At 43.1% G+C, this 72089-nt stretch overlaps 1 protein-coding gene across 8 annotated transcripts; it reads right to left on the minus strand.

Annotated features, from left to right (window-relative positions):
* Positions 1-7028: 7028 nt before the first annotated feature.
* Positions 7029-21416, minus strand: C3H21orf91 (chromosome 3 C21orf91 homolog). 8 transcript variants are annotated; one of them, XM_084843537.1, is made up of 6 exons: positions 21269-21416; positions 20534-20751; positions 16929-17059; positions 9534-10067; positions 8345-8407; positions 7029-7985 (listed from the first exon to the last, which is right to left on the minus strand). In XM_084843537.1, the coding sequence occupies exons 3-6, from the start codon at positions 17050-17052 to the stop codon at positions 7825-7827; spliced, it is 882 nt and encodes a 293-aa protein (XP_084699663.1). In that variant the 5' UTR covers positions 17053-17059; positions 20534-20751; positions 21269-21416; the 3' UTR covers positions 7029-7824. The 8 variants fall into 8 exon arrangements, with proteins under 8 accessions (XP_084699663.1, XP_084699661.1, XP_084699662.1 ...); XM_084843535.1 differs by lacking the exon at positions 21269-21416 and adding an exon at positions 20953-21181; XM_084843536.1 differs by lacking the exon at positions 21269-21416 and adding an exon at positions 20962-21179.
* Positions 21417-72089: the final 50673 nt, after the last annotated feature.

Consider the following 72089-nt stretch of genomic DNA (forward strand, 5'->3'; position numbering starts at 1 on the left):
AGAATAGCAAGGAGAGACAAGAAGGCCTTCTTAAATGAACAATGCAAAGAAATCGAGGAAAACAACAGAATGGGAAAGACTAGAGATCTCTTCAAGAAAATTGGAGATCTCAAGGGAACGTTTTGTGCAAAGACGGGCATGATAAAGGACAAAGAAGGCAGGGACCTCACAGAAGCAGATGAGATTAAGAAGAGGTGGCAAGAATACACAGAAGAACTATACAGGAAAGATCTGAATGTCCCTGATAGCCATGATAGTGCAGTCACTGAACTTGAGCCAGACATCCTCGAGAGTGAAGTCAAGTGGGCCTTAGGAAGTATTAGTAACAACAAAGCTAGCGGAGATGACAGTATTCCAGCCGAGCTATTTAAAATCCTAAAAGATGATGCTGTTAAAGTGCTGCATTCAATATGCCAACAAATCTGGAACACTCAACAGTGGCCACAAGACTGGAAAAGGTCAGTTTACATTCCAATTCCAAAGAAGGGCAACGCCAAAGAGTGTTCAAACTACCGCACAATTGCGCTCATTTCACATGCCAGCAAGGTGATGCTCAAAATCCTACAAGCTAGGCTTCAGCAGTATGCGAACCGAGAACTACCGGAAGTACAAGCTGGGTTTAGAAGAGGCAGAGGAACTAGAGATCAAATCGCCAACATTCGCTGCATCATGGAGAAAGCAAGAGAATTCCAGAAAAACGTCTATTTCTGCTTCATTGACTACGCTAAAGCCTTTGATTTTGTGGATCACAACAAACTGTGGCAAATTCTTAAAGTGATGGGAGTACCAGACCACCTTACCTGTCTCCTGAGAAACCTGTACGAGGGTCAAGAAGCAACAGTAAGAACCAGAGATGGAACAACCAATTGGTTCAAAATTGGGAAAGGAGTACGACAAGGCTGCATATTGTCACCCTGCTTATTTAACTTATATGCAGAGTACATCATGAGAAATGCCGGGTTGGATGAATCAGAGGTCGGAATTAAGATTGCTGGGAGAATTATCAATAACCTCCGATATGCAGACGATACCACCCTAATGGCAGAAAGCGAAGAGGATCTAAAGAGCCTCTTGTTGAGGGTGAAAGAGGAGAGTTTAAAAGCTGGTTTGAAACTCAACATTAAAAAAACTAAGATCATGGCATCTGGCCCCATCACTTCCTGGCATATAGAAGGGGAAGAAATGGAAGCAGTGACAGATTTTACTTTCTTGGGCTCCAAGATCACCACAGACGGTGACTGTAGCCATGAAATGAAAAGACGCTTGCTCCTTGGGAGGAAAGCTATGGCCAACCTAGACAGCATAGTAAGAAGCAGAGACATCACCTTGCCGACAAAGGTCCGTCTAATCAAAGCTATGGTTTTCCCAGTAGTAATGTATGGCTGTGAGAGCTGGTCTATAAGGAAGGCTGAGCGCCGAAGAATTGATGCTTTCGAACTGTGGTGCTGGAGAAGACTCTTACGAGTCCCCTGGACTGCAAGGAGGTCAAATCAGTCCATCCTAAAGGAAATCAACCCTGAGTGCTCATTGGAAGGACAGATAATGAAGCTGAAGCTCCAATATTTTGGCCACCTAATGCGAAGAGAAAACTCCCTGGAAAAGACCCTGATGCTGGGAAAGACTGAAGGCAAAAGGAGAAGGGGACGGCAGAGGATGAGATGGCTAGATAGCATCACGGATGCAATGAATATGAACTTGAGCACGCTCCGGGAGAGAGCGCAGGACAGGAAGGCCTGGCGTGCTATGGTCCATGGGGTCACGAAGAGTCGGACACGACTGAACGACTGAACAACAACAACAACAAAGATATTAATGCTAGCAGAAAGCTGTCATGGGCAATGCAGGTCTTGTTTTCCCTCCTGTTTGAAACTGCCACAAAATACCTATTATTTCCTTTTGTCTTAATGCCTTTTAAATAAACATCCTGTGCTTTTACTTATAAAGTGACTGCACTCTTCAATTGAATAAGGTGGGCAGAAAACCAAGAACCAGGGGTTCCCCTGTGGGGTGAGGTTTGTAGAGCAAAACTTGTCTAAAGCAGGGCCTGGGTAATGTGTCCTTGGCTGTGAAATAAAAGCACCGTTACCATTAAACGCCTGCACTCCCATCCCTGGAGGGCCTGTCTGCTATTTGCCTGGTACAGATAGGCTTGGAGCCTCTGGGGCCCAAAAGCTGCTTCTGGTGTCTCTCTTGTACTGCCAGGTGAAGTTAGACATGAAGGACCATGCAGTTTCTCTGCAAAGGCTGCAGAAGTGCAGTTCCAAGAGCTGAGTGTGCGGAGACTGATATGCAAGGGTCATACATTTCCTTATCCAATGACTCATGGTTCATTTGGATACTTTCCTGCCTTAAACAGCAGGAGAAGAGAGTTGAGTACATTGCAGCATGACACAAAACTTGCCCTGCCGATGAGCTCAAGCTGGTGTGGCAGAGTAACAGTTGCCATTCTTTGCACCTCAGTTGCTTTGTCATGGGTGGGACCAGGAGACAGATCTGCGGTCAGGAATAGGGAAAAGAGCAGTAATGCTCGGCGTTCAGCTTGTTGTCAGCAAGCAAGGTGTTCCTGGGGTCCTGCAGCATCACTCTCCAACTCTGATATTCTGAGTGGAAGGCATCACTGACCATCAGGGGAAGAAGGAACATGATCACTCGCCAGCTAATTTAACACTTTATGGCATCTGCTGTCTTGAGACACACAGGAGGTGTATGTTTTTTACAGCCCTCTAAAATGACTGGGGTGTCCCACAGCTTGCTAGTGCCATTAATCTCATCAGGTAAGCTCACACGGGGGATGGCGCTAGCTGAAACAGTGCATCCTCTGTACGGAACTCTGCTTTACCATGGTTCAGACTAGCCACCACTCCGCTTAGCCATAGAAGCAACAGCAGGAAAACCTCACAGGGGGACACTTTGTTATATTTTTATCTTTGTGTGAGGAAGGAAGGGAGCCATAGGGGAGGCTGTTCTTTTGGTGAAGGCAGGACAAGAACTTGGGAGGAGGGAACATCACCAGGAGAGGAAGTTTAATTCACCCTGATTCTTGTGTCTCATGGGAGGATGCAAAAGCCAAGTTGTTTTCATCCTCAACTGAAGGCGAAATGACCCTACCTGTTAACACTAAAAGAACAAAAAATATGTTCTGAATAAAAACCAACTTGTGTCATTGCTATCTTCCTTAATTTATTTTATGCATTCAATAAGTAGGTCACCCAGATAAACTTGTGCAACAAACCAGTTAGTCCACAAGAGAAATTTTCCCTGTGCAAGATGACATGAATTTGGCCATGCTGGCTGGGAATGATAGGAGTTGTAGTCCAACACATCTGGAGGGCACCAAGTTGGGGAAGGCTGGGTCATGATGCTTCCTCTGTACTCATATTACTTTTCCTGTTGATAAACTCGCTAAAAATAATTATAGAAATGGCAGACAATACCAAATGTTGTCAGAATTACCCCTCAGACAATAGTATTTCAAGGTAAACGTTGGCTGCTGTATCCATCCTCATTTCAGGTCAATTATTCCTACAAAACTGCTATGCACTTGTCCCTAATTATCTGTTGTAAGAAACATATTTTCAACAAAGCTATTTTTAAAGGTACACTAAGTTCCAATTTCTCAAAACATAATTTTGATTTATAGGATTACTTAGCATTACAAAATATGAACATGCTGCAGCTTTGAATTACATTAAGGAGCTATTCAGGCACAGCCTTATCATCTATTCCTGACACAATGAAAACAAAGAAACTCCTGTGGTTTGTTTCAACTACAACCCAAGCGCCATGCTGAGCAAACTGCATACTGTGCTTTTGTTTTCATTTAAAAATGAAGACCTAATTAAAATAGCAGCTGGGTTCTGTATGGGGGTAGAGAACAAACTTTGTTACTGATTTAAGGCTAGTTGGGTGCTCCACTAGAATTCTGAGGAGGTGGCACAGTTCAGTTGGACAGCACATTGCTTTATGAACAACTGCCCTAGGTTTAATCCATGGCATCTTCAGTTAAAAGATCTTACGTACAAAAGCTAGAAAAATCTCATTATAACTTTGAAGAGATGCTTCAGTCAGCTTCACTCAGAGTAGACAGTGCTTAGCCAGGTAGCCCAATGTTTTCAATTCACCCAAGGCAGTTTTTTACAGAGAAAGTTTAAAAGATTAAAAAGTCATTCTATTCTCTCAGCATAGTCATAAAAGAGGATTTGTGGTGGGTGCTGGCTTCAGAATGTACAGCAGTGCTTTGCTCCATATCACAAAATGCTTTGCACATCACATCCTGGTTCCTAAGCAACAATAGGCTGCATTTAGTAACTATTTGTATAGAAGAGAAGCTATCCAAGTGACAAAGGCATTAAGGTTCACAAGGACAGGTACTGTAAAGCTATGAATCTACAGTCAGGGTCAGAAATATTGGCACAAGGATAACTGTTTTGGCAGTTGGCCTCTGTACACCACCACATTGAAGTTGAAAGGAAATACACCCAGATGGGAGTGAAGTCAGGACTTCCAGCTGTAATTCAAGGGGTTTGACAAAAGTGGGCCACTAACCATTCAGGAAGTACAGCCAGTGGCATGCACACACACCCATCGTTGGTTTCTCATACGTAATGGAACAAACCAACATCATTTCAAACTTAAGGATTGCCTTTAATACCTGGATGAAAATCCTTCGCAGTCAATGACTGCCTGAAGTCTAGAACCCATGGACATGACCAAATGCTGAGTTTCCCCCCTCGAGATGCTTTGCCAGGCCTTTACTGCAGCTGCCTTCAGCTGCTGCTTGTTTGTGGGTCTTTCTGCCTTCAGTCTTTCCTTCAGTAAGTGAAACCCAACCTCTGTTGGGTTGAGATCAGGTGACTGACTTGGCCATTGAAAAACATCCCACTTTTTTTCCTGGAGAAACTCTTGGGTAGCTTTTGCTGTATGGTTTGGGTCATTACCCATCTGCAATGTGAAGCGGCATCCTAACAGTTTGGCAGCATTCAGCTGAATCTCACCAGAAAGTATAGCTCTATACACTTCAGAATTCGTCCTGCTGCTTTTATCAGCTGTCAGGTCATCAATAAACACCAGTGACTCGGTTCCATTGGCAGCCATACCTGCCCATGCCATAACACTGCCTCCACCATGTTTGACAGATGATGTGGTATGCTTTGGATCATGAGCTGTTCCTTTCCTTCTCCATACTTTTCCCTTCGCATCATTCTGGTACAAGCTAATCTTGGTTTCATCAGCCCAAAGAATCTTATTCCAGAACTGGGCAGGCTTTTTTAGGTGTTTGCTGGCAAAGGCTAATCTGGCCTTTCAGTTCTTGAACTTTACCAGTGGTTTGCACTTTGTTGTGAAGCCTCTGTATTTACATTCAGAAAGCCGTCTCTTGACTGTAGATGTTGACAATGACATGCCTACCTCTGCAAGAGCACACCTGGCTAGATGTTGTGAAAGGGTTCCTCTTCACCATGAGCAGAATTCTGCTGTCATCCCCTTTAGTTGTCTTCCATGGTCTTCCAGGCCTTTTGCTGTTGCTGAGCTTTCCAGTTAATTCCTTCTTTTTCAGGATGTTCCAAACTGTTGTGTTGGCTACTCCCACTGTTTCTGTTATCTCTCTGATGGGTTTATTCTGTTTCCTCAGCCTAATGATGGCCTCCTTCACTCACATGGACACCTCTTTGGACCTCATGTTGGGAGTTCCAGTGAACAGCTACCAAATGCAAATGTAACACTCAGAACCACCTCCGGGCCTTTTATCTGCTTGATTGGTCATGGGGTACCCAGGAAACAAGCCACACCTGGCCATGCAGCTGCTTGTCAGCCATTCGTTCCATTACTTATGAGCCACCAACGATGTGTGTGTATGCCACTGGCTGTCCTTCCTGAATGGTTAGTGCCCCACTGTTGTCAAACCCCTTGAATTACAGCTGAAAGTCCTGACTTCGCTTCCATCTGGGTGTGTTTCCTTTCAACTTCAATGTGGTGGTGTACAGAGGCCAACTGCCAAAACAGTTATCCTTGTTCCAATATTTCTGGCCTTGACTATATGTCTAGAATCCGTTAGTTAAGTCATTCCAAAATGGTTTGAGAAATAGTTTTATCTGACAAGTTATTATTTGACAGCAGCAGCAGTAGCACCACAAACATGGGGAAGATATTAAAAGTAAAATCAGTAGCAGCTATCAATGAAATGTATGCACTGAAGTGAAGCAGTATTGAATTTAAGCCTGTGATACTTCAAGTCCATCCTTAAAATAGTATTTGTTTTCACATGTAATGGAAAGCAGTAACCTGCTTTTGTTTATAGAATGTATGAATGAAAGTAGCTTTAAATCGTACTCAAAGCATTTTTGGTCAAATAGCCTTGAAGTCACACATGATACTTCTGCCTCCACGTAATGGATCCTGGACTTTCACTAGAGGCTTGCAGATTCCCAGTGGCTATTTTGATTCTTCTCTGAACAGAAGACCATGCTATGCACAGGGCTGATTTTGAAAACTCACTTTATTCCAAAAGTGATTGTTGTGTGGCCAGGGGAAGGAGGTGACAAATCAAGCATCTCATCACAAGATAGCTCCACTGAGCACATGCAGCTGGTCAGATGCTTTCTGGGTTGTAAACCTGATCAAGAAGTGGGTTAGTATGAAGGCTGGCTGGGAATGTTCGAAAAGAGAACTAGTTCTGAAGACAGTCACTGGAATTCTTTACCACAGAAGTGCCCTTACAAGGGATGAGGATCTAAATAAATGTACAAGTAATTGCACACATCCAGACAGGCTTTCACTTGTGCTTTTCATTCTGCATTGCCACCCTCAGATGCCAGAATACTTTTTGTAACAACATCTACAGAGAAAAACTGCCAAAGCTAGCTCTTCCGAGCCTATGCTATAGAGTGCAGGGTATTGTTTAGCAATCAGTGCTTGCACATGTGGACAAGAATTCTAGCTCAGCCATCTTCTTCACATGATAAGTTTCCTATATTTGTAAGGTGTTTATAGCTTATCATAAATAGCATAAAAAAGGATGAAAACAATTATTTTCATGAGGTATTATAGGTTTATTTCTTTGAAGCCATATACTGTTATTAAGCATTAGAAATTTGCATACAAAACTGAACTCCAGCTCTGTATCATACAAAACATGAACTGTCATTCCAAAAGGAGACACTGTGCTTAAATTTCTTCTATTAAGATACAATCCATGCCCAATAAGTTCTACATTGCTGAAAACTAAAAGTAATACATAACAGCCACTGAGATTGTGTCTTTGGGAATTTTTTTTTTTTTAAAAAAACAACAATTTCCATCATGAAAGCCAAGTACACTAACCTGAAAAAAGGGTAAACAATCATTACACAAAATCTTACTCATATTCATTCAAAATCTTTTTATAAAGAGATGTGGAAAAGTACCTAAAATAGCCTCTTCTTTTATAAAATTTCAGTAATAAAATATTGCTTACAATAAATAAGAAACATAGATTTTATGAATACTGGCTTCTCCACCATTTCTTGATCTCTAAAAACAGCACTTCACTTGTTATTCTCTTAGGTTATTTACAGGCAATCAGAAGTCTTTGTTAAGTCACACTGAAATATTTATCATCAGTGACTGGAAGGAACATTGCTAGTTATGGGAAAAGTTTAGGTGACTTTGAGAAAAACTGGCCCCCAGAGCACTTTTTGCAATCTTTTAAAAAAGGAACACTGTAGGTAACTTCCTTTGCATCTTGCAATAGATACAAGTTTAGAATTTTCCAAAACAATTTACTACTGTTCAAGTATGCAGCTGTATGAGATAAATTAATGAAGCTAAGAAATGCAAGATTTTCTGCAGCTATATGGATATATTGGATTTCATCGCTGCCCTTCCCATCTGTAGACATGGCAATTTTGAACAGTTCTTTAGCAGCTGCTCAATAGCAATGTGACGGACATTAAGCTGTGAAGCCAAGGAGTCTTTTTCTTGCACTTGCTTAGTCAGCTCTTCAAATACATCTGAAATAAGATTTGACATCAAATTAGTCTACAGCTTCAAACACTATGTTCAAGGACAGTTTGTAAGGCTGCAGTTTCATTTACAAAGTATTAAAATGGAATGAAAATTATAAACTTCTGTATCAGGTATGCTTGTAACCTAGTTGTCCTAAAAAAAAAAAAAAAATGGCTACTCTTACATTGTATGTCAATCTCCAAAATGTGCTTTTATTCTCCAGATCTCCACCTAATGTTGGGGAGAGTGAGGAAGAAGATCTATTTTCTACATTGAAAGCTGGCAGTAGGGGCACATACGATCTTACAAAAAAACATGGGTAGGGGTAGAAGTGATGGTAGCCAAGTGTTAAAATGCATCCCACCTTGGACCTGCTTGAGTAGTTTCCCATTTAGTTGCTCCACCTCCTCAAGAGTCATCATACTCACTGAAACATGAACAAAAAGTATAACAGTCAGACAGAAAAGTCAGGAGAGAAAGAGGAGGGGCACCCCACAAAAGTATTAAAAACATTTCCTTCCAATATTTTTAGTTTCCCATAAGGGGCGAACAGCTATGTAACTGAGATCAATACACTGCTTATCAGTAATCCAGGGTCAAGATTTCCTGTTCTATTGCAGCTATATATCAAAATACTGGAAAGCACTAACATATTCCTTATAAAGGCTTTACTGTTAAAAGAACCTTAAAAAGTCAAATATTCAAGAGTGAAAAAGTGCAAGGCCTACGGTAATCTGCACGGCTGCTTTTCTGTGCATCTTCACCCTTTTTGCCTCAAAGTAGTATTACACTCTGTTCTGGTAAGGTTATTCTCATGTTTTTTCCTCAAAGGTAAACTTTTAAGATGTCTATGATACTGCAAACCTTCCTCTGGCCTTAAATACAGGCTTATAAGCAAAGCAGCTCTTATTCAACCAAAGCTGCATGTCCATTTATTATTAGTGTCCCCACCCACCCTCACTCCGAGAATTTCTAAAACCTTCCTAGCTGGTCCAGAATTGCTGTAATAAATGCGAAACCTTTACCAGTCATTCTAAAATTAGCATACAAAGGGACCAGCATATCTAGTGAACAGTGCAATTCTATGCATGTTTACTCAGAAGGAAGTCCCACTATGTTCAATGAAGCTTACGACCTAGCAAGTGTATTTAGGACTGCAGTATAGAATCACACTTTGGCAAAGTGATGGATATGACAGATTAGTTCTACGACTTGAATATGAAGCCATTATGTTTACTGGTTGTACACTAGTGTGAACTCTGAAGACTTCAATTCTGTTTGTGAATCACCACAACTTCAATGTTAGCATTTGCAGACTAATTTAAAAACACTCCCCTTTTTCATGGGGCACTTGACAATTAGATACTAATTTACTAGAACTGTTTTGACATGTTTTGGTGAAGTGTACTTGTTGGACACCCAGTTCTCCCATTTTCACTAACTTTCAGATAACTATGTTCAATTACTGAAAGCGACTGACATTCTATATGCACAAAAATAAAGTACAAAAAATCCACAGAATATGTTTCAATCGCATCACTTCTTCCACTTACATTGCTCCCTGCTGTACTGGAGATGTCTTCTTCGAACACAGATATCTGGATCTTTTTTAGTTTTTCCCATCTCTGAGGACTGGTTATGACTAGACCACAATGAACTACTACAACAAAACGTAGCACCTGTTTGTTGCAACATATCCAGTCTAAAATCACTTGATTCTCTTGGTTCTAGAATACTTTGTGAACAGTTTGAAATACTCGCAGAGTTTCCATCTATCCATTTTGCAGAGTATTTAGGGACCTGGGAATCAAATTGTGGAAGTAGCTTTCTGTCTCTCTGATGTCTAAAGCTAAAAAGTCGGTGCTGTGTTTGTTTGGAACTTTCAGAATCCAAATCCAAATCTTTGTTTTGTGCATACTGTATAATCCAGTTAATTTTTTTACTCAATATATTTTTCACTTCTGCATATGTACTCTTGGAAAGTTTTGACCGTGGGCAACTCTGGTTTGCTATTAAGTGGAATTTCTCAAAGCAGTCTCTGTGTCCCCTCAATGATCTTGTATGAAGAAGATCAGATTTTGGTATTCCTAAGGGAAAAAATTACAAGTTTACTTATTACAAGAAAAATGCAAAATTATTGACTACAAATATTTTAAAAACACATCTCAAATACAGAAAACAATTAGATACTTCTTTTAAGTAAATCTGCAAAATGGCTCAAGCTTTTGTAAGAGCAAGAAACCTAATTTTTTACTGGGTGCAGTACTAAATTTCAAAATAGTTTTACAGTTTGGGAAACTCTGTATTCAAACAGCAATTTACCCACACAAGCTTGCTAAGTGTTGTCAACCATATCCTTTTATTAATAGGCTTCTAGACCATACTGAAAACAATGGTTTCTAAACATGAACAAGTATTATTTCTATAGTGTATCTTCACAAATATATGAAGCTAGTTGTATATACACTACTGTCAAGTACACACAGATTTCAGTTAACCATGTCACAAGGGCAGTGCTCATTTTTCATGATCTACAAATGTTAACACTAGACCAATAAGAGGTTAGCCCCAGGTTGCAAGGGTACCTGTGGTTTAATTTTCAATCTTCCTCTTTAATCTAATGAGATTCAGAAGAATGGAATGTTTCATTTTACCTAAATGAAGCTTTGAACTCTGCACTAAGTCCCTGTAGTATTCAGTTCTCCACTAGCACAACCTTGGCATCTAGGAACAGCCTGAGTGACTAGAATGAAGCTGAACTCATCAGTAATGGGAGTCTTCCAGTGACAGGGGCCATCTGTCATAATGACCACAGTCTTGCCTGGATTCAGCTTCAGTCAGTGAGTAAGCCTCCAAATGGATGTAATTCAACTTTCAACATGTATCCCATATAAACCAAGCTGAATCCTGTTAAGGCTTGTTATCAGCCTGCAGAAAAGTGGACTAACCACAATGGGTATTTCCCAATGCAGTATTTTAGTTCAGAGCATTAAGATTTTGCAGGTTGTAGAGGATGAAGCAGGAAAGGCATCTTGTACGAGACTATGAAATCCATTACAAATTTCTGTATGTTTACTGCAGTGTAAAGTCCTACCATAAATAGGGAGATTTTGTACTTGAAACAGCTGAATGAAATCCATTTTTACTTCGTGCAAAGATTTCAGCTGCAGGTGATCTGAGGCAATCATTATTGCCTCAAACTACTGCTTCCTACGCAAATATAGGTTAAATGTTTCTAAACTTTTTCATTCAACTAGATAGTCCTTAATTGATTTGGCAAGGTAGTTAGCTTGTTCCATTACCTCACAGCTGACTTAATTATTTCCTCATTGCGTCTCCCCTGGAAGCTCAGAAATCTAGTCCATAAAAGAGACTAGTCTTCGCATAATAATCATCTAGATTACTAAAGTTATATTTGCACACCTCTGAAGCTTAATATGAGTTCAGAGACAGACCTTTTTCCTCATCTCAGCTCCCATCAAGAACTGTAAATAGAGGACAATTCAATATTTACATCTCCACTTCTGCACTCAGTTAGATGATATTCCAAAATAAGGATCCCTTGTTCTAGGGTGGGGAACTGGTGGCCCTCCAGATGTTGCTGGACTACAATTCCCATTAGCAGAAGCCAACATGACCAATAGTCAGGGATGATGGGAGTTATACTCCAGCAACATCTGGAGGGCCACTGTCTTATTCTCAACTACACAATGGGCATGACCTACGTTTGCATGCATGGAGAGACTGGATTCTTTGCACAATTTCTACCAATGGACAATGCAACAGAATCCAACATAAGCTAGTCTTAAAAACTATTCTGCTCTTTACCTATTGTGCTTCACTCTCTTGCTTCCATCTTAATTTATCATTCAGCAAAGTATGAATAGCGTAGAGTTGGAGAACAGCTAGAAATTGTGCATTACGGCAATGATTCAGTAACTTTACTACTACCATTTCCCATTAATTCTCAATTCAATTCAGGATTTTTAATTATATCCCTGTGCTTGGAGTATGCATTAGTTTATATGTTGATGAATATAAGAAAAACCATGCTGGATCAGACCAAGGGCCCATCTAGTCTAGCATTCCATTCATACAGAAGCTGACCAGCTGCCTGTGAGAAACCAAGTAGGACATGCGTACAATATTATCCTCCCATTCATGAGCTCCAGCACCTGGTGTCCGTAGGCATACCGTCTCTTAGACCAGAGGTAGCACATAGCCATCAGGACTAGCAGCCACTGATAGCTTTATCCCTTATCAATTTGTATAATCCTCTTTTAAAGCCATCCAAATTGGTGGCCATCACTACAAGCTGTGGTAGTGAATTCCAGTTTTCTGTCCTGAATCTCCCAACAATCACGTTCATGGGATGACCCTGGGTTCTAGTATTATGGGAGAGGGAGAAAAATGTCTCTATCCATTTTCTCCAAACCATGCATAATTTTGTACACCTCTATGATGTCTCCCCTTACTTGCTTTTTTCTAAGCTAAACAGTCCCAGATGTTGTAACATTTTCTCAGAAGGGACTTGCTCCAGCTCCTTAATCATTTTAGAGAGCAATCCTGTGGCCCCTAGACAGAGTATGGAGGCCATAGGATAGCTTGGATTCTTGGATCTGAGGTCAGAGACAGTGCTCTGACCTTGGAACCAGGGTTCCAAGCTCCCCGCTGGTGCAGAGAGAACCACACTGGTGACCTTGAAGGGAAGGGAGCGTGCCTGTGGGAAGGGAGGGGACTGGTGAGGCTAGCTTACAAGGAATCCTCTGGCCTCCCCAGGCTCCTTCCCCTCCCCCTTCCCCATGCCTCAGTTAGATGGGCAAAAAAGCCTATCTAGCTGAACTGCAGAGCGGGAGGCACAATAGAGGCGAGGACTGCCTCCGCTGCACCTCCTGCTCTGCACTGGCTATTCGTAAGCCTCAGGGTTTGGACTGCACCCTTAGCTTTCCTTTTCAGCACTGTTTCCAACTCTGTATATTTTTTTAGGTGCAGTGATCAAAACTGTATCTAGTATTCCAAGTGCGGTTGCACAATAATTTGTATAAGGGCGGCATGATATTGGCAGTTTTATTCTCAGTTCCTTTTCTAATTATACCTAGCATGGAATCTGCCTTTTTAAACAGCTGTCGTACAATATTTTCATTGAGGTGTCCACCACAAACCCAAGATCTCTTTCTTGGTCAGTCACCACTAGCTGAGATTCCATCAAGTTATATATGAAGTTGGGATATTTTTGCCCCAATATGCATCACTTTACACTTCCAAGCATTTTGGAGAGGTATAACCTTCTTGACTTCCCCTTTCGACTTCCTTTTTACCAGTCCCCTCACTTTAGAGAAGTTTCCTCTTTTGATGTCAAATGTGACTGTGTTGTGACTGTGTGGGACCTCCTTGGCAATTTTCCAGTTAACTATAAATTAACTATAAATTTGATAGCACTGTGGTCACTGTTTCCAAATGGTTCGACAAATTTGAGGTTAACACCACGCATCTGATGAAGTGGACAGTGTCCACGAAAGCTTATGCAAGAACAAATTTGTTAGTCTTTAAGGTGTCGCACGACTCTTTGTGTTGTTACTACCATCCTGCTGCTCAAGGTATAGATAAATATTTCAAAGACACAACTATTTAAATTAATAACTTAATAACATCCTGTGTAGATGCCTTACAAACACCTTGATCAAAGACACTGAGGGACTTAATTGCCAGAAAAAGCCCAATATCATAATTTTTGACAAATCATTACCATGCAAACAAATTGGTCTGAGCTGTACTGCTGGTTACTAGCACAGAAAATCCAAATTCTTACTGAGAGCTTTCATCATAATTTTAGCCTACATGTCAAACCTAAAAGATAATCTTGCTTCAGAGTTGAGATAGAACTGACAAAAAGCTCTCAGCTACTTATACTATATCTATAAAGGCTCTCTCTCTATTTGAGAAGCTGTAATTAAATGCCAAAAGGGGCTCTTGCCTCAATATATTTCCATCTTCCTGGCTACACATGAAATATATTTAAAACAGCAAGTATATACACACACAGAGAGAAAGCCAGAACTAAACTACCTACTTTTGTATTTGAAGTATGCGTTTACTCATGTTATTTCTGCAGCCTTCCACAATTGAAGATCTCATTATATGTAACAGCCAACATTGGCTTTTGTACTCAGCTCATGTTGCTCTGTTACACAATAGCTGCTGGGTTTGTTTTCTCTGTATGTGCAAATCTCTGCTCCAAGTTAGGCTAGCAGCTGTGCAAGTTCAGAGAACAAAGAACAGGCACAAACATAACAGAGTTGTCGGAACTTGCCAACTAGCTATAACCTCCTTCATGTGTCTGTTCCCCACAATCAACCCCATCTGCTCTCTAGGTTGGATAGCCCTCGATTACTTATTTGCTTAGAAGCAATTATCCCTACCTGAATGATCACTGAATACAAAGCCATTTTAGGCTTTTGTATTTTTGGAGGCGTAGGGGTGTGTTTGTGTGTGTGGGGGGGTGGGGTGGGCAGCAGTAGATCTTGTAAATACTTTTGCTTCAAGTTTTTTTTAAAATAACCAATATCTATCTAATGGGACAATTCCAAGCATGTGTGTTAACCAGTTTAAAAGACATGCTGCAAGTAGTGTTTGTCAGTTGATGAAAATAGATGAATAAATCTTGTAATTAACTGATTTTTATAGCAGATTAGCAGTATATGGGTGAACTAATTATTGATCATTATTTGTGTGTTTCAAGGAGCATTGTTGAATTGATAGGATCAGCTGATTAAATACAGGTCTGGAAGATGATATTGCAAGACAATGAAGATCATCTAGTCCAACCCACTACTCTAGTTTAAGACTATCATAACTTACTTAGATACAATAGTCCACAGCATTGAGTTTTTATTATTACAGGGCAATGGTTTTGAAGAGCAAAAAAGAGAAGGCTGTAGTTGCCTTTCCCAATATCCAAGAAAACATCCTAAGTCGTAGGAAATAGTACCTCTGCTCTTCAGGCAGGGTCCACCCACCAAGAAAAACATGACTTCCCCCTATTATTGGTTCGGGAGAAGATGGGAAGGAGTCATCAACTCTGTACCATTTCCATACCTCCCCATGCATTAAGAAAGACTCCATCCATACTTGACCCCCACCCTTTAGTTAAATGTCAGGGAGAACAGATTGCTGGGAAGAGAATCTCCTGGACTATTACAGGATATGAACACAAGTCTACAAACTGTTCCATGCCAGCAAACATTTTTTTTTAAATTTTGGTGAGATTCTGGTCTCTCTGTGGATACTGGGGAAAGGCAGGGAATCTCTCACAGGACTGGAGAACAGCAAGGTTTGTTCAGTTCGAGATAAACTTGTAGACCCACAGAAAGCAAGATGTCTCTCTGAAATCAATGTGAGATTCCAGGGGAAATTTCCCAGGACTTCTTCCAAGTCTGAAAAAGTGTGGAGAAATCTCACTGACCCTGTGCTTAGCCATAGAGAGGAAGAGAGTGCAGCAACACATCTTGCTGCTTTTATGTCCTCTCCAAAGTTCAGTGCAACATGGACAAGCCCTCTACTCCAGGCTGGAGCTGAGGTGGGAGGCAGAGGTTTGTTCACACAGTTGTGCTGGGCTTCAGAGGTGCTAGAAGCACCTCCAATGGGCAGCACTGCATCACAATCAAGGCTAATACCAAGCTCAAATTCTGACTGGCTACCAAGACCAGAGAAAAGTTGTTACCCCCTAAAATGGGAGAATAAATTGAATTACCATCTTAAATAGTTATATTCCACCTTTTGATCCACTGATCTCCAAGGCAGCTTGCAACAGACCATAATGATTAATATAAAGCAATTAATCTCTTTATGGTCAAGAGAACCTATGGGAATGTGATATTAAAGCTTCTCACTAGTTCGCTGTAGTTGCAGCTGCTGAGGTTGCCTCTTCAGTGAGCCGAAGGGAAACAGCTCCCACCCCAACGTATACTTCCCAGGCAGTACCTGGGTATTCTTCCATGCGGTGGCTATAAGCTTAGCCAAGAGAAGTGGAAGGCAGATCATTTACCACTATGCTCTGGAACAGGAACACAGTAAACTGAATTTTCTACGTCACTCTTTCCCCCACTTTACTAGCAAGGCAACTAACAAGCTATTTAGAATGTTACAACAGCATATATCTTGAAAGCCAGTATTTGCGAAATACTTGACTATGGGATACATCACAGTCAGAAATGCAGCACCCAAAGGAGAACTGACAAAGTAATTACTCACTAATCACTGTGACAGGACTCAGACTTGTAGCCCCCCAAGATGGGGGTTTTATACTATAGCACATCGCTGGTGTGCAGTGGTAATAGATTAATACAGAGATGCCCAATTATTGGAATCTATACAGAACAAGATAGGAAAACATACATTTGTTTTATAGACTAAGTTTCCAACCAGTCTTAATACTGAGACTAGCATCTAAAAAACTGTAGCCACCATGGTCTGATAACCTTTGTTCCCTCAGATAAATAATACAGTGAACTTGTATTACTCTACTTTATACCTCTTTATCATGAGTCAGAGGCAAAACATTAAAGTTACCTGTGCAGGAAGACTAGTGACTGGTTGTAATATCAGGATGTGCTTATAACTACAGAGTTGTATTTGTTTACTGAGACTTAATTTTATCTTAAGAAATTCAATTCTTGACAAACTGTATATAATTTCACTTTTGGAATATACAGTACTGAACAGAAAGTATAAACTATTTTTCTGATTAAATCCCTATGCTTTAAATCCTCATTAGGCCAGAAGTATTAGAACAGCTGAAGATTTCTGTACCACTACCACCACTTTCTGGAAACAGAACATTTCTTTCCTTCAAAGAGGCCACATTTCCACTTTCAATCTGGTCTCAGAATGTCCCATTGTCTCACATCTCAATGGCACAATATTATTGTACATTACTAGGCTACACTTACCTTCAATGTTTAGTTCAAAACAAATGTGGCAGAATGAGAGTGTCTCTCTTTCTGTTCCTAATTTGCACACGCTGCAAACATTATCATCATTCAAGTCAATGTTAACAAACTGCTCTTCGTTCATAGTGTCCCTAAAAGAAAAAATGTTCTGTTACCCAATGTAACCTGATGGCCATCACATGCCAGGACCCCAAGCACCATGTGACCAAGAGTCAGACTGGAAAACAAAAGGAACAACTTAGGGCACAATTCTATTCAGGTAGGCGTCCGCGACCACCTGTCCAATGCAGGGCAGGAGAAGCACGGAGGGGATCGTTCCCTCCTCATTTCTCCTGCCCTGCTTTCTCAGCAAGACAGCCAATTGTGGCTGTCTAGCTGCAGGAGGGCTGAGCGGGGGAGGACGCTACTTTACAACTCGTTGGATGCATTATACAGGCATTTCCGCCCTCCCCATCCCGGAATGCCTCCTGGAATGACCCTTTTCTGCCGCTCCGTGCTCCTCTTGCAAGTGTGGAGGATGGGGCTGTTCTGTGCTGCCTCCAAGGCAGAGCAGAAGTCTGGGGAGGTTGGTTCCCTGAAAACCAGATATCCTATGGCCATCTAGCCGCTGCCTAGAGGCCACAGGATTGCTCCCTCCATTTCTAAATTCAAATATAGATGAGTAAATTTGGATATTTCTATTTTCATTTCCTATTAATTAAAAACTGAACTCTGATCTCTAGCATTCTAGCTTTATGTAAACATGGAATAATGTAAGCCTACGGTTTAGAGCATTCTGCACAATTTGTTTGTTGCCTATGATCTAAATATTTCACAACTCAGTAGGCAAGTGTTTACATTCTATTCTGTGATTCTCCAGCCTGACATGAAAGGAAAACAAACCACTTCCCTTTAACATATTCACTGTTTTCCCGTGAACAATTAACTGTATCAGAGGATTTAACAGCCTTGTGCTAATTCAGCTTGGCAGTCACTGGCAGATGCTTTTTGCATTGTTTATCACATATCTAAAAGCAAGAACATGTCCCGACTTGCAGCTTTTTCTTAATCTTTTTGAGAAAGCCATTTGGAGCCTGTAGATGTTTTCCCAATAGAATGCAAAAAGAAGTGGTTGGCACTTTGTGGGTATTAACCTGGAGTAGTTAACAGGCTCAACCGCCACAATCACACCTCCCATACAACGCACAAGAGGTATAATTAAGTAATTTAGGGCACAATCTTAGGGGGAATCACAGCATTCCCTATGCTGGCTGGGGAACGCTGGGAGTTGCAGAACTTGTTTCTTCTAAACATGCATAGGATTGTGCCCTTGATGTCACCTGGCTAAAGCATCCTGTTTAAAATACACCTAGGATATAGTCTCAGAGAATTACTCAGAGGTAAATATGCTAAATAAAGAATGATTTCCTGCTCATCAGGTCTCTATAACAAAAGTTAATGAAATCCCACATCCTATCTGTACACTGACATAAAAACCAGTATAAGTAGTAGGCCCCCGCCACTCCCAACCATTATATGGACTACACCACTTGCTTCCTTTTTGCTGAAAGGGAACCAAAGCCAAAAAAACAGTAAAGAGACCCGGCCAAGGCTACGCTGAGTGTGAGCCTACATCTTCGAGGCCAAAATCTAATTTTATACCCCCTAGTCCACACTGACTCAACCAGTTAGAGAATCAGAAGGCACTCCTAATTATCTCAAAACGAAGGATTTTGCTCGTCTTCACGGTAGCAAGAGACACACCAAGGATTCGCCTCTTCAACGGTCTCCCCTGTTGTCTTGGACACCAATATAACGGTAAGTAGGTAAGACGCAGAAACACCCCCACCCCGGAAGAGACGCGGCTTGCTATGGCAAGGGAAACGAACTTGACACGCGCTCAGAGGCGCGCCCTGTAAGTCAGCCGTGACGGTTAGATGTTGGGATGGCCTCCGCTCTGCTCCTTACTTCAAGCCCGCTCAGCTTACGCCAAACGATATTCCCAACGAGCCGCCAGTCAGTGCGTCCGCCCGCCCTCTTACGCCTCCCTGCGCTATCCAGAAGATCCCGCTGGCTAGAACAAGTCCCGCTTTAGGCATAAGCCAGGGCTCGGGCGGGAAACAAGAGCAATTAAGGGCGCATGTTCAGACAGAGAAAAAAGTCCTACAACTCCCAGCATTCCCCAGGTGTCTAAACATGCGTAGGATTGCACCCTAAAATAGTTTTTTTTTTTTTAAAGGGGGGGGAGAAGCGAAAGAAGATCCTACATGTGCAACGGCAATTCCTTCGTTACCGACGCACAAGGCACCCAGCGCCGCCGCCGCCGCCGCCCCCCCGCCCCGCGGGCACCAATACGACTCCGTCAAGAGCTACCAGCATCAGGGCACCCACCCTGCTCACGCCCCCTGTAGCGCCCCATTTGGGACACCCGTTTCCCTCATCGCCGCCCTGAGAACCCGCCACTCCCCCCCCCAACAATCCTCCTCCTCCTCCTCCTCCTCGCACTCACTCCCGGGTCCCACGCGCCGGAGCCGTTAAGGCTCCCCGACGACCCCGGCCACGCGCCGAGCCCCCCGCGCCGCCACCAGAGAGTCCGCCTCACCCGGGCCGCACGCGCACGTGCCCTCCTCCCCTGTCCGACTTCCCGCTTCTACCGTTGTTCTCACGGAACGGCTGCCAGAGCGGCCGGCGAGGCGGCAAGACGCGCAGCAAAAGCCGCCCTCGGCCTAGGCTCCGCGCGCGCGCGCGGGAAGCCCCCGCCCCCTTTCTGCTTCCGGACGAAGCCATCGCCTCTTAAAGAAAGGGGGGGTGCTAAGTGGGTGAGAGCGGAAGCAGCCTTCTCCTCTCCACTCCTCGCTCCCCACCTCCTCTACTCTTGTCGCCTGCCTCACGTTGGACTTCGCGCGTGACCTGCTTGCCCGTCCCTCCTGCTCGATTTCAGGCAGAAAAAGTTCAATCATGCCTCCCCCCCCCTCCCCGCCTAAAGAAGACGTGACGTCAGTAGGGAAGAGTCGGCGACCGCAGCAGGGGGACGCAGAGATATACCGATAGAGTGACGCGCAGTCCCAGTTTCCGGTTTTTGTAGATTCCCCCCCGATTTTTCTCGAGAGCGGAAGTGAGATTTTGCCCATAGAAAACAAACGATAAAGAACTTCAGGGTGGCATCAAGAAAAGCAGGTGTGTGTGTCCCCCCCCCCAGTTGCCCAAGAACAGCAGAACGAGAAAAGCAAAGCGCGATGTCCCTGCTCTTTCTAACTCAGGTCTTATTTCGTCTAAGTTCTCAAGTCAATGGTGCACAAGGCAGAGGACTGTGAGCCGAATCCGGAATGGAAGGAAGACCGAGGAGCTACTTTGCGCGGCAGTCTCAGGAGTGTTTCCTATGGGGAATGTGTGGCTGCGACTGTGACTCAAAACCGGCCTCAACCCCGACTCTGACGGGCAGTATCATCAGCCACAGTCCCAGCTTGTCCGCCCCCCGTCCTGCAACGCAACGGGCGTAACAGCTCTAGGCAACGCTGCGCGGTTGTAGAACGCCGCTGTCCCACCAGACCCCTTAACTTGCAATAATAGTATAATAGCGACGGACGGGGTTGTTGTGGGTCGCGTCCTCAGTCCGATTCCCCAACCTGCGATTTTAACGGCGGACGGCTAGTTTTAACACTCCCGTTGGAGGGGGCCGGTTTTGAGATATCGGGGTGCGGCCAGCACCCCTGCGGCCCATCCGCCCACGTTTTCACGGTCTAGTCATAGCTCCGCGAACGTCGCATGCTCCTGGCGTCTCTTATGGCAACGATGGAGTCTGCCGAGGCGCACAGGGAGGAAATCGCCACGAGATTATGTCCCCCTGAAAAAGGAGAAAACAACAAACAAAGCAGCAGTCAACAAAATAAGTAGCTACACCCGGTCACCTTCCCCCTTCACTTGTCTCGCTCACTCTCCTTTAACCTGAGTACCCCGACTTGCGATTTACGGAGAACAGACTGTGCTGGCAATGAAATCTACATTGGCCAGACTATATTTTTTAATGTTTAAAACCTAAACTAACACAAATCACATTTTCACACGAAATAGCCGCGTTAGAAAGCTCAGGAGCTGCTTTTTTGGTTTCGCGGGCAGATACGCCGCTGCCGGCCGCAGCGACGTTACTGTTCTGGATTTCTCCGTGTGTTTCTACGGGCAGCTCTCGCTTCGCCCGCGGCTTAAAAATGGCTTCTCCGAAGGAAAACTCGACCGTTCGCGGCGCTTCTCCGCTTTTTGTGCCTCTGTGGCTGAGAGGGGGAGGGAGGCGGGGTCGGCGGTATACTATGTGCGTAGCGGGGGCGGCACGTAGTATACCGCGAAGGAGGGCGGAGGGAACTGGCCTGCGAGGGCGGCGAGCGGCGGAAGGCTCCTCCACCCCCGTCTGGAGTTTTCCGAGACGTAGCGCACCGCCGGGGCTTGGGGAGAGCGCTGCGTCGTCCGCGCCCTACGAAACGACCTGCAGCCAAGTTTGCCACATTAACTGTGCTCCTTGGCGCACGTCTCTTGTCCCAGCCTACACAGACCCTCCTCATTGATTGCCACCCCCAAAATACTTCGCGTTACAAACGGGATATATTGCTGCCGGCAAACCCGTCCCCCACCCGCCCAGCTCCTGCAAAGGATTTCACCTACGCTCGGAGGGGACGGGGAAGCCGGGGGTGGTGGGGTGTCAAACAGTGCTAGTGCGTCACCTTGCAGGCCCTGGCTGCGCTACAGCATGGATTGTTATCCCCCTTTTCCTTCCCTGCCCCAAGATCTCCTGTGCGCTGGTTGGACTCAGTAGGCAGCCTCATGGGTCAGTATCCAGAGATCTCAAACACATGAGGTAGAAAGCCATGAAGGTGGCTCCTCTCCCCCTTCTGTATTCTCAGGGTAGGTTGTGAAATTGTGTTCAATAAACCCACCCTTGTGGTTGAATAGAAAATGCAACCGCATTGAAGGCTCAGTTCATTTGCAGGGGAAGAAGTTCATGTGGTTCATAAGAATTAGTAGACACAAGAACTCCAAGAATTGCTCACTTCATGGAAGTATTATTTTATGTTGTGTAAAGATGATTTAAACTTACCCCAAAGGGAGTACTTTCTAATAACGCATAATACATTTTTTTCTGCCATATCATCATGCATTATCAGGCACATGGTAGAATTCAGTCATTGTCTAATAACCAGTATTTCAGCCTCTTAAAAAGTTCAGGCAATGTATGCCATGCTTAGCTGACAGAAACACACATTTTCTGTGGTGCACTCAATGGGAAGTAAAGATGGTATTTGGTTCTGTTTACTTTGTTGTTGTTCAGTCATTCAGTCGTGCCCGACTCTTCGTGACCCCATGGACCATAGCACGCCAGGCCTTCCTGTCCTGCGCTCTCTCCCGGAGCGTGCTCATCTGTTTACTTAATGTTAAAAAGACACACCACTGCATGTGCAGGCTGAGCCATAGCCTTTGGAAACTGTCAGGCAGCATTAGGCTCATTGTCAACATTGGCCTAATTTCCACTGATGTTCATTAAAAAGTTTTTGTCAGCCAAGTCATGAAGAAAGAGCGATTGATGGCCCTGAAATGAATTCAGAGAGTGCCAACCTGCTTTGTTCATCCACTCCATGTAGCTGAAAATAACTTGGCAGGCTGGAGAAAGTAATCCTACTTCAATTGCTTGCTGATTACATTGAACAAAACATCATGTATGTCCTTTAACCCCCCCCCCCGCCCCCACACACACTGAAATATCTTAATATACCTTAAAATAGCATGCCAAATGGCTTCTGTTTTGGAAGGTAAATATTTAACATAAAACTATAAATATCTCCAGATGTTGATCTCTATTGTGATGATTGATGGAGAGTTCCTTTCAGTAGTGGAAACAGAACATGGGGGTGGGAACCTCTGCTGAAGGTGAATTGTAAAACTGAGGTTTTGAAGTATCCTTACTCCAGAAGAGAGACAGACAGGTAATGGCTGGGGTGTGAAGAAAGTCAACCTTTTGTGCTTCTTTCATTTTCAGAGCTGAGAACTTTCTGTGTAATAATAATAATAATAATAATAATAATAGTTTGGGCTTGCTGAGCTGTTTTTCTCTTAACACTGAAATCTAACAATGAAAAATGAATGGTATCAAGATCAGGGCTTAACACTCCTGCTTTCAAGATGGTCAAAGGATTTCAGAAAGGAGGCTGGCAATTTCTGAACAGACTTGCTTGATACAATTAAGCTGAAAGCAAACTTGAATTGGTCTCATTATACAATTCAAATCTAATAGCACATGTAAACCTCAAGAATGTGTGTCATTGACACGATATTCTCTGAAATGTCACATCTCATTGCCATTATTATTATATGCCCAATTTTGTTCATTACAACCAGTATTGCAAAATGACGAAGGAAACTGTTTAAATGCCAAAGAAAGCACAACAAATTGTAATTTCACCCTCATTTTTTAATTATTGCAGGGTTGTTGTTGTTTTTGCCTACTGGTCAAACTATTCATCCTTGTCCAAACCGGTTGGGTTACAAAGTTACCCCACAGGCACTATACATTGCAGGAATTACATAGAAGTAGACCTATAACATAGTACTCCCATGACATTGTTGTGTAATGTCACCTGCACAATGTCACTTGCAATGGCCAAATTTCAGCCTCTTACCACTTACTGTTTTCTTTCTGGAAACAAAAACACACCTGGGGCATAAAATATCCCTAGAGTCTATTGATTTTGCCATTGGGGTGCCTTTATGCCCCAAACTGAAGCAACATCCTGGGGTGTAAAAATGTCCCCAGGTGTTTTCCAAAGAAAATTGGTCTAGGGAAGCAGGCTTAAGTACTGAGGGTGTCAGTAGGTTGGCACAAACCATGGGATTTCATTGGGGGAACACTGACTTCACCAGAAACAGATTTCTTATGATGAAAAATGATTTCCCTCATGATGAAAAATGTTAATTTTTAGTAATAAGTTTTGCCTAAAGTTTTATCTTGACAGTCTGATACTTTTCTAATATTTCTAATATTTTCAGTTTAAAACACACCTATGACACCATAGACACAGTTGAAATTGTTGGGCATTTTACCACACCAGGATACATTAGAAAATGGCTCGGGGTGGTAAAATGACCCCCAAACACATTTGTATTTTTTGTTGGCGTATTGGAGTAATCAATCCCTTTAGAGACCTAATAGATCCCTAATAGATTCTGAGCCAATTTTTTCTTTTTTCAAGAAAATGATGCATATTGTAGCAAATATGTGAAGTTAATAGAACAAAACCAGTGTAAGTGACTATCTGTAGAAGAGCTTTCATTTGAAATACCTGTACAGTCTTGCTAAATAGGTAGGCTAAATACTGAAACTATGCAATCAGGGCCATGCATGGTAAAATCTTCTATTTTTCTAGCTGGCAGTTCCAACTTATTTGGAAAAAAAGACATCTTTCAGTATGTAGCCAACTGGGACTGAAATGTCCTATGCTTTACCTATAGAACACAGAAACATAATAAAACCAGAACACAGGAAAAAAAAGTGTTGTTTAAAAAGAAAAAAAAAGTTGATTGACTATGGGTGTTCCCCAAGGATACCCATACTTGCAATGAAAAGGATGGGTCCCTCCCGATCAGCTCAGGGACCTAATACGTTGAAATATGGCTTTCATGCAGAGTGGACCACCAGGACACCCAAGTTTCCCCAGGTCTTTTTCTTTGGGGAATGTTCTGTGCATGTACAGTCAGTCCAGCCAGTTAGCATACAGCTGGCTGCTAGGAGAAATAAAAAAGTGGGGTGGGGGGAGTGCAGCAGCTGGTGTGACTGAGAGAAACTGTGAGTAATGTGGGGTGTGGGGTGTCTTCCTTGGTGGGGGGATAGGAGGGAGAAGCCACCTCCCCGCACATATAGTAAAACCACCCCTAGTTGGAGGGAAATGAATATGAACTTGAGCACACTCCGGGAGAGAGCGGAGGACAGGAAGGCCTGGCGTGCTATGGTCCATGGGGTCACGAAGAGTCGGACATGACTTAACGACTGAACAACAATTGGAGGGAATGGAACCTTCACAATGCAAAGCCTCTCTTCAGGTGGTAGAAAATAATGTTTCTGTGATAGTAGGTTCTGCCCTGAACAGCTAAATACGGTATTATCCAAGGCAGATAAAAACAAAAATAGCTGTACTAGTCCATGGGAAAACATCCAAAATACACACACTTTATTAGGATTATGCTGTTCCTACTCATCCCTCTCACCTCTGCTATACATGCACAGAGGCACTGCCTTCTTAAGTATTACTTGGCATATTCCTGTGGTAGCACTTGTATTAAAACAAGTTCTAAGTCACACATTAGAGAGCCAGTGTGGTGTAATGGTTGGACTTGGGAGATCCAGGTTCTAGACCCCACTCAGCCGTGAAGTTCACTGGGTGATATTGGCTATCAGCCTAACCTACCTCACAGGGTTGTTGTGAGGATAAAATGGAGAAGAGGAGGATCATGTAAGCTGCTTCAGGGTCCTTGGAAAAAAGATGGGATATACAGTCAGGGCCAGAAATATTGGAACAAGGATAACTGTTTTGGCAGTTGGCCTCTGTACACCACCACACAGAAGTTGAAAGGAAACACACGCAGATGGGAGCAAAGTCAGGACTTTCAGCTGTAATTCAAGGGGTTTGACAAAAGTGAGGCACTAACCATTCAGAAAGTACAGCCAGTGGCATACACCCCCCCCAATCATTGGTGGCTCATAAGTAATGGAACGAATGGCTGACAAGCAGCTGCAAGGCCAGGTGTGGCCTGTTTCCTGGGTACCCCATGACCAATCAAGCAGAGAAAAGGCCTGGAGGTGGTTCTGAGTGTTACATTTGCATTTGGTAGCTGTTCCCTGGAACTCCCAACATGAGATCCAAAGAGGTGTCCATGCAAGTGAAGGAGGCCATCATTAGGCTGAGGAAACAAAATAAACCCATCAGAGAGATAGCAAAAACATTGGGAGTAGCCAACACAACAGTTTGGAACATCCTGAAAAAGAAGGAATTAACTGGCAAGCTCAGCAACAGCAAAAGGCCTGGAAGACCACAGAAGACAACTAAAGGGGATGACGGCAGAATTCTGCTCATGGTGAAGAGGACCCCTTCCACAACATCTAGCCAAGTCAAGAACGCTCTTGAGGAGGTAGGCATGTCAACATCTACAGTCAAGATATGGCTTTATGAATGTAAATACAGAAATTTCACAACAAGGTGCAAACCACTGGTAACGCTCAAGAACAGACAGGCCAGATTAGCCTTTGCCAGCAAACACCTAAAAAGCCCGCCCAGTTCTGAAAAAAGATTCTGTGGAATGATGAAACCAAGATTAACTTGTGCCAGATTGATGCGAAGAGAAAAGTATGTAGAAGAAAAGGAGCAGCTCATGATCCAAAGCATACCACATCATCTGTCAAACATGGTGGAGGCAGTGTTATGGCATGGGCATGTTTGGCTGCCAATGGAACCGGGTCACTGGTGTTTATTGATGACCTGACTGCTGATAAAAGCAGCAGGATGAATTCTGAAGTGTATAGGGCTATACTTTCTTCTCAGATTCAGCCGAATGCTGCCAAACTGATAGGACGCTGCTACCCAAGAGTTTCTCCCGGCAAAGAAGTGGGATGTTCCTCAATGGCCAAGTCAGTCACCTGATCTCCACCCAATAGAGGTTGGGTTTCACTTACTGAAGGAAAGACTGAAGGCAGAAAGACCCACAAACAAGCAGCAGCTGAAGGCAGCTGCAGTAAAGGCCTGGCAAAGCATCTCGAGGGAGGACACTCAGCATTTGGTCATGTCCATGGGTTCCAGACTTCAGGCAGTCATTGACTGCAAAGGATTTTCATCCAGGTATTAAAGGCGATCCTTCAGTTTGAAATGATGTTGGTTTGTTCCATTACTTATGAGCCGCCAACGATGGGTGTGTGTGCATGCCACTGGCTGTACTTCCTGAATGGTTAGTGGCCCACTTTTGTCAAACCCCTTGAATTACAGCTGAAAGTCCTGACTTCGCTCCCATCTGGGTGTGTTTCCTTTCAACTTCAATGTGGTGGTGTACAGAGGCTAACTGCCAAAACAGTTATCCTTGTTCCAATATTTCTGGCCCTGACTGTATATGTAATAATTATTTCATTAATTGAACACTGTCTGTTCCAGTCCTTCTTTCCTAATGCATCATCACAGAATAGCTTTGCAATCTACCACAGTGCTACAACTTGCACTGGTGATTATTGTCGATGCAGTAGTATCAATTTATTCTCAAGGCAGCTCAGCATCTTGGATCTACCTGCCTTGCTGATGCTATGCCAGCAGTAAGTATAGCTCAGTGGTAGAGCACACACTTTGTATGTAGGAGGTCCAAGGTTCAACCGCTGGAATCTCTAGGACCTAGAGACTTGGTCAAGCTGGAAAAGGCCCCTTGTCTGAAACCCTGGAGTGCTGCTGCCACTGAGTGCAGACAATACTGAGTTAGATGGATCATTAGACTGATGTGGTATAAGGCACCTTATGTTCACACATTTATGTAACCAAGATTCAGAGATTATCTAGGAATAAAGAATTTGAGGTTGTGTTAGTCAAAAGTTCTTGTTGGCATATTGGGTCACTTTTTTTTTTTTTATGCAACTGTGAACTTCACCCATCAGGGATAATTAAAACAGACTGTAGAACTTTATGAAAGAGATATTCCCATGGGATTGTTTATTTATGATACTTATATATCACCTAATATAGCAAAATCTTTAAGGGCGCAATCCTATTGAGATAGACAGTCGCTTTCAGTTTCCTCTGAAGTTGGAGGCAACTGTCTATCCAATGCAGGGTGGCTGAAGCACAGAGGAGAGGATTTATTCCGTGCTCTGGCTGCCCTGCGGTTTCCTTAGACACCTTATTTTGGGCGTCTAAGCGCGGCTTCAGGGAGGGGGCGGGAATGGGGCTGGAGACCGCAGAGGAAGCTGTCTAGAGCAGGTTCCGCAGTCTTGTCCCCTCCCCGCCCTTGGGAAAGCCCCCTTTTCACCCCAGCCGTGCTCCATGTTACAAGCATGGAGCGGCGCCACGGTTCTCTCCGCCATGGCTACGAGGGGGGCAGGGCGGGAAGCACAGTTTCCCAGCTACGAGCTTGGAGTGCTGACTACGAGCTCAGAGCTGGGAAACTGAAAAGTCCTATCTCCCTCAGGTGCTGTCTAGGGGACATAGGATTGCTCTCTAAGTAGTTTACACTGGAATGCATACTGTTTGTCATACGATTGAAACAATATAAAAACAGTAATTAAAAAATGTTACAATCAAAATAGTAAAACAGAGTAGTATCAAAGTCCATTTCAACTTCATCAAAATTTCTGCTCATTTCCATCTGTAATTTGCATCTTGTATTACAGATTGTACTGAGTCCAGGATTTGTTATCTCAGAATAATTGTGTGAGCGGCAGGCCCTTGTGTTCCGTCTCAGCAAGCTCCAAGGATCAGGCCACAACTTGCTTCTTAATCAAAGAGGAATATGCTAGATTTCTGAAGCTTTGTGGTTTAGACTGTCAACTTGACATCACGTTCAGCAAGTGTAAAGCCTGTCTGACCATGGTGCTGAGTGTTAATTAAACCAAGTTCTGTCATGTTCTTCTCTTTTGCTTGCCATCTGTTTACTCCCATTTTTCCCTCAGAAAGACCAGATTTCCTTTTTTAAAAACACTTTTGTTTGCATGTTCAACATGCAGAATGCTGACTTAGGAATAATAACCATACTCATCTGAAAGATAAATCAAGGGGAAATAACAGTGTTTCCCCTGAGGAGAACTAAAGACTTTGCATTAGCTTTCTCCACAGATTTTGATTAGTCAAAAACATTGAGTAACTTAGATGTTAATCTCCCAAAACGATGCTCATTTTAAACTGAGGTGACATACTTGTACTTGTGGGACGAAAGATCAACAAAACAGCTCCTTCCAACTTCCCTGTTCACATCCCATCTTAGATAAAACTACATAAAGTTTCATTGAACCTTATGGAGCATTGCCGAGAAGGGAAGTGTTCAGTAACAAATCACAAGGTTGTCATTGGTCACTGTCTAAAGGAGCCCATAGTGAACGCGGAAAGACTCCAGAAGAAGAAAGCCTGGTAAGGGGGTGGGTTTTTTCCTTAATGCAGAGATGCCCAGAGAGTAATAAAAGCAAAAACAACGAGTCCTGCCTTGCATGTTGGGGAGAAGGGTTCAGCCTAGCATTCTCCCTGACATGGTGTTTTTCTAAGTGCAGAGGGGTGTTTTTTTCCTTACCCAGTGGGAGATCATTCAGATATACCTTCCCCCTCACACACAAATACAAAACCACATGTAGTCTGAAGTCTAGGAAAATCTTAACCACTGGATTCTCCTCTGTGAAGAAACTGGCCAATCTGCCTCTGCCCATTAGGGCTGGGGGAAGTTATCTTGTGTACCCACTGGTGCAGTGGAGCCAAGGAACACAGCACCAGCGCTTTGCTTTGTTAGCACTGCAGGGATGCTATGTCATCTGTCACCCCACTGCCTTCAGAATTATCTGTGCCCTTTGGGCTTAGCTGCAATCCTCACAATAGCTGGGAATTTTCCAAGCAACGATATATTCTTCCGTGTTGTATTTTGGAGTGGCTGGTTATATATTTGTTATATATCCATAAATTTTATAAGTAAGTCAGATTATTTTTTTAAAAACCCAGTTGGATATTTGGATATATTGTATTTATTCAATATAATCAATAAAGCATGCCCAGTTTTCTGCAAATTTGTCTCATTTTTGCCTCTGTTCTGTTGTTCTGATATGTGTTAATTTTGCCACACTAGCAAAATCCCATATTTTATCTAACCATTCATCTATAGAATGTTGTTTGCTATTTCCACTTTTCTGCATAGAATACTCTTGCTGAGGCAGCATTTGTTGTTCAGTCGTTCAGTCGTGTCCGACTCTTCGTGACCCCATGAACCATAGCATGCCAGGCCTTCCTGTCCTGCACTCTCTCCCAGAGCATGCTCAAGTCCATATTCATTGCATCAGTGATGCTATCTAGCCATCTCATCCTCTGCCGTCCCCTTCTTTTGCCCTCAGTCTTTCCCAGCATCAGGGTCTTTTCCAGAGAGTTTTCTCTTCGCATTAGGTGGCCAAAATATTTGAGCTTCAGCTTCAGTATCTGTCCTTCCAATGAGCACTCAGGGTTGATTTCCTTTAGGATGGGTTGATTTGACCTCCTTGCAGTCCAGGGGACTCGTAAGAGTCTTCTCCAGCACCACAGTTCGAACCATTGTTAGTTCCTTACGTCGTTGACTAACAAATCCATCCATGTAATTAATAAGATGGAACAAAGATCTAATGGAATTTTGTAGCCCAGTATTTTTTCAATAGTTTTATTGCTCCTTCTCAAGCACTTTTTTGCAATGGTATTCCCACCATATGCGATAAAAATCTCCTATTTGTTTCTGTCATTTCCAACAATTAATTGGATAATTCTTATTAATTTTATTTATTATGACTGTTGTTAAATCCCACCTTGCCATTACTTTATACAGATTTTCTTTGATGTATATATTTAATGACAATTTATGGCTATTATTTCACAGGTTTTCCCATATTTCCACTGGAATATTTTCCTTAATATGTTGTGTGCACTTAACCTGCTCTGATTTTGCTTTATATTTTAAAAGTAGTTTATAAAGCTTAGATAATAAATGTTCTTTATGCCTCATTATTCACCTTTCAAAGTCTGTCATATCAGCTATTTTTTTAAGATAATCAGTAATAAGTGACATAATTTGAAAATATTGAAACCATAGGTGACCATTCAGTTTCCTTTTTATTTCTGAGTATGATGTAATATTATTCTGCTTCAAGAAGTCCTTATATCTTTAAAAAAATCCTCCAGATTTTAAAATTTAGGGTTACCCCTGCCTCTAATTTTTCTGTCACAGATCTTGGGCTTAACAAATGTTTATTCTTCTTCCATACACTTACTAAATTCTAAATTCAAACACTTGTTTACATCTGTTGTTCTACCAAGTGTTATTCCCCGATAATGTTTCATGTAAAAAGCCTTTGTCAGAGCCCATTCAAATAGGGAAATAAAGTAATTAGGTTCTAATAGCCAACCTATAAATAGCCAATGTTCATACACATTACAATTTCAAACTGGGAAGTGACTTCCCACAGCTTTTCCTCACATCAAAATCAAAAGCATTCAAAATTTCAAATACAAAAGATCATTCTTTATTGTCAAATGCTTTTTTTGCATTAAAAAAAATAACAGTAAAGATTCTGCCTGCCCAAGCAGTCCTACTGCCCAGGCAATCTAAGATCAGAAGCTTCTGAGAATCCTATGCCCAGCTGGTCTGTTGCCAGCAGGGCAGGAGGAGTGATGGAAGTGGTTTTCACCTCTTTGCTTTTCAAACAGCCTTTCTTCACTAGGTAAGCCTCTGAGCCTTTCTAGCTGGGTCATGCTGCCAGGGGCAGGGCCTAAGAGGCCTTTGGATCTCCTCTCCTCTTTCCATCCAGTACTAGCAAGCCCTCCTCCATCCCTCCCTCCCTCACCAACCTCAGGAGCTGTTATGGAACTTTCTGTGGCAGCTGAGAGGGGCTGGGGAGGGAAGAGGAAATCCATGATCAGATCTCCTCTATCTCTGACCTTGGAAGAGGAGATCTATGGCATTATGCTGCAGATGTTATCTAAGGACCATAGGATTGCTCTGTTAGTCCCGATGTCCAATCTAAAATATGCAGATGTTATTTATTTATTTATTTATAATATGTATTGGCTGCCTTTCAGGGCAGAAGCCCTCCCAAGGTGGCTTACAACAATAAAATATATAAAAACAGTTAAAATATTAAAAGTGATAAAAACATAAAAACAATAAAAGCCAACCATAAAAACAACAAAACCAACAATAAAAGCAACAATGATGTTAACAGCAGCAGCAGCAACAGTAGCAGTCATATCAAGAGAAGGCCAAGGTAAAATGTTTTCAAGGCTTTCTTAAAAGTCTGCAATGACGGAACATGGCAGACCTCTGATGGCAGCTTGTTCCAAAGATGTGGGGCTGCTGCAGAGAAGGTCCTCTCACGTTCACCCACCTGACTGCTCTCATGGGTGGGCAAATGAGAAGGGCCTCTCTTTCTTATCTTAAAGTACGGGCAGGCTGATATGGGTGTAGGTGGTCCTTCGAGTAACTTGGTCCCAAACCATTTAAGGCTTTAAAGGTCAAAACCAGCACTTTGAATTGGGCTCGGAAACACACCGGCAACCAGTGCAGCTGGCGCAGTATGGGCGTTATATGATTGAATTGCCTCGCCCCCACCAATACCCAGGTGGCCGCATTCCGCACAAGCTGGAGTTTCTGAATCATCTTCAAAGGCTGCCTCACACATAGCACATTACAGTAGTCCAGCCTGGACATCACTAGTGCATGGATACCTGAGGCAAGGTCCCTCCTCTCCAGATAGGGCTACAGTTGGCGTACCAGCCTAAGCTGGTAAAAAACACTCCTGGACACTGTAGCCACCTGGGCTTCCCTAGTTAGCTAGGGAATCCAGGAGGACTCCCAAAATGCGCACTTGGTCTTTCAGGGGGAGCACAACCCCATCTAAGACCAGTTGTAAACCTCCATCCAAAGTAGTTGCTTTCCCAACCCACAGTACCTCCATCTTGTCTGGATTATGTTTCAGCTTGTTCACCCTCATCCATCCCAAAACAGCCTCCAGACCCTGGTTCAAGAGTTCCACAGCCTCCCTGGGATGTGCAGATGGAAACAAGAGGTAGAGCTGAGTATCATCTGCATGCTGATGACATTTCAGCTCAAACCTCCTGATGACTTCCCCCAGCGGTTTCATGTAGATGTTAAAAAGCATGGGGTACAAGATAGAGCCTTGTGGCACCCCACAAGCTAATGGCCATGGGGTGGAACAGAAGTCACCCAGCATCACCTTCTGAGACTGCTCCTCCAGAAAGGACCGGAACCACTTTAAAACTGTGCCTCCTAAGCCCAATCCAGATAAACGATCCAGAAGGATACTATGGTTGATGGTATCGAAAGCCGCTGAGAGGTCCAGAAGAACCAACAGGGTAGCACTCACCCCATCCATTCCCTGGCATAAATCATCAACCAGGGCGACCAAGGCTGTTTCCCTCCCATAACCAGGCCTGAAACCTGATTGGAATGGATCTAAATAATCAGTTTTATCCAAAACTGCTTGGAGTTGTGAGGTCACCACACGCTCCAGCATCTTACCCAAGAATGGCAAATTTGACATAGGGCAGTAATTATTTGGAACCGTGGGATCTAAATTTGGTTTCTTCAGCAAGAGCCTCACCACAGCTTCTTTCAAAGCTGCAGGGACCTTGCCATCCCTCAAGGAGGCATATACCACCTCCGAGGTCCAGATATCCTGCCCAGCTCTGGCAGATTTCACAAGCCAGGATGGGCAAAGATCTAAAAGGCAAGTACTAGGCCTCAGTCCTCCAAGCAGTTTGTTCACATCCTCAGGTTGCTCAAGCTGAAAGGTGTCCATAACATGACTAGATGGTGCACCAGCCCCATCCATATCAGACTCTGTCAAAACAATGTCATCCAAGTCAGCGCAATATGAGTGATTTCTAACACCATCCCTCATTCTTCTTGTCCAAAGGAACCTAGTTTATTCTTGATTAATATACTTACATATTACTTTATTTAAATGCCAAGCTAAAATACTATGAAGTTTTTGTAATCATTATTTAGAAAGGATATTGGTCTATAACACGTTACTAACGTGGAATCTTTATGTTCTTTGTGAAATATGACAATTGTTGCATCTGTCTCAAGATCATGGCATATTTTTTTATTCAATATTACATGTATTGCATGTTTTAATGGAATAACTAAAACCTCTGCAATTGATTTATAGTAACTGGGCCAAGGCCCTTATTAACTGGGCCAAGTCCCTTATTCTTTAAGTGATTTAGGGCACAATCCTATGCATGCTTAGACAGAAAGAATCCAAGAACTCCCAGCATTCCCCAGCCAGAAAACCACAACCAAGTCAGGCTCTTCTTTCCCATACTGCTCACATCCTGACTGGGGCGCAAGCAGCATGGGAAGGGACTTGGCTGGGGCTTGCAGGAACTGGCTCATGCAAGCCCCGGCCTAGAGGTGCAAAGGACTCCCCTTATTCTCTCCAATTGGAGGTAACGTGGGGATTCCTCTACCCCAGGGGGCAGGGCTTGGGAAGGGGAGAGGGAAGGGCCTACAGAGGGTGCCCAACCCTCCATGGGCTGGATTGGGACCTAGCACAGGGCAGAGGTTGTCCTCCCCCAGTTTCATACAATCACAGAGATCCTTGTGTCTATCTCACAGATCTGTGAAAGGTTGAAAACCTGCCCCAAGATATCCCCAGATTTGCTAATGCAAGACCCACTTGCTTCCCCCTCCCCTCATATCAGAAAGGAGAAAGACAAGTAATTTTCTTCTTCTTCCTTCTCTCTCTGATATCTTAAAACCAATCTGCTATTGAACCATCTTGAAGTGGGAACCTAGTTTTGTTTTATTTTACTAAATCCTGAGAGGAGGGATAAAAGGAGAAGGGTCTGGATTTTAGGATATTTTTTCAGTGCAAGAAATATCCTCACTTGTTGCTCAAAACAGCTACCTCTCTTCTCTGTATCTCCTCTTCTTGTTCCCAAACAAGCTCAACACAGCATCTAATGCATTCAAGGCAGCAGAAATGGAGAGATAAATCTTTGCACTAACTCCTATTTTTTCCTTCGAATTGGTCTGTAAGCCAATCAGCTCTTTTTCTCTCTAGTTTCCTAATATTCCACCCCATCACAAACACAAAAAACCTTGGCTTTGGAACTCCCTGATGCTCTTTTAAACTTTTCCATCTGCTGTCTTCCAACCCCCATTGCCTTTGCTTTATTGCCGCCCTCCAAAACGCTCTCACAATTCCAAAAAATCTGTTTCTTCCCCATTCAAATTATCTCAGGATCGAAAATCACCACTTTGAAACCTTTTCACCCTTTGTTTGTCTCCCTGCCCTTTCTCCATTGTTAACCATATATAAACTCTGCTAGGAAGATACACACGTTCACTGATATATAATTTTCTCCATGGTATATGGGGCTGACATTTTCCTTCCTCTTTAAGGAATAGTTCTCCTTTAAATGCCCAATGCTTAAATTAAAACTGAGTTAAAACTCTTTAAAATGCTACATGCACACACACACAATTTTCCATGTATCTCACTGTATTAGTCTGTGAAATTTTAAAATGCTTATCTTTTAAACCTTCTTAATGTTAATGTCTTTTGGATGTATATTTCTAATTCTCCTGATGTGTGATTGAAATTCTTTTAAATTCTTCTTTAATAAACAAATAATTACTTCCAAGGACCTTGTCTGTGGTCTCTGACTCTCTTAGCTTTCAGAGTGTTAGGTTTTCTTCCGCACTCAGAGTTCAATGCCAAAAGATCTGTTATAGTGTGCTTGGGTTAAACATATGTAATGTGCATTGTTGTTCAGTCGTTCAGTCGTGTCCGACTCTTCGTGACCCCATGGACCATAGCATGCCAGGCCTTCCTGTCCTGCGCTCTCTCCCGGAGCGTGCTCAAGTTCATATTCATTGCATTGGTGATGCTATCTAGCCATCTCATCCTCTGCCGTCCCCTTCTCCTTTTGCCTTCATCCTTGTAATTCATAACATATTGTAACATAGAAGTTACAGTTTTGCAAATGCCAGAAAGCACAATGAGAAAAAGGCTGACAATGTTTGACATCTTTATAAACATCGTACTGGTCAAGTCAAAGCTAATTACATTTTTTTCTGACAATGCAGTTTAATTTACTGTGAAACGTTGACTAGATTTAAAAACAAACCAACCTATCAGTCTAGATGTTATGACATGCCTGTATTGCTGAAAGATATTTCTTTTAAGCCTGCAAACAAAAAGTAGAAACCTGTATCAACTAAGGTAGTAATAACGATACTAGTATGATATAAAACTGCATGGTACATATTGCTAGTGATATGATATACCACTGTAATACTACTATAGTAATACATTCAGTAGGTAGTTTGGGGCAAGCCTCTCTGACCCTAGTTCTGTAAAATCTGTAAAATGGGAATAGTCACTGTCATTTACATGAGAGTCACTGTGAAGACAATAAGAGAGGCTTCCCCCCCTCCAGGATCCCCCCCTTTCTTATTCTTAATTACAAGCCTCATTGAGCACAATGGGAGTTACTTCTGAGTAGACACTACTTGGTTTCTGCTGCGGAAACCAACACAGGGGCAAGAGACAGGAAATACCCCTTGACCAGGGTCACGGTGAAAGGCACCCCCCTGGGCAGGGCTAGCATACCCAAGATAAATGCAGGGGTTGGGGCACACAGCAGCTATACCACAGAAAACCCGACTTAAGAAAAAGAATCGGACTTGAAGCAGTCTCAGGAAATCTGGTTTTTCCCTGATAAGTTCTGGGGTGGCTACTGGACGGCCATGACATCATATATCCCTAATGACCTCCAAACGCAGGCAGCTTGGAGTAAATCACTCATGGAGACACCCCCATTTAGACAGCATTCCAGAACTGTGGGCCACCACTGAAAAAGCCCTCCCTCTTGTTGCCACCTGCCGAACTTCAGAATGATGGAGAACTTGGAGAAGAGCTTCTGTAGATGACCTTAATGTATGGGTAAGTACATATGGGAAGAGAAACTCAAAAATCAAACAACTTTTGTATTCACCCAAACTCGGCCCATATTCACTGCGCCTACATTTGAACACAACTTTATGGGTCAACTCTTGGGATGTCACCTATCTCTAATCCCCCAAATACACTAAGGTCACAATCCTATGTTTAGACAGAAAAAAGTCCTTCAGCTCCCAGCATTCCTCAGCCACCATGGATGGCTGGGGAATGCTGGGAGTTGTAGGACTTTTTTCTGTCTAAACATGTATAAGAATGTACCCTAACAGAATAATCCACTGCCAGCAGGGAGATCTGAGGGCAGAGGAACTGCCTCTTCCAAATTTCTGCAGCAATATCAATCTGTCTGTGAATTCTGTGACTTCTATAAATTTAGGGAATTTGCATATGTTTTATTACATCAGATAATTTACTCTTCTTCTTATGAGGAGGGTCACTCTACACATTGACCAATCCTGCTAAACTCCTCGCCCTCCCTGGCTGCTAAGATGTCATGCAGAATTTTGTATTCTATCAAGCCTATCTTTTTAGCCATTGGGCTAAAATCCTAAATTACTAGGGAGGAAGCCCCAGAGAAGGCAGTATACTTACATGTCAATGTATATAGGATTGTCCTGTTAAGTTACTAGAGATCTTAAAAACAATTAAAGGTAAGAGTTTTCGTAGGCATCCGATACTAATTTATGTGTTTGTGTGGTATAAGTACAGAACTGAAGGAAACATGTAGCTATGATCAGTAATTGCTTAATAACCTTTTTCACATTCAGTTGTTTATCCAATAATTATAGAACAGGGCCATTAGTACGGGTTTATTTTACAGTAAACTGAGGTAAATTCATTATTATTAGGTCTGCACAAAATGTTTTCCCAGTTCAATCTTCAGTGTGACAGTTGTGCTGGAGGGATCCCAGCCAATCAAGGACCACATGGTGAGCATGATGGCATCACAACACCACATAGCCCTGTCACATAAATTTGGTTACATGACATGACTGAGGACAAACAAAGCCAAGAATGGAAGCAGTGCTTCCTGCATCACATTGCCCTCACTCTGTATGTATGTATGTGGTGGTGGTAGATGGACGGTGTCCCCATTGCTAAGGCAACCAGGCAGTGCTCTCTGTATTACTGGGCTGCAGCAGTTTCATTGTCCATCCTTGCTGCACCTTGTCACAAACCCATTTACCCACTTTTGATAGCACCCTTGAAACCTTTTTCAAAAGGGAACATTTTCTCCCTTGCCAAATGTATTCATACAGGACAACACCTCTCCCCACTGCTCAAGTTTGACTGTCATTATATCGCAAAGCACTTTATACACAATAGCTGGTATTATTACTCAGGTCTTGAAATTATTATGTTTTTGCTGACCTCTGGTGGACAAAATGAGTAATAAACCAAATAAAAATAATGCCAGAAGTTTAGTTGTGTGTGTGTGTGTGTGTGTGTGTGTGTTTTAGGGGCAGTGGCCACCCAAGACGGACAGGTCATGGCAGAGAGTTCTGACATAATGTGGTCCACTGGAGAAGGAAATGGCAACCCACTCCAGTATTCTTGCCAAGAAAACCCCATGGAACGTATCACAAGGCTAAAGGATATGACGCCAGAAGATGAGCCCCTCAGGTCGGAAGGTGTCCAATATACTACTGGGGAAGAGCAGAGGGAATTTCCAAGTAGCACCAGAAAGAGTGAAGTGGCTGGGCCAAACCCGAAAGGACACTCAGCTGTGGATGTGTCTGGTGGTGAAAAGAAAGTCCGATGCTGTAAAGAACAATACTGTTTAGGAACCTGGAATGTAAGATCAATGAATCAAGGCAAGCTGGAGGTGGTCACACATGAGATGGCAAGATTGAACATTGACATCTTGGGAATCAGCGAACTAAAATGGACAAGCATGGGCAAATTTAATTCAGGTGACCATCATATCTACTACTGTGGGCAAGAATCCCTTAGAAGAAATGGAGTAGCACTCATAGTCAACGAAAGGGTGGGAAAAGCAGTACTGGGGTACAATCTCAAAAATGATAGAATGATCTCAGTACGAATCCAAGGCAAACCATTCAACATGACGGTAATTCAAGTCTATGCCCCAACCACTGAGGCTGAAGAAGCTGAGGTTGCTCGGTTCTATGAAGACCTACAACACCTTCTAGAACTAACACCAAAAAAAGATGTCCTCTTCATCACAGTGGATTGGAATGCTAAAGCAGGAAGTCAAGAAATCACCAGGATAACAGGCAAGCATGGTCTTGGTGTACAAAATGAAGCACGACAAAGGCTAATAGAGTTTTGCCAAGAGAATACGCTGATCATAGCAAACACTCTTTTCCAAAAGCACAAGAGGTGACTCTACACACGGACATCACCAGATGGTCAATATCGAAATCAGATTGATTATGTACTTGGCAGCCAAAGATGGAGAAGCTCTATACAGTCAGTAAAAACAAGACCTGGAGCTGACTGTGGCTCAGATCATGAGCTACTTCTTGCAAAATTTCGGCTGAAATTGAAGAACGTAGGGAAAACCACTAAACCATTCAGGTATGACCTAAATCATATCCCTTATGAATATACAGTGGAGGTGAAGAATAGATTTAAGGGATTAGACCTGATAGACAGAGTGCCTGAGAAACTATGGATGGAGGTCCATAACACTGTTCAGGAGGCAGCAACTCAATCCATCCCAAAGAAAAAGAAATGCAAGAAAGCAAAGGGGCTGTCTGATGAGGCTTTACAAGTAGCTGAGGAAAGAAGGGAAGTGAAAAGCAAGGGAGAAAGGGGAAGATATATCCAACTGAACGCAGAGTTCCAGAGAATAGCAAGGGGAGACAAGAAGGCCTTCTTAAATGAACAATGCAAAGAAATTGAGGAAAACAACAGAATGGGAAAGACTAGAGATCTCTTCAAGAAAATCAGAGATATCAAGGGAACGTTTTGTTCAAAGACGGGCATGATAAAGGACAAAGAAGGCAGGGACCTAACAGAAGCAGATGAGATTAAGAAGAGGTGGAAAGAATACACAGAAGAACTATACAGGAAAGATCTGAATGCCCCTGATAGCCATGATAGTGCGGTCACTGAACTTGAGCCGGACATCCTAGAGAGTGAAGTCAAGTGGGCCTTAGGAAGCATTACTAACAACAAAGCTAGCAGAGATGACAGTCTTCCAGCTGAGCTTTTTAAAATCCTAAAAGATGATTCTGTTAAAGTGCTGCACTCAATATGCCAACAAATTTGGAACACTCAACAGTGGCCTCAAGACTGGAAAAGGTCAGTTTACATTCCAATTCCAAAGAAGGACAATGCCAAAGAGTGTTCAAACTACCGCACAATTGCGCTCATTTCACATGCCAGCAAGGTGATGCTCAAAATCCTACAAGCTAGGCTTCAGCAATATGCGAACCGAGAACTACCAGAAGTACAAGCTGAGTTTTGAAGAGGCAGAGGAACTAGAGATCAAATCGCCAACATTCGCTGGATTACGGAGAAAGCAAGAGAATTCCAGAAAAAACGTCTTTTTCTGCTTCATAGACTACGCTAAAGCCTTTGATTGTGTGGATCACAACAAACTCTGGCAAATTCTTAAAGAGATGAGAGTACCAGACCACCTTACCTGTCTCCTGAGAAACCTGTGCAAGGGTCAAGAAACAACAGTAAGAACCAGACATGGAACAACCAATTGGTTCAAAATTGGAAAAGGAGTACGACAAGGTTGCATATTGTCACCCTGCTTATTTAGCTTATATGCAGAGTACATCATGAGAAACACTGGGTTGGATGAATCACAGCTCGGAATTAAGATTGCCAGGAGAATTATCAACAACCTCAGATACGCAGATGATACCACCCTAATGGCAGAAAGCGAAGAGGATCTCAAGAGCTTCTTGTTGAGGGTGAAAGTGGAGAGTGCAAAAGCTGGTTTGAAACTCAACATTAAAAAAACGAAGATCATGGCATCTGGCCCCATCACTTGCTGGCATATGGAAGGGGAAGAAATGGAAGCAGTGACAGATTTTACTTTCTTGGGCTCCAAGATCACCGCAGACGGTGACTGTAGCCATGAAATGAAAAGACGCTTGCTCCTTGGGAGGAAAGCTATGGCAAACCTAGACAGCACAGTAAGAAGCAGAGACATCACCTTGCTGACCAAGGTCCATCTAATCAAAGCTATGGTTTCCCAGTAGCAACGTATGGCTGTGAGAGCTGGACTATAAGGAAGGCTGAGCACCGAAGAATTGATGCCTTTGAACTGTGGTGTTGGAGAAGACTCGTATGAGTCCCCTGGACTGCAAGGAGGTCCAATCAGTCAGTCCTAAAGGAAATCAACCCTGAGTGCTCATTGGAAGGACAGATACTGAAGCTGAAGCTCAAATATTTTAGCCACCTAATGTGAAGAGAAAACTCCCTGGAAAAGTCACTGAGGCTGAGAAAGATTGAAGGCAAAAGGAGAAGGGGACGGCAGAGGATCAGATGGCTAGAAAGCATCACTGATGCAATGAATATGAACTTGAGCACACTCTGGGAGAGAGCGCAGGACAGGAAGGCCTGGCGTGCTATGGTCCATGGGGTCACGAAGAGTCAGACACAACTGAATGACTGAACAACACACCACTATTTTCAAAAGAGAAGAGTCATCATGTTGAAATGGCAAGTTAGTGCTGTCAGAAAACTGCATGCTTTGTGGCCATTTTTGAGATGTGGCCATTTGATATCTTGCGAGTTAGACTCATTTTTCATCATTTCAAACCTGGTTGTGTAAAATGGATACAGTAGCTCTAAACCAAGGGTGGGCAAAACCTGGTTAACAGGCCACATATGGCTCCGAGCTGATTTTGCTGCCCCCAGTCCCCTGCCCAGCTGAATTTGCTGCTGACATTCAGCAGCATAGCAGCAGGAATCCCATGCTCCCGATTTCCCGCCTTGCAGGTCTTGTTTTAAAGGGAAATCAGCATTCCCCACCCCCGCCACCATGCTGCCAAATTTCAGCAGCAAATTCAGTGGCACAGAAGCAGTGGGGTGGTACAGCACCAACATCCTAATTTGTGGTACAGCACCAGCCTCCCAATTGGATTATGTAGGGGTGTCCCTTTATGCCTCTTGTACACCACCCTGATATCCTTAAAATACTTTCAATAAATTAATAAATCTGTTTCTCACATGCATGTCACCTCTTTTGTAGATATGCAGATGAGCGAATGACACCAGCGTCTGCCCTACCTGGGAAAAAGTAACTTCTAAGAAGTAAGCTTGGTGTTCTTAACAAGTTCTAACCTACATTAACTAATCTGGAGGATACTTGAATATTTGCATGCATTAGCATGTTTTGCAAAAGGTATTAAATAGATTTGGTTTTATATTAAATGAAGAATTAAATATCGTTTTGCCTTAGTGGGATGGTGGTCTCTAAGAAATTATCTAGGACACAGAAGTTACTGTGTGGACCTTTCCCAAACTTGAGAATGAGTTTTGTCTTGACCCTGGCTATTACATTGTCTGTTTGGATTCCTAGAGATATTCTAAGTGAGAGTGCATTACAATTCATTAATACCAAGCCAACATCCTTGCTTTTAGTGTTTCAAAAGGCCCACACAATTATTTCATAAACAGAAGCGTTGCAACAATTCTTCCTTGTCCACAAGAGGGTAGTAAGATTACATAGTTATGAAGATTTTATTTATGAAGATTTTAAGACTTTGCTTGTTTGCTACAGAGGCTTTTTCGGTACTTGGTATACTTAAAATGTGAGCTCTGATCAATCAGGTTCTGTAGGGTGACATTCATTAAAAAAAAGATTTCAGTCATTGATTTACTTAGAGTTTATCGCACATAAAACAACCGTCTGTGAGCAGTTAAAGACGTTAGTCCCAAGTCCTTTGCTATGCAAAGGATAGAGTGCTATGCAAAGAGCTATCATATCTCATAGGGGAGATATGATAGCACTCTTCAAGTACTTGAAAGGTTGTCACAGAGAAGGAGGCCAGGATCTCTTCTTGATCATCCCAGAGTGCAGGACATGGAATAATGGGCTCAAGTTACAGGAAGCCAGATTCCGGCTGAACATCAGGAAAAACTTCCTGACTGTAAGAGCAATACGACAATGGAACCAATTACCTGGGGAGGTGGTGGGCTCTCCCACACTGGAGGCCTTCAAGATGAGGCTGGACAGCCATTTGTCAGGGATGCTCTGACTTGGATTCCTGCATTGAGCAGGGGGTTGCACTCGATGGCCTTGTAGGCCCCTTCCAGCCCTACTATTCTATGATTCTATGCAATCATTTAAACATAGCAAAGTAATTTTCACTGGATAAAGATCCTGTATTTGGAATCATGGAATGATAGAGTTAAAAGGGGCATTAAAGATCATATAGCCCAACTTGCTAGTGATTCAGGAAATCCACTGCTACAGCATGCCTCATTGGTGGCCATCCAGCTTCTGCTTAAAGACCTCTAACGAAGGAAAATCCACTGCTTTCAGAGGCAGTCTGTTCCTCTGTCAAACAGCTTGTACCAGTAGGAAGTTCTTCTGGATATTTAGTTTAAATCTCCTTTCTTGTAATTTGAACCTATTGATTCAAATCAGTTCTTTTAATTTGAACCTATTGTTTCAAATCAATTGATTCACGACCCTGTGAAGCAACATAACAAATTTGCTCCATCATCTATCTGACAGCCAATCAGATATTTGAACATGGCTATCATATTGCCTCTTGATCACCTGTTCTCTAAGCTAAACGTATTCAGCTCCTTCATCCTTTCCACAAAGGACTTGGTCTCCAGGCCCCTTACCATCTTTGTTGCCTTCCACTGAAGTTCATGTGATCACAGGCAAACGTGTTCCTTCTTGTGCAGATATTGTTCCTGTGTGAAAGCCATGATAAATCACCTATGCTAATGCAGTATCACTTGTTCTCATATGGTCTGTTGGGAACTGCTAGTGTTGAAGGACCATTATGGCTGGGAGGGATCATGGCCTAGCCCAGCCTTCCCCAATCTGGTGCCTCCAGATGGGTTAGAGGTGATGGAGGTTATAGGCCAACACATCTGGAGGGTGCCAAGTCAATGAAGGCTGGGATTGAGCTACATTTCAAACACCTTGATCTTATTCATCTTACCGGAAAGTAAATCCCACTGAGTTCAGTGGGTGTTACTCTGAAGTATATGTGCATAGGGATTGGATGGCAATGCTGCAATGCAGAGTATGATTCTTATCTGAGCCCCAAACTCTGAAGTGATTTTAATAAACAAATAGAGACTTTCAGCAGCAGAGATCCTTGTGAAATGTTTGGGAACTGCTAGCTTAAATTCTGGAGGTGACCGACTCGACTTTGGGGGAGCTGGAGGTGGCGACGGCTGACAAGAAGCTCTGGCGTGGGCTGGTCCATGAAGTCATGAAGAGTCGGAAGCGGCTGACCGAATAAATAACAAAAGCTTAAATTATATCAAATGCCATAGTTGTTTCTAAGGCTCAGCCAAACTGGGGATGCTTTCTGCAAACACTTTCACCCACTAAAAAAGTACTCTCTCTTCTGGTGATTTTTCAAGGGGCTCTGCAAAAGGGAAAATAATTGTTCTCCCGTTGTACACATCTGTATACATCTGGTGGCTTTAATCAGGCATAGGGATGTGCACGTCAGCAAAACCTGAACTTATCAAACTTCTCCAAATTCCACCTTGAAGCTCGTTCCATCTCATGTCCGTATCAGATTGTGAGCATTGTATTCTTTTTGCATGAAAATTCATGCGCATTTTTGTATGTATTTTCCCAAATGTACCCAACAATTCTGCACATCTGAAATGTACGCATTCTCCTCCTGTTGATTATTTTCAAAAGTACGTATTTTTCATGGAATATTTCAAATGTATGTATGCTGTCAAGCATTTTTTTTTGGTCCGCAAATCACATGGCAAGCCAAGAAATGTATGGACTTCAACCACAGATTGTGTTTGTCCATGTTTGGTCCGGAAGGTGCAAACTGGGTAAATCCTGATCAAAAACTAACTGAAACAATATTGTCGTACATCCCTAATCAGATATTCAAACAAACAAATTATACATGAGGAATATATACAAAAAAGGGGCTTGTGCAAAGTGGCACATCACAACACTTAAAAATCTGTTTAAGATTTAGAGTGCTGTAAAATGTTACACAGTGTTATGTTACATGATTCCTGAAACCACCTAGTAAAGGATAAAGAAGCCCTATGAAACAAGTTTTTAAAATAGCACTGAGCAGCAGAAGACCAGGGGAACAGGACTGAATAGTACATGAAGGGCTTGCGGGAAGAGCACATATTGTACCCCACCCCCCAATGTTTGTGGGTGAATATTCAACCCAACCCTGTTTATTTCTGGTATTCATTTGTCATTGTAGGTTAAGTGTGCAGACTTGGGCTAGCTTCATTTGGAAATACACTGAGGTATAAATACATTTGCTTAGTTAATTTTTGTGTAGATATGTGCAGAATTCTTATGCAGTCTGAATATTCTGTCTGCATGAACACACATGCACAAAGCTGCACATTGCAACACTTAAAAAATCTGTTTAAGATTTAGAGTGCTGTAAAATACAGCATTAGTTTTAGTATAACCATTTAAAATAGCTTAACCATTTAAAATATCTAATTCTATGTAACAAGACATCTGGTGACATGAAAATATAGAACTTGCATGTGTGTGTGTTTTTCATATTGCCTTTTATTTTCCAATGATTTATAATGCTTTGAAAACCTAATAAAATAATCACATGAAAAAAGGAAGCGGTAAGCTTATTAATTTCTTGGTAGGAAGCTATCTGTGGGAGGCTCTCAAAGGGAAATGTTATTAGGGACATTGCAAAGTCAAAGGAAGCCTTCAAAGAAAAAACTTAAAGAGTTTTCCAACATGTTTTTTTTTTTAAATGGAATTAAGTTCCTTTCCCAGTAAAGCCACTTTCACAGATACCTGCCTATAAATATACATAGAAATATTCCACAAATAAGATTGTCTATTCATCAAATCAAAGCTCCAAAAATGTAGATTAAAAAAAGACTTCAGAAAGAATTCCATAAATGTTTCATTTTTAAAACAGTAAAACATTAATGTTTTAATGAAATGAGTTGAGACGAGTTTGTGCACATTTCATCGAAACACCATCAATAAGTGAAACACTGAAATTAATAGTTTGCCACTAGGTGGAGACTTTTGTCTGACTTGTTTTATTTCAAACCCCATTTCTCCATCTCCAAACAGGTGCAGACTTTTACGGCTATCTGCTGTCTTCCAACAAAGAGCAAGCTGATTCTGTTTGAATGAGATGTAAGATAAAGGTCTTAGGGTGCAATCCTATGCAAGTTTAGACAGAAAAAAGTCCTATGATTCCCAGCATGCCCCAGCCAGAATGGCTAGGAGGAAATGCTGGGAGCTGTAGGACTTCTTTCTCTATAAACATGCAGAAGTTTGCACCCTTAAGGGTGCAGTCCTATGGGGATAGGTGGCCGCCTCCGAACTCAGAGGTGACTGCCTGTCCAATGCAGGGCAGGGCAGGAGCACAGAGGAGATCGTTCCCTCTGCGCTTCCCCTGCCCTGCATGTGTGGCTAGACAGCTGATTTTGTCTGTCTAGACGCGGGGAGGCGGAGTGGGGGAGGAGGCTGCCGGATGACACATAGGATGTGTCATACCAGCATTTCTGCCTTCCCCACCCTGGAATGCCCTGTTTCGGCGTCTCCATGCTCCTCTTCTGAGCAGGGAGCGTGGGGCCCTTCCATGCTGCCTGTGAGGCAGTGCAGAAGGGGGGGAAGGTTTGTTCTCCAGGAACTGACCTCAGAGCACGGGCTCTGAGGCTGGTACCCAGAAAACCACATATCCTATGGCCGTCTAGTGGCCAAAGGAACTGAAACTGTCCCATACCTAGTAGTGTCAAGAAATGCTGTGAAAATAGTTTGGGCTAACAAAGATGTGGCAACATCACTGACATCCTGATAATTTGAGTTCTCCCAACCTGTATTTTCATTTAACCAACAAACAAGTGGGACCTGTAACAAAATGTTGCAGTATGGTGTGCTCCCATTCACTGTTCCAGTCAGTCAGTCAGTCATGGCCTCTTCCACAATACTCCATTTCTTTCCATTCCCACATAGTTCTCCCACCTCACCCACCTGCCCAACAGTCAGCCAGCATTCTGCAGCCTGGAGACTTCTGAGCATGCTTAGTCCTTATTGGCCTGTTTTGGGGGTCCTCTACTGTAGTTCCCCCCCCCATAGATTTTGTGTACTTCTGCAAATCCTGACATCCCCGTAAGCCTACTGCTAACTTCGTCTTATCTGTGGATGGTGCTATTTGGCTACATAAGCAATGACATTCAGAGCCTGGACATCAGAAATAGAGGGAATGGTTCTTACTTAGTTTCCTTAAAAGTAGACATAATTTTTATACAATAATAGTATAATAAAGCTGCAAAAGCAAGTAAAGCTGAGACAGGGATTGTGAACCTGTGGGGCTATACAAAGTCAGAAATGACTCCCTCCAATTCTACACAGAGGAAATAATAATTAATATTTACATTATTATCCTGCATTCCGCTGAGAAGCTCAGGTCAGTCTTCACGGTCTCCCCCTGGCTGTTGTATCTTCACAATAACCGGGAGAGAGCGGAGGACAGGAAGGCCTGGCGTGCTAGGGTCCATGGGGTCACGAAGAGTCGGACACGACTTAATGACTGAACAACAAGGCTAGGCTATGAAACAGAGACCAGCTGAAGGGCACTTAGTGAGCTTCATAGCCAAACAGGGATTTGGCCCCGGGTCTTTCCAGTCCTAATCTGACTCTCCAACAACTACAGTAGACTGACTCTTAGCAAAAGGTATCAGCAGTGTCCATGGTCACTTTCCCAAACCTGGTGGCCTTCAGATGTTTTGTACTACAACCCCCAGAATTCCTGACCACTGGCCGTGCTGGCTGGGGGAGGTTGATGTCAGTTGAAGTCCAAAGCATCTGGAGGACACAAGGCTGGGGAAGCCTGGTCCATAGTGAATATGGGCCCAAGCAGGTTGAACATAGGAAGCTGCCTTGCAGCGAGTCATGCCACTGGTTCATTTAGTCCAGGATTGTCTACTTGGATTGGCTTTCTAAGGCCTCAAGATGAGATCTTTTGTATCCCTGCTATTTGAGAACTTTTTAATTGGAGATACCAGGGACTGAACCCAGAACCTTCTGCATGCAAAGCATTTTCTCAGCCATGGCACATTGGCCTCTTCACTCTTAAAAAGAAAATTATTTGATAAGTTGGGGGTTGGAAACAACGGCTGGGTGGTAAGGGACATAAGGCGAGATTTGCCGGCGTCCTGATCTGGGTCTAGAGCTGTGCGCAAATGGCCTCTTGAAATTCTCCACCTTACTTGTGGCTAGAGAAATCTGGGAGACAATTTCACCAAATTTCTCCAGCAGGAGGAGAAATTCTCAACAGTCTCTCTCAGATAGGGCGCCCCACTGGCAGGGCTTGTAGCACAGCTTTCTTTTTTTGGCAAGGGTTTTGGGTTTTTTTGTGCTGCAGCAGCATCAACTCTCTTGGCAGGCTGGCCACCAGTTTGCATTCACCACAGTGCAGGTGGGGCAGTGTCGTATCTAGCTCCAGGGATGAGGTGGAGTGAATGCTCTGCCACGACCTGGCTTCCAATTTCCTGAAACTTTTCTTCCCCCATGAAGAAGGCTTCTATTGTTCTGCCTCATTCAGGAAGTTTTATAATTTATTTTTGTGGCGTTCTTGAGCTTACCTAATCACAGCTAGCCTCCCAGGCTGCCTGCACGTCCTGATCTGAAAAAGCCCTCTGGGAGAAATTACCTCATGTTGCCTTAAACTGGGCTTTAATTGAAGTGCAGGAAGCTGAGGAGGCTGCAGGCAGCCAGAGAGATGATTGTACAAGGAAAAACAGGACTCTTGTGCTCACTCCTTGGCCACCTCCTAAGTAAGGTAAGCCCAAGAACCCCAAACCCAACCTATGAGAATTTCTCCGAAATTTCTTCACCATTGAATTTCTTTTTGAAAGCAATTTCTCTATCAAATTCAATGAGAATGGTCAAAAAAATGTGGGAGAAATTTTCGGCACAGCACTATCTGGATCAGGGTCAGTGGAGGCAGGTGGCACCAATGTGTATCTGCTCTGGGTTTCAGTCAGACCTCTGAAGGAGCTATCTAAGGTACTAAACCCTATCCCCCAAAACTTCTGGAGGATGGGGAAAGCTGCCTCTTTTAGACAAAAATGGAAATATATAATTTTCCTGTGTGTGTGTGTGTATGCTAATTTCCTCTTGCTTCATTCTGGAGTTCTCAGACTGGCAACCTCCACATCAATCTGATGTCGCCTAATAGCTTTAACAAGTATGCACACTTCTGTGTGTGTTTACTCAGAAGGAAGCCCTGTTGAGTTGAACAGGGCTTACTCCCAGGCAAGTGAGTATATGATTGCAGCCTTAAGCCTTCTGCCTCACATAGAAACACTAGTCAGTCAGTACTGCTGGATCAGTGCATTGTCTCTTTTCTTGTATGCCCCTCCATCAGATAGCTCTCTGGTTATCTAGCAATGCTTTGCATTCAGCCTTATCTTCACCAGACTTCTCACATATCAATTCCTTCACCATTGTCAACATTCATTATTTCCAGAGTGCTTAATACATACTACTAAGTACTCTACAATACATAAGAATTCATAATGGTCCCTGAAAGCTTACACTTTAGTAAGTCAGAGATGAAACAGAATGGGGGTGGAAGGGAATAGGAAGAAAGAATGTCACTGCTGGACAGAGAAGAACAGGAAAAAATAGAAGTAATAATATCAGTAACTACTGTACAACCAACTTAGAAAAGCAAGGAAATAGAGACATAGGTTATTGTTTTTAAAGAGAGAAGTACACAAATGAACACTAGAGGGGAAAAGAATTCAACAGTAGGGTGTAGCAATGGTGCTTCCAGATTAGGTTTTTATCATGCAATCGCCCCACTTCATTCATGGAATGTTAAGGGAGGTCCAGACATTGCTGTCTTCCATTTGCAGCCCCATGTTTTTCTGCTGCTACTTCCATCTCTTTTCTTTCCACAAAACATCTGTTAACAAGGAATAGCAGCACAATATATTTTGATTGGTAGCACTTGGAGTCATCCATCTGAAAGCCTCCACAAGCGGTATAAGCCAGAAAATGCACAAGGAGCAGGAGATTCAAGGAAGTAATGGACGAACAAAGGGTAAAATAGAGACTGCAAAGAAATTGAGGCACAAAGATATTGAGGTGGAAGATCGTGGAGAGACTTAGGAGGAGAACCTTCCACTGATATTAAAGCTTAAAATGACAATATAGAAGTACAAACCACAATAAAACCTTACAGCAATACAGAGATTTAAAATACAGTAACAGATGTAAAACAGAGCTAAAATAATAAAATGCCTGAGAAAATAAAAGTCTTTAACTGCCATTTTAATCTAAATTGCAGATGTACAAAATGTCCCTTCCAAACGATGATTATGTTTATGCTACATATCCCTTAACTGGAGAGTCTGAACTGCAGCCTATAAATGCTCGGTACAGTTCATTGGCAAGTTCTTGCTCCATTCTTCTGTCCAGCAGTCAGGCTACCAAGCTACCACCAGCCTTTCCAGCTTCAGAGATGAAAAGGCTAGCAGTGGTTTCACTGGCCAAGGGAGCCTGGAGTGCCTCTTTTATGCACAGGGGCTAACTTGCTAGCTGCTGCTGGCTGTTGTCGCTCCAGTCATGGAGCTGGTAATGAGAGCTGGGGATTGTCCTTGAGGAGCATCCTCCTCACCACCATAATCTTTCCTTGGCTACCAAACTTGTGGACCCCTATTACACAGTCCCTGTATTTGTTGTTTTGGTTTACTGGGCCTCCTTATCTCTGTCCAGTTTGGCCAGTAAATCATGAGACCTTGTTGATATGTAGATCTGACGGGATTATCTTGCTTCTCCAAGTTAGGTTTTACAAGATCCCCCCCCCCCCGCCCTCTGTGTACATTATTAAATGGGTAGGCTCATTCTCACAAATTCCCAACGCAGTTTTCATTGTAGCTCATATTGTCCATTTATATTTCACCCCATGGTATGTATTCTTTATCATAAACATATGTATTTTAAAAGAATTGGCAACATACACCAAGCACAACCAGAAGAAAAACCCAACAGGGAGACAAGAAAAGACACACAGACAGGTTTGGGGAAAATATAACTTTGTAATGAGCTGTGATCAGGAAACTTTGTAGTGTGAAGCAGCATTTGGGAGAAATCACAATGGAAAGATCGAGTACTAGCCAAGTGTTGTACTTTTCTTGCGTTCCCTCCCTCCTCTTATTTCCCCTCCCCAAATTTCATGGGAGATTAATTTTGCACATGTTTTCAGCCTCTCGTTCTCATAAGAGTGTGGCGCAATTCAGAAAATTGAGCTCTTTAGGCAGTGAAAGAACAGATATATATACCAGGTATAGTTATATACTGAATAATGGTTCTTTCTTGAATGATTCTTTCCCTGCATAGATTTAGACAAAAAAATATGACTTCGTACTTTGGTCTTCCAGCAGATAAAGCTATTCTGCTTCTCATTTTGAGGAAATCTCTACATAGTGGAGTGAATGAGGCAACACAATCTTGACCTATCTGAAACATAGAGGGAAGTGGCTATTTAAGAGCCAAAAACACTCTAGCAATACAGACTCACTGTTCAGATATTCTAATAGTATTAATGTGAAGGAACATTCTAGCACACTGGTTTTAGCGAGTATATCTCAAGTTGTTGCTCAATGTTATCCACCTTTCCCCCTCTGCACCCTGCTTGGTGGAGCATATCATTTTAGATTCAGCATGGTCAACTTAATCTAGAAAAGTGGCTTCAGAATTCATGAAAAATGCCTGTTGCATCGTTTTCCAGATCATTTCTAATAAATATAGGCAACAGCTCTATTTCATATTAATAACAAACACTGAAATAAGTGGAAATATTCATCTCAGAACAAAGCATATTTACTTGGAAATAAATGCCATTGATTTCAGTGGAACTAGAACTTAGTTTTAAAACAAGAACAGTTGTAGATTAGATTTCCACCAATCTGATTCTATTTTGTTTTACATTTTTTATTTTATGGAGGCTTGATTTATGGCAAAAATTACATTGTGAGAATTGTGCACTTACCCTACACTTGCACTGACCTGTTGATAGTTTTGTATATTTATAACAAATACTATTAATATTTACATCAGGAAAAAAATGTGTGGAGAAGTATTTTTCCTCCTTAACTATATGTTCATTTGAGAGAGAGCAAGAGAGAGAGAGAAGAAGACTTTCTAATGTCATATTTGATCAGTTTTTGGCAAATAACCAACAGGAACCTGAAGGATCTATATGAGCAATGCTAAGCTTCTATTTACAGTTTTGTTGGAGTGTCTATTTTTCAACACGCTCCAATTCCCTAATGATGTATTTGCCTGTAACTGAGAAATTTAATCAGGGGGAATATGAGTAAAGGATAAGATTTTTCACCAGAGGTGGGGGATGATGTAATATTTTTTTTTTTCATTTTAGCCTGAGTCTGGAGAGATCCGTACTGTTTTTTATTGCACTGTTTTATCCTCAGGTGGGAAGGACTCTCATATTTCCATCTGGAAACACTGGAGAATATCATTTAACCTAAGAAACCAAGCAGAATTACAATTACTTCTTTTCTTTTTACTTTCTCCCTGCATGCCACTTTGCTTTTGATGACTGCAATCCTACTATTGTCCAGAACAGCTATGAAAAAAAAAAGTGTTTGCATAGATTTTAGTAATCCTTATAACACACCTAAAGTAGGCCAGTACTATTTTCCATATCTTGCTGATGGGTGGTTGAGGCTAAGCCAGAGACTGGCTTAAGGTTACCTGATGTGTGTATGGTTGAACTGACATTTGAACCAGTGATTTCTTGGCTCCCAGCTTATGTATTTAACTATTGCACTTTAGCTGGGCTTCAAAAGAAATGTACAGGAATACTAGCAGGGCCCAAGCATTTTGTGTGTGTGGCTAATGAAAACATGGCCCCCGCCACACACACGTACCATGATCCCATCTCTCATATACAACCTTATGAGTCATGAAAGAAACATTTCTATTTTAACGCTAAAGTTACACTGTCTACATTTCTGAACTTATACCACAGCCCACACTGGGTTTTCTTTTACCATGCCCCCAAACATACACATCCTTTTTTATATGATTCTAATATTTCAGAACAAATGACATTTCATTTATGTTTGATGAACATAAATTAAATAGTCACGTGTTCCTTTAAAAAAAAATCAAGTTGAGCTTGAATATAAATGTTGATACAATTATGAATTGAAGTTCAAAATGTGTGTCATTTCAAATGTTTAATACATTTCCACTTTGTTAATGATGGCTCTTTGTTCCTTGGTCTCCCTCATGGACATACATTGCTAGCAGAGTTAACATAACCTACTTGGATGATCCTTCTCATCATGATGGTAACTGCTGTGGTGCAACAGTGGCTTCCCCACAGGGGAAGGTTGCATGCAGGCTGCATGAGAGGAGCAATGGTATGAACAGCCCAAGAGTCAGGAAGAACCAAGCAAGCACAAAATGAGGAACAGAGGGCAAAAACAACGTAAGGCCTACTCTAGCTAGAACCATGGAAATGAGTGGGACTTCAGCTCATCGTGACTAACTTAAGTCCCGTGCATTTCAGTGGGTCTGCTCCAAGTAGGATTTCTGTTGGAGCTTACCCAAAGAGAATGACCAACGATTCCCCTTCTAGTTTTTCCAGGGATCAATGACATTAATTAGCCCAATCAGGTTCTATTTTTAATTTTTAGTTTTGGTAGTCACTTAATTGCAATAGGATTTAATTTAATTCATAAACCCATTTCTTGGAGGACTGCCTTCACCATACCAGCCTGTCTCCACTTTAAGAGCAAAGAGGCCCTTCTCATCTCCCTGCCCGTGAGAGCAGTTAGGCAGGTGTCCAAATGAGAGAGAGAGAGAGCGCGCCTTTTCCACAGCGGCCCCACACCTCTAGAATAAGTTGGCATTGGGAGTCCACCAGGCCCTATCACTGCAGGCTTTTAAGTAGAGCTGTGCACAAATGGCCTCTTGAAATTCTCCACCTTACTTGTGGGCAGATAAATTTGGGAGACAAATTCTCCTCCCAGGGGGAGGATAAATTCTGAACAGTTTTTCCCAGATTGTGCTACAAGCCCTGCCAATGGGGAGCCCTGCTTCTTACTTTTTTGGTGAGGTTTCATGCAACAACAGCATCAACTCTTAGCAGGCTGGCCCCCAGTTCGCATCCACTACCAGGCAGGTAGGGGCAGTGTTGTGTGTAGCTCCAGGGATGCTTAGTGTTCTGCAAAAATCTGTCCTCCAATTTCCTGAAAGTTTTCTACCCCCATGAAAGAGGTTGCCATTGTTCTGCCTCATTCAGAATGTTTTATAATTTATTTTTGTGGTGTTCTTGAGCTTACCTATCACAGCTAGCCTCCCAGGCTGCCTGCACGTCCTGATCTGAAAAAGCCCTGTGGGAGAAATTACCTCATGGTGCCTTAAACTGGGCCTTAATTGAAGTGCAGGAAGCTGAGGAGGCTGCAGGCGGCCAGAGAGACTATTGTACAATGAAAAACAGGACTCTTGTGCGCACTCCTTGGCCACCTCCTAAGTAAGGTAAGCACAAAACCCCAAACCCAACCCTGAGAATTTCTCCAAAATTTCTTCACCATTAAATTTCTTTTCAAAAGCAATTTCTCTTCTATCAAATTGAATGAGAACAGCCAAAAAAAGTGGGAGAAATTTTTAGCACTGCATTACTTTTAAGAAGGCTTTGAAACTTACTACTTTACTCTGGCTTTACCCTGATTATATGGTATCAGACTGGGTTGTACCTGTAGTTCTCTGTTGTAAGTTTTATTTTATGCTGGTGTTTGATGCTTCTTAGAATATTTGCTGCTGTTGCTGTTTTTACTGCCTTTGTTGCATGATCTATTTTTATTATGTGTTTCATTGTTGCACACCACATTGGGAGGGCTCCTGCCTTCAAAGGCGGTCAAGGAACATTTTAAATAAAGAAATAATAAAAAGTATATCTCACCTTTCTGTCTTAAAAAAAAGACCCCCAAGGTGGCTAACAGATTTTGGTACATTAAGCATTGCTGAGCAGCAGATAAAATCATCCAGGATGTCAACCTACAGGTTCCCTACCGAATGTTCAACAGCCCACGCATTCGGTTTGTGAGCAGCTGACATGCAGTCAGAGCAAGCATCAGACAGTGGGCCTGTTCATACATCACAACAGCCCACCATGGTTTAATTTGCCCATGGGGGCTGTTGCATTGTGCCGGAAGTCCATGGGCACCATGGCTGCTTGTGTCATACTAATCCAGGCAGCAGGGGTTGTTTGAGGGTTGGACAACCCTCAAATTACCTTAAAACAAGCCATGTGTTATTTGAGGGTTGTCTAACCATCAAACAACCCTTGCTGCCTAAGTTCGCATGATGTGACAAGCCACAGCAAGCTGGGCATCTGTGGGCACTATGCAAAAATGGCACCCATGGGTACCTAACACAACAGCCCCCGTGGATAAGGTACTGTGGGCTGTTGTATCATGCAAACCAGGTCAGTGTGTACTTGACACTTCTTATAACCCAACTGCATGTGTCAGTATCTCATTATGTGATTAAGGAACAAAATCTCATTTCAGGAAAAATGATTGTGTGAATCGACTTTCACTTTAGATATTACCCTAATAAATTCTTAGTCACACTGGTGTCAGCAGGAATACAAACATAACAGCAGAGAATATTTTAAAAGCTATAAAAATTAATGTAGCTGTGGCCAGGATTTTGACCAGGCTTCTTAAGCTGGTTCCCTCCAGATGTTTTGAACTACAACTCCCAGCATTTCTGACCACTGACCATGCTGGCTAGAGCCTATGTGAGTTGAAGTCTGAAACATCTTGAGGTCATCAGATTAGGGAAGGCTGATTTTGACATTAATTCTGTTCTTCATATATGTGTGTTTGTATATATACACACACACACACACATGTGTGCACACAAACATACACATAACAGTAAATTTTGGTGCATATCGAAAAGGGGGAAGAAAAAAGTGACAGTAACAAGGAAACTATGATTTCAGACAAGTCTATGAACCTCTTTGTATACATGCCCTATTTAAAGCCTCACATATGAATTTTAGCTTATCATGAGTAAATTGTTTCTGTTAATGTATATGGAGACACAATGGATTAATTATAATGGGCTGCCCAAATTCCCAGACTCAATTACATTCATGTGCACTGGTTATACTTATTGATTTACAGCTCAATTCTACAAATTGGCTTAATTTTATTTATTTAAGCTGCTAACCTAAGGTGCTACAGTGCTACAGTAACTTTCATCTATGTGACCAAAGCGTAATCTTGTACCTGGAAACAGGACAGAGCAAAGTGTCTGTGCCCCTTTAGCCAGGAACGCTTATCTATCCCATTACTACAAGACAGAAATTTCAGTCCAAAGAGGCAGTGTCAGCACGTGGGAGAGTCTGGCTTTTTCATTAGCTAAAGATTTGTTTGTGTCCTGCACTAGATTGAGCCTTGAGAATTTGCAAGCAAACATAAGGAGCAATGCAATAGAATAGTCAAAATCCAGACAGAAGTCAGAATGTCAGGCAGACAACAAGGATCAGGCAACAGCAGGAGTGGTCAAGGTAACAGGCAAGAGGTCAAACACACTAAATTACTAAGGTACATTACTGAGTTCAGAAGCAGGGTCAAGAAACAGTGAAGGGTCAGTAGCACAGAGCATCCATCGCAAGGCAAGACACACGAGACAAGACAGCAGACACTGGAACTAGCAGAGGCCTTGTTTCCAGAAGCTCTGAAGTTACCAGTGAGAGCTGATATAGCTAAAGTTACTAGAGCCCCACCCAGTGCTCAGCTGCTTCCTGTTAGAGGCTTGTCAGATGTCCTCCTCATGAGGAGGACCCAGCTCATGAGTAGATCTCTTCGGTAAGCAAGCACTCCTTCACCTGGCAACCATTCTATCATGGTCCTTAAGGCAACGGCATTCTCGGGGGCTGGGTGGCAGCTCAGCATCTTCCTCTGCCTGCGAAGCTGAACTCTCCACCTCTCTAGCAGGCAGATTCAAAGGCATCACCCCAAGGGTCCTGGGCTGTCCTGGCTAGTGCCAGGGTCTCCTGAGGGGCCAACTGGCTCTGACAGTTCTGGCTCCTCCTCTGAGGATGACTCTGGTGACAGCACGACATCTGGGACCATGACAGTTTGCTGTTTTTGTAGCAGCTGTTCTTGCCTTTGAGGAGTCAAGCCACTGTTCAGATTACAAGGTGGCTTGTTTCTTTTGCAGCAGAAATTCTTGTGAAATATCCTCCTTTGCCAAATGTTGCTGTTGACTGGCTGGGGCTGATGGGAGTTGAAGTCTAAAACATCTGGAGGGTATATTTGGCCAGTGGCAATATTTAATATTTTAATTTACCAACTTGAACTTCAAAACTGGCAAATTCTGAAACATTCCAAAATGTTTCAGTCTCTATACGTGGGTTTTTTTTAACAGATATGTGCATCTTTTTTAGCGCACAGTCCTGGTTGGTATATTTTTGCATTAGCATCTGTGGTAACTATGGGCCAAAACATTCCATATTTGCAACAACAAGGTGGCTTCTCTAAGGGTGATGCTGAAATAGTACATCCCAGTATCTAATCTAAACTGTGTAATTCTTGATCTATTGCAACAATAGAATTTTTAAAAGGGATTTTGCCTACATTTAATTCTAGCTTAGAGCCATAGGCCCTAGTTATTTTTGGCTGTCTTAGTCTACGTAAATATTTACGTAGACTAAGACGGCGAAAATAAGGGAAACACAAATAGCTTAGCGGACGCTATTTGCGTTCCCTCTTATTTTCGCCGTCTTAGTCTACTTAAATATTTACGTAGACTACGACAGCCAAAAATAAGGAACGCAAATGGCGGCGGCCGTAGCCGCCATTTGCCTACGCATTTTTTTTGGTTTTTTTTTTAAAGCCGGACGTGATAGGCTACAGAAGTCTTTACGTAGCCTATCATGGCTGACTACAGGGATGCAAAGAGCGGCGGCTACGGCCGCCGCCATTTGCGTCCCTGCTAGCCAGCGGCCGGATGTGCGGCTGCTGGTGGAGCTGGCCGGCCAACCGGCCGGCCAGGATTCCAGGGGGGAGGCGCAGAGAGCCTCCCCCTCTGGCAAGGATTCCGGGGGGAGGGACGGAGCACCTCCCCCCCCAGTGGAAGCCGGCAGAGCCAGGTAAGGGGACTTTCATCCATTGCACAGGAATAAGGGCCTTCCTAGAGGACAACTGAATCATGTTGTCCTATTGTGTAGGCTTGTGGAATATATTGAATTCATTATGGAGTCAATGAGTATAAGTCGCTCAGCGAAAGTGTGCATTTACGTGATTTGAAAGATGTGGTATCATTTGCCTGGGATCGGGATTTTTTTTAAAATAGACTATGTCGGTGGCTCGCTTTTGATGAGTCATGATCTAATTATTGAAAATACATTTTGAATAACTGCAACAAAAATATAACAGTGTTCATAAAGAGTAAAAAGGCAAAAGCAAAAAACAGCACTCGTGAATGGCCTTTGTAATGTATAAAGATGTAAAATTAATGTTGCAATGGAGTACTATGCTACTCGGGAGAAGGAACAAGCACACTCTACATCTGGCCATCTGAGATGTGCCTTATCCATTGCTCCGGCTGCCTCCAAGTTGTCAATTCAGAAGTGAAATGGGGTTGTACAGGGAGTGAAGCAGTCCAGTTTGGGTGGATGTTGTGGTCTTGGCCTGCTACTTCTCAGTGGCTATCCCCTCCCCCCCGCCCCTAGTTGTGATTGACCAGGGCTGTACGCTCTTAGTATTTATTCAAATGTGGATTTTCTCTAGCCATATGGTCAGATATGAGTCAACAAGCTTGCAATGAGCATGTCAGGAGAGCTCGACACATGTAGGGCTTTTCTAAATTTGGCTTTAGGCTGACCATACGTACCATTTTAAACAGGACAGTACTGTTTTTTTCATATTTCCTGACCGTCCTGTCATTTTAATATAAATGTCAATTTTGTCCCGTTTTTAATTTTTTGTAAAAAACTGAATGCGTTTGCAATGCAAGGCTCTATGCTAATCAATGCGTACAGTAAAACTACTAGTGTGACGAAAGAGGAAGTTCCATTTACTTTATCCAGTCAGGGCCAGGCTTCTTGAGCTAGCGACGATCAGATGCCGCCCCCTTGCTTGTCTGCAGTGGCGGGGAATTCAAGAGGCGGTCGCTAAGCCCCATTCAGTGTGTGGGAGCCAGGAGGGTGAGTCTTACTGTTATTTCTACCATCATTCCGCCCATAGAGATTCTTTCTGGCCTACATTCAGTTTGATTTGGATTTTTCAGACACATATTTTGGTTCAACAGGCTGTTGATAAGGTGCTGAAAGACTGAGATTTGCTGCGTAAGATTACTTCATCAGAGAAATATTCATGGTACGATCGTGGTGAAATACAGTCCCCTCTACGTCTACCTAAATTTTTGTATGAGACTGTCACTGAAGAATAATTGTTTGCTCAATATGTTCATGTAATAAAACTTTTGTTATCGTCTTACTTTTTCATGAATACGGAATATTACATAAACCCGTGCCATTTTTGTCATCCCAATATCCCGTTTTTGTCTCAAGGAAATATGGTCAGCCTACTTTTAACCCATACCTTTACCGAGGCTTTTGCTTCTGGATTCTTTGTGGGATTGAAATCGGCTCCTTTACATGTGTTTTTTGGGTTTTTTTTTTCTTTATCTGCCTTTCTATATGTTTCATTGCATAACCACTAGATGGTGCTGTGGTATAACAGAATTGCACAATTACATGAGAGTTTCATTCCACCATTTGAATAATTGTTGCTGGCTCAACTATGTAGCAACAAGGCACCAGGCAAACATGGCTAGAGATAGAACTCCAGAGTTTTGCTGCCACCACAGAAAAGCCCCTCTCTCTCCCCAGTGGCCCCCCACCTAAATTAAGGGATACATGGAGAAGATGTCCTCTGCTGATGAGCAGGTTTGCATGGGAGACCAGAATCCCTGAGATAGCGTTTGTTGTTGGGCAATGGAAAGAAGACCTCTCCCAATGGCGTCCTTGTCTATTCCTCCTTCCAACAGAACAGCAAAGGCTGATGTTGTGCCTGACCCAATGGACATGACCTTGGATGAGGTGGAGGCTGCCATGGTAGCCAAGGAGCTGAAGCAGCTGCTGCTGGATGCTGTGCTGCTGAGCTGCAACCTCCCCACAGTCACCCTGCCCAACTATGACAACATCCCTGGCAACCTCATGCTCATCTCCCTGGGCCTCAAGCTTGGTGACTGGGTCCTTGTGGATGGGCAGAAGGTAAGGATGAGACAGGCCTGGGTGGGTCTCTCTTTGGGTTGGGTCTGTTGGTAACCGTCTTTCATCAGACATACCTCCTGGCTGCTAAGCTGGTAGTGAGCCCGTGTTGGTTCCATCTCTAGTGCCCAGTTTTTCAGCAGCTCTCCCCTTGACAGAGGCCCTGATTCAGATTCATCCTTGGCAACTACTCACAGGTAACAACAATGGGTGGCCCTGGGATCAGCTTTTGTTGCCCCAGGGCAGGTGAGACAAGGACATCTCTATGCAAACTAGAGTACATCTCAGAACCTTCTGCAATGTTGCAGAGGAGTCTGGCATGCGCTCTCCAATCATGCAGGGGGACCATGTGGCAGGTGGCCTTTGAACTGTGCCACTCCAGACCATTGCCTAGTTTGGCTGTACAGCTGGGCTGGCCCCTTGGATGGGGCTGTGCATCAATATCTGCATCAGAAAATGCATCCGGCCAGTTCAGGGCCCCCCAGATGAGCACTTCTGTGTATATCCAGGTGTACATCTGCATCTGGAATAATGGGCTCCAGTTACAGGAAGCCAGATTCCAGCTGAACATCAGGAAAAACTTCCTGCCTGTTAGGGCAGTGGAATCAATTACCCAGGGAGGTGGTGGGCTCTCCCACACTGGAGGCATTCAAGACAAGGCTGGACAGCCATCTGTCAGGGATGCTTGGCTTGGATTCCTGAACTGAGCAGGGGGTTGGACTCGATGGTCTTGGAGGCCCCTTCCATCCCTACTATTCTATGATTTCTAAATAATACCACACTTTCCTCAGTTGAAAAAAAGCTGGGGAAATGGTTGCAAAGAGAGGAAGGGGCCCTGGAGGAAAATGAAATGGTATAAAGGACCCGCAAACTACTGTGAGTGAGCGATCATGAGTGCACAGTAAAAGCCTTGGGAAGAAAGGCTCTCAGACCGAGAGAGGCATTGTTTTAGTCTGCTATGGCCATCTACTCTAATGCCCTAACACAAAGCAATAGCCACCTATTGAACCTATATACAATCAACAGTCCAGTGACCCAGTTTGCAACCCAGTCTTTTTCTAAACCCTGGGTTGCTGTGAACAAAGTGGGAGGGAGCAAGTGTGCTGGTTCCCGTTGCACGATCGCTGCTGCTGCAAGTGGGAAGACCTATGGGATGTTAAGTGTGACATGTGAACCAGGAGTCCTGGCTGCTCCAACTTTGGGTTGTCTCTCACCCAACAACCCAGAATTCCCAGTTCAGACATCACGCTTCACAACCCAGGGACAGAGCATTCCTGGGGTGTTTAGCTGCTGTGTGCGCGATAAGATGGCGGGAACCAGTAGGCTAACCTGCCACTGCTTCCTTCACAGCAACTCAGGGTTTTATTTAACAAACAAAACAAAACTGGGTTGTTATGATGTCTGAACTAGACCAGTGAGTGCAGAAAGGCACACAAAAATCCATAAATGAAAACCATTAGGCCACACTGACCAACTGGCCAAATAAAAACTAGTCTGAAACACCATAAAAATCCATTTTGGAACAGCAACAACCTAGTTCCATTATAAAAGGCACCCGCCTCCCCAATACCCATTGAAATAGAGAGCACTTTGCTGCCCACCAGAAGGTGCACACCAGTGTGGCCAGGCCCAGGCAGACTTCCCTCGGCAGGATGTCCCAAAGTCTTGGCACTACTGAGCTGCAATATGAGCTAGTAATAAGACCTGGGCCATGTCTCCACAACAACGGAAGAAGTGAATGGAGGAGTACCGGATTTTTAAAAAGGAATCAGCTTTGCTGCACTTTGGTCCATGCAGGACTCCATGAGCAGGTTCTCTGCACCAGTAAAAATTGCATCACAGAACATACTTCCATGTTCTATGGAAGTATGGGGGTTGGAGTGAATGTCATCTGACTGGCAGGGGCTGCTCAACCAATAAGAGAGGCTTCCCCCCCTCCCATCTTTCTCCTTTCCCCTGAAAGTCCAGATGCACCTGCATTTCAGGAGCAAGCCTCATTGACACAATGGGAGTTACTTCTGAGTAGACACACATATGCTTGTGCTGGAAAGGGGGGGATACAGGGATGGGAAACCAGCCCCCTTTCTAACCATCCCCCTTTTTAGGGGATCCATGCTTTAATCTCTGTATTCAATCTAAGGGGATCTCTGTAAATTCTGATGTGGGCATTCAGAGGGCAAGCCTTGTTCAGCACAATGGGAGTTACTTCTGAGGAGACACCAATGAGTTTGTTGTGGAAAAGAGAACAGTAAACCCAAAGATGGGAAACCAGCCCCCATTGTAACATGTTGCTGAGCAGGATCTCTATAAAGAAGGGTTGAAGTAGTTACTTCCTAAGGCAATAAACCAAACACCGGAGAACTGGAGCCTCGAGATCATGCTTTACAGCACTTAGGGAATTGGGCTTTAAACTGTGCCATTTCAATTGAGGGGGATCTCTGTAAGTTCTGATGTGGGCATTCAGGGGAGAAGCCTCTTCAGCACAATGTGGTTACTTGTGAGTAGATAGTACTTGGCTTGTGCAGGGACATGAAACAGACAGGAAACACCCCTTGATCGGGGTCATGGTGAAAGACATACCCCTGGGCAAGGCTAGCATCCCCAAGGTCAATGTGGGGGTTGGGGCACACAGCAACTATACTGGGGAGAACCCGACTTAAGGGAAAAAAATCAGGTTTTTCCCTGATAAGCTCTGGGGTGACTGCTGGATGGCTGTGATGTTGAGTATCCCTGACAACCCTCAAATGCAGCCAGCTTGGAGTAAATCGCTCATGGAGACACCCCCCTGGTAAAGACATGATCTGCTAAATCTCATTCATTTGAATGGGGCCCATGCAGCAGTAGTTCCTGATGTGTAGTGCCTTTCTTTTCCTTTTTTTGTACAATTAATCTACATCTCTGTACATGAGCTCTGTCTTTTATAATGGAAATGAACAGAAGGTGGCAATAGAAAATTCTCTTTCAGATGTGCTCTAGCAGCACTGCAGTCGACTGTTTCTTTTCATTTTTTATTCTGCATTAAAGATCCGGCATGAAATTCATATATTGCTTCTGTTGCTCTGTAATTGCCTACATGCAGGTGGTGAAATATTATTTTAAAATCATTGTTTCCTTTTTACTAATTTTTTAACCATTACCTTAGTAGTACAGATGTGTTTTTACCAGCAATAGTAGACATTTAATGACTATGTAAAGAATATAAGAATGGTATAGCAAATTAGCTTTGCAGCTTTTCAGAGTTTCCCAAAAGATACCCCCCACCACACATACACCAAAGTTTACTTAGTTTTTTGCCCCATCTGGTATCATTTTTTTTAAGCACTTGTATTTTCCCTGGTAACTGTTGGCTATGTGATGATATCCCTGAAGACATATGAAGCTAATGCAGAGTGAAGGCAATGCCTATTCATGAAGCAATGACTTCATTCTGAATTAGCTTCATTTGCCCTTGGTGATGTCATCACTTAGCCATGTCTCATGGCTAACAACATGACAATGGCATTGTTTCTAGGAAGAAGAAAGGGCAATTTGAAGACAGAGAAAAAATAGCACTACAGCTTCAACCAGTTGAGGCTGCAGAAGCACATAATGGAGATGCTGCCTGAATGCCAGCATAAGAAGCACAACTTGCCCTGAATGTTTGGGGGTGGGCAGTTTGAATGTACGCCAAGACATGGAGATACCTTCACTCTGCAGCATCCCCCTGCAAAAAACAAAACATGAACTAGTCCCCCTCAAAATCACAAAAAGTGGGTGCTTTTCACAGGGGCAGAAAACTTGTAAAAACAATCCCATTAACATAGGAAGCTGCCTGAATCAGCCTATTGGTCCATCTAGTCTAGCATTGTTGACACTGACTGGCAGCAGCTCTCCAGGGTTTCAGGCAGGTTTTTTTTCAGACCTATCTCAAGATTCCATGGATTGAACCTGGGACTTTCTTCATGCAAAGCATGTGCTCTACTACTGACCTATGGCCCCTCAATGCACACTGCATTTCAGATCAGCCTTACACAGCTGTGTGCGCCCAAGTGCCTCAAGGCAGGTACATATGCTAAATTGTGTCAAGGATGAAGGGGAGCGGGGCGGTGTCTTTAAAATGTTTGGGAGCCAATTCTTTTCCCATTCCTCCTTTAGAGTATATGGGCATGCACCAAACTTTACATGTGTACAGCACACCCTTCACACTTGATGAGGGTACATACATATGTATTATGTACTTAGGTGTGGTCATTGTTGTTGTTGTTGTTGTTGTTCAGTCGTTAAGTTGTGTCCGACTCTTCGTGACCCCATGGCCTTCCTGTCCTGCGCTCTCTCCCGGAGCGCGCTCAAGTTCATATTCATTGCATCGGTGATACTATCTAGACATCTCATCCTCTGCCGTCCCCTTCTCCTTTTGCCTTCAATCTTTCCCAGCATCAGGGTCTTTTCCAGGGAGTTTTCTCTTCACATTAGGTGGCCAAAATATTTGAGCTTCAGCTTCAGTATCTGTCCTTCCAATGAGCACTCAGGGTTGACTTCATTTAGGATAGACTGATTTGACCTCCTTGCAGTCCAGGGGACTCGTAAGAGTCTTCTCCAGCACCACAGTTCGAAAGCATCGATTCTTCGGCGCTCAGCCTTCCTTATAGTCCAGCTCTCACAGCCATACATTACTACTGGGAAAACCATAGCTTTGATTAGACGGACCTTTGTCAGCAAGGTGATGCCTCTGCTTCTTACTATGCTGTCTAGGTGTGCCATAGCTTTCATCCCAAGGAGCAAGCGTCTTTTAATTTCATGGCTACAGTCACTGTCTGCGGTGATCTTGGAGCCCAAGAAAATAAAATCTGTCACTGCTTCCATTTCTTCCCCTTCTATATGCCAGGAAGTGATGGGGCCAGATGCCATGATCTTAGTTTTTTTAATGTTGAGCTTCAAACCAGCTTTTGCACTCTCCACTTTCACCCTCAGCAATAGGCTCTTTAGATCCTCTTCGCTTTCTGCCATTAGGGTGGTATCATCTGCGTATCTGAGGTTGTTGATAATTCTCCCAGCAATCAAAGGCTTTAGCATAGTCAATGAAGCAGAAATAGACATTTTTCTGGAATTCTCTTGCTTTCTCCATGATCCAGCGAATGTTGGTGATTTGATCTCTAGTTTTTCTGCCTCTTCGAAACCCAGCTTGTACTTCCGGTAGCTCTCGGTTCACATGCTGCTGAAGCCTAGCTTGCAGGATTTTGAGCATAACCTTGCTGGCATGTGAAATGGGCACAATTGTGCGGTAGTTTGAACGCTCTTTGGCGTTGCCCTTCTTTGGAATTGGAATGTAAACTGACCTTTTCCAGTCTTGTGGCCTTTGTTGAGTTTTCCAAATGTGTTGGCATATTGAGTGCAGCACTTTAACAACATCATCTTTTAGGATTTTAAATAGCTCAGCTGGAATACTGTCATCTCTGCTAGCTTTGTTGTTGTTAATGCTTCCTAAGGCCCACTTGACTTCACTCTCTAGGATGTCCAGCTCAAGTTCACTGACCACACTATCATGGCTATCAGGGACATTCAGATCTTTCCTGTATAGTTCTTCTGTGTATTCTTTCCACCTCTTCTTAATCTCATCTGCTTCTGTTAGGTCCCTTCCTTCTTTGTCCTTTATCATGCCCGTCTTTGGACAAAACGTTCCCTTGAGATCTCTGATTTTCTTGAAGAGATCTCTAGTCTTTCCCATTCTGTTTTCCTCGATTTCTTTGCATTGTTCATTTAAGAAGGCCTTCTTGTCTCTCCATGCTATTCTCTGGAACTCTGCATTCAGTTGGATATATCTTCCCCTTTCTCCCTTCCTTTTCGCTTCCCTTCATTCCTCAGCTACTTGTAAAGCCTCCTCAGACAGCCACTTTGCTTTCTTGCATTTCTTTTTCTTTGGGATGGATTTCGTTGCTGCCTCCTGAACAATGTTACGGACCTCCGTCCATAGTTCCTCAGGCACTCTGTCTATCAGGTCTAATCCCTTAAATCTATTCCTCACCTCCACTGTATATTCATAAGGAATATGATTTAGGTCATACCTGAATGGTTTAGTGGTTTTCCCTACGTTCTTCAATTTAAGCTGAAATTTTGCAAGAAGTAGCTCATGATCTGAGCCACAGTCAGCTCCAGGTCTTGTTTTTACTGACTGTATGGAGCTTCTCCATCTTTGGCTGCAAAGGACATGATCAATCTGATTTCGATATTGACCACCTGGTGATGTCCATGTGTAGAGTTGTCTGTTGTGCTGTTGGAAAAGAGTGCTTGGTATGATCAGCGTGTTCTTTTGGCAAAACTCTATTAGCCTTTGACCTGCTTCATTTTGTACACCAAGGCCATGCTTGCCTGTTATCCCGGTGATTTCTTGACTTCCTGCTTTAGCATTCCAATCCCCTATGATGAAGAGGACATCTTTTTTTGGTGTTAGTTCTAGAAGGTGTTGTAGGTCTTCATAGAACCGAGCAACCTCAGCTTCTTCGGCCTCAGTGGTTGGGGCATAGACTTGAATTACTGTGTTGTTGAATGGTTTGCCTTGGATTCGTACTGAGATCATTCTATCGTTTTTGAGATTGTACCCCAGTACTGCTTTTCTCACCCTTTTATTTATCAGGAGCGCTCTGGCGGCTTCTCCCAGTAGATTCCAATAGCCAACTCAAGACACAGACGAAAGGATTTCTTTTCAAAGCTTTAATCCTTTTACAACTTAATGACTCTTTCAGATGCTAATCACCAGCAACTAAAGCAAGGAACAGCAGGGTAGTCTAAGTTTCAAGTAGTCAGTTGATCCCTGTTTGAAAGAGAGGCACTTGGAGACCCAGAACTTATGGGCTAGGGAGAGATCCTCCCTCTTTCCCTTGGGTCCATGGGAGGCAGCCGTTGCTTGCGCGCCAAACTGGCACTACGCCCCCTTTCCGCGCCCTCCATCGCTCGTCGCTCTCTGCATCGAGCGTCTAAGAAGCCCTCCTCCTGCATTCCCTCACTACCCGGGTTGTTATCTATCTCTGGAATGCTGGCAGGAGGAATCTCTGCCAGGTGCTGAGCCTGTGAGGGATGAGCTGGCCCCTCTCCCACAGATAGCTGTTCCTCCTCAGAATCCAACTGCTCTGAGGCTCTATGGGCTCAGTTTCCACCCTGACATCATTGACTATGAGTGCTACTCCATTTCTTCTAAGGGATTCTTGCCCACAGTAGTAGATATAATGATCACCTGAATTAAATTCACCCATGCTGGTCCATTTTAGTTCGCTGATTCCCAAGATGTCGATGTTCAATCTTGCCATCTCACGTTTGACCACCTCCAGCTTACCTTGATTCATTGATCTTACATTCCAGGTTCCTAAACAATATTGTTCTTTACAGCATTGGATTTTCTGTACATTGCAGTAATCCAGTCTTGAGGTTACTAATGCCTGTACCACAGTGGTCAAGCTATCCCTGTCCAGGATAGGCTGTAATTAGTGAACCATCCAAAGCTGGCAAAAGGCACTCCAAGCTGCAGTGGCCACTTGGGCCTCCAGTGACAACAATGGATCTAGGAGTACTCCCAGACTACAAACCTGATCTTTCAGAGGGAGTGCAACCCCATCCAGAACAGGCAATGTGCCTGTCTCCCAGACTTGGGAGCCACTCACTCACAGGGCTTCCATCTTGCCAGAAGTCAGCTTCAGTTTATTGGCCCTCATCCAGTCCATTACTGAGTTTAGACACTGATCAAGGACTTGCACAGTCTCTCCTGATTCAGATGTCACAGGGAGATAGAGCTGTGTGTCATCAGTATACTGATGGCATTTAGCTCCAAATCTCCTAATGACCACTCCCAGTGGCTTCATATAGATGTTAAACAACATTGGTGACAAGCTGGTGCCCTGTGGCACCCCGTAGCTCAATTGCCAAGGGGCTGGGCAATAGTCACCCAATGTTACTCTCTGAAATTGACCCCATAAGTAGGACCAGAACCACTGTAACACAGTGCCTCCAATATGCATCCCACATCAATCCAGGAGGATACCATGGTCGATGGTATCAAAAGCCAATGAGAGATCAAGCAGAATTAAAAGGGTTGCACTCCCCCTGTCCCTCTCTTGATAAAGGTCAACCATCAGGGTGGCCAAGGCTGATTCAGTCCCATAACCAGATTGAAACCCAGACTGGAATGGGCCTAGATAATCAGTCTCCTCCAAGAGTTCCTGCAGTTGCTCAGCCACAACTCTCTCAAGTACCTAGGAAGCGGTATTTATGACTGGGTGGTAGCTGACTAATACCATTGGGACCAGAGTGGACTTCTTCAGGAGTGGCCGCACTACTGCCTCCTTAAGGACAGCAGGGACCACCCCTTCCCACAGGGAAGCATTTATCACTGATGAAGAGGACATCTTTTTTGGGTGTTAGTTCTAGAAGGTTCTAGAAGGTGCTGTAGGTCTTCATAGAACCGATCAACCTCAGCTTCTTCGGCATCAGTGGTTGGGGCATAGACTTGAATTACTGTGATGTTGAATGGTTTGCCTTGGATTCGTACTGAGATAATTCTGTCGTTTTTGAGATTGTACCCCAATACTGCTTTTCCCACCCTTTTGTTGACTATGAGTGCTACTCCATTTCTTCTAAGGGATTCTTGCCCACAGTAGATATAATGGTCACCTGAATTAAATTCGCCCATGCCTGTCCATTTTGGTTCGCTGATTCCCAAGATGTCGATGTTCAATCTTGCCATCTCATGTTTGACCACCTCCAGCTTACCTTGATTCATTGATCTTACATTCCAGGTTCCTAAACAATATTGCAATGGGACTGAAAGAGCCAATTTAGGTATGCCCTGTGGGATTTCATTTCCCTGCCATTGAACACAGATTCCCATGTCAAATAATGAACTGTTTAAGAAAGTCACTACTGTTTCAAAAGCAGCTTTCCACTCAAAAAACTGTTTGAAAAACATGAGGCCAAAGTCTCTCTCCCACCCTACCCAGGTATAAGGAGCTAATTGTGAGAGAGTCTTTGGATCCTAGCTAGGATGTGCCAGTATTTGGAAAAAGGTGGGATATAAATAAATACAACAACAACAACAACAATCTACCCAATGATAAAAATAAAAGCAGAAGACATATGCCAATATGTGGTGCATGCAAAGTCAAAAATTCATATTGTCTCACAATGGCTGTCGGTTTTAAATAATTACACTTGTCTGGCATTTTTATAGAAAAAACTGCCCTTGTAGTTTTGAAATAAATGTCAAGAGTATTGTTTAAAGGTGGGAGATGTTCCCTTTGAAGCTGTTGAGGTGGTCTTGGGCAAGTCACTGTTTGTCAGCCTAATTTACCTCAGAGAATTGTTGTGAGGCTAATATGCTTCTTAGAGCTCCTTGGCAGAAGGGCAGGATATTATGCAATAAATTAAATTGTGAAACCAACATTTCAAAAAGTCTTTTGGGACTTCCTTTCAGCAGCTTGAAGACAAGGTTTGAGCCAAAATTTTGATACACGTCAGACATTCCAATGAACCTTCTTTTGCCAAAATGCTGTGTGCGTGCACGGGTGAACCCAAATAAGTAAAGGCTGAAAGTTTTAGGCAGGCTGATTTGTGGTTGCAGCTATTCCTTCCAAATCCTGCAATGCAGCAGTGATAGAATCCCTGCATTGTGAAATGCCATGATTTAATAATCTCCACATCTTCCTCTCTCTCATAGAACCTTCTGGGCAGGGGGATTAGTCCCAGTCCTGATCCACCCCCATCCCCTGTGGCTGCCATTTTAAAAAGTTAAAAGTAGACACATTAATTGTGATTAACACTACCTCTAGAGTTTTGCCCTCAGGGCATTCCTAGGGCTGGCCCAAGAAATTGTGGCGCCTAAGGTGGTGCAGCAAGTAGAACCCCCCCCCCAACACACACACACGTCAAGGTGCATAATACCCAAGACCAGCCAAGTTATTTTGGTACCCAAGGCAGAAAATCCCACAAGTACCTCCCTGTTCCCCAACAGTGAAAATACAATAAGAACAAATTAAGGCTCAATCCTATGCATATTTAGACAGAAAGAACACCTACAATTCCCAGCATGGCTGTCTGGGGCATGCTGGGAGTTGTGGGCCTTTTCTCTATCTAAATATGCATAGGATTGCGCCCTTAAATAAACCATTTGCAGCCCTTTCCTGATGAGCGAAATCAGCTGCCTGGAGCCTCACTTTACCTAATGATACGTGGCTCAACAATACTACAAGCGAGAAGGTTCTTGGAATTGTGGTAGATCACAAGCTGAATATGAGCCAACAATGTGATGTGGCTGCAAAAAAGGGAAATGCTATTTTGGGCTGCATTAATAGAAGCATAGCTTCCAAATCCCAGGAAATACTAGTTCCCATCTACTCTGGTTAGGCCTCATCTGGAATACTGTGTCCAGTTCACGGCACCACACTTTAAGAAGGATGGAGACAAGCTGGAGAGGGTTCAGAGGAGGGCAACGAAGATAATCAGGGGACTGGAAACAAAGCCCTATGAGGAGAGACTGAAAGAACTGGGCATGTTTAGCCTTGAGAAGAGAAGACTGGGGGGACATACGATAGCCCAGTTCAAGTACTTGAAAGGTTGTCACAGAGAGGAAGGCCAGGATCTCCATCATCCCAGAGTGCAGGACACGGAATAATGGGCTCAAGTTACAGGAAGCCAGATTCCGGCTGCACATCAGGAAAAACCTCCTGACTGTTAGAGCAATATGACAATGGAACCAATGACCTAGGGAGGTAGTGGGCTCTCCCACACTGGAGGCATTCAAGGTGAAGCTGGACAGCCATCTGTAAGGGATGCTCTGACTTGGATTCCTGCACTGAGCAGGGGGTTGGACTCGATGGTCTTGTAGGCCCCTTCCAACCCTACTATTCTATGATTCTATGATCACGCTTCTTGCCAACACCTTCACACCAACTTTGGTTGCAATTTATCTAACACATGTATTTTAAAGGGTCTCATTTACACATTAAGGGTGCAATCCTATGCATGTTTAGACAGAAAAAAGTGCAACAATTCCCAGCATTCTCCAGCCAGTATGGCTGGCTAGAGAATGCTGGAAGTTGTAGGACTTTTTTCTGTCTAAACATGCATAGGATTGCACCCTTAATACATTCCAATCCCAGCTTTCCATCCAGTTTGGATCTAAAGATGGTTTTCTTATTTTTGATCAACATCAGCTCAGGTGTAGGCAAATGAAGTTTACTTAAATACATCTTGAATATTTCATCCACCCAAGAGATTTGCAGCCAATCTTTAAATTAACTCATTTTGCTTTTCATTACATCTATCCTTTACATGCTTTGATTACTTTGCAATATTATTACAGTTAGGAGTAATTTTTCCAAGTACAAGTTAAAAACCACTGCAGTATATCTGAAGTGTAAAGAAAAAGAAAAAAGTTGGCTTAACTTACAAAGCTATTAAGTTAATTGGCATACTGGGCCAAACAGAGATGAATTTAGCCCAATCCTTTGGGAGGTGTCACTTTTTGCAAAATAACGGGCGCCTGCAAACCTGATAGGGAGCTAATAGCAGGTACTTAAGGTTTTGGCAGAGCCTTTTCTGCTTAGCAAGAGATTTTCTGACACTGTGGCACCAACCCAGAAAGCATGCTTCCCAGATCTGAGTGGCGCGGGCTTGCAGGCAACTAAAGCACCCCCCCATACACATTAATATAAATATGACTAGAATATGTTTAACTGCAGAACTGCCTGGCATAAATGAAAGGCGTTAAATGAAAACTATAGGCCATCTAAGGCTAGATGGAGCTGCTTTAATATTAAATTGGGTACCACTGCAGCTTGTAAAATATGCTTATATGTTGTTGTTTAAATAAGTGAAAGAAATAAAAGTATAATTGGCAAAGTTTAACTTTGTTAAAAAAGCTAATTGGAACTTCCTTTCTTTTTAATAAAATGATCCTGCTAAGTCTGGGGTGGAGATCCTCACAATTACTGTAAAAACTGCATTCACAATCACTGAAATGTGTACTGGCAAAACAGTTTAAGAGTACGCAGAGATGGATCAGTTAACAAA

The sequence above is a fragment of the Heloderma suspectum genome, chromosome 3 (assembly GCF_057233095.1).
Source record: "Heloderma suspectum isolate Gila_16-S chromosome 3, 16-S_ref, whole genome shotgun sequence".
NCBI classification, from domain to species: Eukaryota; Metazoa; Chordata; class Lepidosauria; order Squamata; family Helodermatidae; genus Heloderma; species Heloderma suspectum.

Excerpts from the sequence above, each read along its gene's own strand:
- C3H21orf91 (XM_084843533.1), bottom strand. The coding sequence starts at position 20,038 with ATGGGCAAAATCTCACTTCCGCTCTCGAGAAAAATCGGGGGGGAATCT. Across the intron at positions 17,060-19,952 it reads GACTGCGCGTCACTCTATCG|GGACACTATGAACGAAGAGC; the intron begins GTATATCTCTGC and ends TTTTTCTTTTAG. Across the intron at positions 8,408-9,533 it reads CCAGTACAGCAGGGAGCAAT|TGAGTATGATGACTCTTGAG; the intron begins GTAAGTGGAAGA and ends TTCATGTTTCAG.